General features: G+C 42.6%; 3 protein-coding genes across 4 annotated transcripts; all 3 read right to left on the bottom strand.

The window, feature by feature from the left end:
- Window positions 1-5: 5 nt before the first annotated feature.
- LOC118273633 (carbonyl reductase [NADPH] 1-like) lies at window positions 6-1,524 on the bottom strand. The gene has a single exon (XM_035590689.2). It carries the CDS (start codon window positions 1,383-1,385, stop codon window positions 519-521), a length of 867 nt encoding a protein of 288 aa, XP_035446582.2. The 5' UTR covers window positions 1,386-1,524; the 3' UTR covers window positions 6-518.
- A 2,018-nt stretch (window positions 1,525-3,542) lies between these two features.
- On the bottom strand, window positions 3,543-5,302 carry LOC118273450 (carbonyl reductase [NADPH] 3-like). Its single transcript, XM_050699305.1, has 2 exons — window positions 5,205-5,302; window positions 3,543-4,997 (listed from the first exon to the last, which is right to left on the bottom strand). Exon 2 carries the CDS (start codon window positions 4,973-4,975, stop codon window positions 4,118-4,120), a length of 858 nt encoding a protein of 285 aa, XP_050555262.1. The 5' UTR covers window positions 4,976-4,997; window positions 5,205-5,302; the 3' UTR covers window positions 3,543-4,117.
- Window positions 5,303-18,000: 12,698 nt separating this feature from the next.
- On the bottom strand, window positions 18,001-71,579 carry LOC118273142 (neuroligin-4, X-linked). 2 transcript variants are annotated; one of them, XM_035589948.2, is made up of 16 exons: window positions 71,352-71,579; window positions 43,251-43,295; window positions 31,082-31,208; window positions 30,207-30,399; window positions 29,928-30,046; window positions 29,692-29,844; window positions 29,354-29,551; window positions 28,165-28,300; window positions 27,827-28,084; window positions 27,489-27,750; window positions 26,753-26,996; window positions 25,817-25,954; window positions 21,959-22,157; window positions 20,175-20,305; window positions 19,113-19,192; window positions 18,001-18,998 (listed from the first exon to the last, which is right to left on the bottom strand). In XM_035589948.2, exons 3-16 carry the CDS (start codon window positions 31,185-31,187, stop codon window positions 18,906-18,908), a joined length of 2,310 nt encoding a protein of 769 aa, XP_035445841.2. In that variant the 5' UTR covers window positions 31,188-31,208; window positions 43,251-43,295; window positions 71,352-71,579; the 3' UTR covers window positions 18,001-18,905. The 2 variants fall into 2 exon arrangements, with proteins under 2 accessions (XP_035445841.2, XP_035445842.2); XM_035589949.2 differs by having other exon boundaries at window positions 18,001-18,993.
- Window positions 71,580-72,089: the final 510 nt, after the last annotated feature.

Below are 72,089 nucleotides of genomic sequence, written 5' to 3'. Positions count from 1 at the left end.
TGCACTATCTTTCAGTTGGATATTTTATTTGTGGTTTTATCGTAACTAGTTACAGCTGAAAATAGATTAAATTCACAACTGGGGCATTAAAGTCCTGTTCTGGTTATGCAATTTAGAATTATGTCCGGCGGCAATTGACAGTAATATTCACTTCGTCATTAATGAAGGTATTAAATTCGATTCAATTTAGAGCTGATATCGATATAATTATACTGAGTACTAAATAAAGCACTGACAATTCAAAGATGTACTTGGTACGATCTGAAATGTAATCATTGCCAGTCAATAGGTACTCCATAATGTAACGATAACATTGTTCCACCGATGGCGTCATCGAGGTGCATTCTAATAGATAGACAATTTAAACAGAACAAAATAACACTACACTACAATAAATAACTACTTTTTGATAAACATTTTTCAGTTTAGCTCAGTTTATTTGTTCACATTTTGCTAAAACTTAATTAAAAATTCTGTGCCTGCAGCAATTCGCCTGATGTACTCAATGGACTCAACAGTTATTGTGAAAAACTTATAGATTCGAAATACCAATCAGCTTTATGGTCGTACCAGTCCAGAACTCGTTTATCATACCAGACGTAGGCACCTTTGATACTAGCGGGAGCGTCCAGCACCAAGTAGAGAGGAGTTTCTGCAGCTTGGTCTGCGTCCAGGAAGCCGACACCCTTCGTCATGTCGGTGCGCACCAGCCCAGGGTGCATGCAGTTCACGCTGATGTTCCTCCCGTACAGCTCCTGCTGCTGTATGAAGGTCAGAGCACTTACTGCCACCTTCGCCACCCTGTACGCTGCAAGTGCCCCTTCCTCCGCAAAATCCGCCCTGTTGAAGGTACCATTCTTCACGGCATCCAGGTGCCAGTTCACAAAGTCATTAATATCGTTCACTGTCAAATGTTTGTTCGACAGCCTCTTGATCCAGTATTCATTCCTCACGTTACACAGATGTCCGTATTTGCTAGAGATGTTCAAGATGCGTCCATTGTTCCTGACCAGCGGGTACAAGTACTCCTGGATGATAAAGAGGCTGAAGTAGTTGATGTCGATGATGTTCTTGCTCTCCTCGTAGGAGAGGTGCAGCATGTCCGCGCAGTCGCAGATGGCTGCGTTGTTGACCAGGATGTCGATGCCGCCATATTTCTCCCTCACGGAGTCTCTGAACCTGGCCACACTGTCGCGGTCTGTCACATCGAGCTGATGATACTCTGGATACAGACCGAGTGCATTCAGTTTAGCGACAGCTGCCTTGCCTCTGCCATCGTCTCTGGAGGTGAGGAAAACTGCTCCATCGAACCTCTGCAGTAGTCCCTTCACAGTGGAGAACCCGATGCCCTTGTTGGAGCCGGTGACCACGGCCACTTTAACCATGTCTGGGTGCAGACGTTATCGGAGCGGCTAGACAACTGAACACCTGAACAGACACACAACTACTACTTACTGATAAACTTCACAAAAAAGTGAATTCACGATAAGACACCAGTTTTTCGCATACTTCTTTATCAACAGCAGCTAATGTAATTTGTAGTAATCATTAACCTTGTTCCACAATATTGTGCATGAAAAGTATTGAAACTGTTTGATTTCGCAACAATAATATCTGGTTCCCTGGTTCCGGAATGGGTTACTTTAACCAACAACTTGATATATGTATTATTGAGTTGTACAAATGAAATATTTTCATTGCAATACTCGTGCAGTTATTTATAAAATCTAATAAAACGTAGGAAATAGGCTTCAGGCCAAATTGCCCGCAGTGATTCGATTTATCGGTGTACAGCCCCGCCCGCCTCCTGCCCGTGGTTTAAACGTTATCAACGTACTTTGATTGTATTAAAAATACTGAAATTGGATAACACCGAGTGTTATTATGTGGTTCCTAGAAAATGTAGTTCATTATCAAACTTGTTTTTTGGATTACCATCTCAAAGCTTAACTTGAAAGTCATCACAATTGTGACTGTTGTACGCTATGCCCGCGAGTTTTGGTTGGTATTTTTCTTATTTGTATAACACTTAGTTTTGAACTTAATCCAATGATTAGTCGCGTCTTACACTTTGTTTCCTTACAACACATTGTTGTAAAACGACATAAAGAGCATACAGCACTTACATGGAGCTGCGTTAATGGTATTCTGTGCGGTGTGGCATGAATAATTCATAGTGAGCGAGCAATGGATCGTTATGGGACGAGTTTGATCGGTTCGTGCGTTATCTAAGAGCGGTGTTTTATGCGAGTGCCTCATAATGGCTGCACTCTGCTATTGATTGCGATAGCTCCCTGATTACTATAGCAGTGCTAAGTTATCGAGGCAGGATCCATTCCACTGGGTCCTGATACGTGACGACTATGTAGACTACTGTGTCAACGGTTCCTGTGCTACACTTGTATGTCATGTGTGTTTGTGTTATAATGGTATGATAAGAATTGTCTATCAATTTTGTCATGGCAGTTTTGTGCTATTTAGCGTTTATCAAACTGTTGTACATACAATGTGCATGTTTTCAAAGTTAGTCATAGACAGTTAAAGCATTGAAGTCGTTAACAGCGCGTGACAGTCCATTGCTAGACTGTAAACCTCTCCTACACAAGCAGGGTTTGCCATGATCTCCACGCTCGGTAGACTAGTTAGAGATCGCAGTCTAAAAGGTACTACTAACATTACTACAGAGAGTACTAAAAGTACCTAGGTGACCTCTTACGGCACCCACGAGAAGTGAACCGATGGTAGTGGCGAATGTATTCAACTCTACTCAAATACAAAGTAATATATTTCATGTAACATAAATAAACCTCCACTTAAACAAGCAGCACTTTCATCCAGGTTTATCTGTAAAGTTAATTCGTTGAGTACCGGCCCGATAGAAGCTGCAACAGTAAACCATGCTACCCACTAATTATACTCCGCAGATCGTATTCAGGAAGTCAAAAAACAAACTAACAAGCTTAAATTTGTGTTATTGGAGTACATCACTATTGTTTCGCTAGGATTTAATCAAAAGTTTAGCAGATAAACAGGAGCCCCGCGCCGCCGCCGCCGCCCGCCGCCCGCCGCGCGCCGCAAACACGCTTACATCGTGAATGGAGCCAGACAAGTGGGTATTATAAACGTAAATTATGTAATTTGTTTGTATGAACTGGCTTGTATGTGCCGCTCACTGTATAGCTGTCGGCACACATCTCCCGGGAATCAGTGCCGCAGACACTAGTGTTATTCACGCGGCAACTAAATTGACTTCAGTATTCTAGTGGATCTTTAACTTTCGGTTTTCTCAACTCAATTCTCAGAATGATTAAGTACTTTTCAACAAAAACAACTTTTATTTATGATTTAAATCTACACTCATATGTACTTACTGAATGTTTCGTAGCCTCAAGATATTTTAAGAATCTTTTTTCAACTTTCAAACCTCGACTTCTCGCAATTTTCACAAGCTCCCCAAGTACCGTACAAGTTATAATTGTTCCCAGAGATATAAAGTTTTATAAAGTCTAGTCAACGAATATTTCACGAACACAAAAGACAAATACAGTAAATATATTTTATTTGATTACAGTTCGCGTCGACATGTTGTACCTACGCGCGTAACATTTTGTTTCAGTTTAATCAAAACTTCGGAAGACAAACATCAAAGCCCCGTGAAACAAATTATTTCGCAAGGAATGTGCTTCTGGTTACACAAGTAAATCATATATTTCTGGTAACGGTAACTCGTACAGGGTCCAACTAAAACTTGTTTATTGTCACATTTTATACGATCACTATTTTACAATTTGCGTTTGTATCATCCACATCTCGTCTGTAGAATTACATTTGACAATAATGTTGCAGTGGGCACCCGCGTACACTAGGTAGTCATGGCGCTGCTCACGCACCCCGGGGCTGTGAGTTATATTGGTAGAGGTCCAAAACCGGATATAATTTACGAGCAGTAATTAATTTCACAAACAAAGAGAAATTTAAGTTGCACCATTTTTACACGTCATGCTCACCAAAATAATTTCCAATAAAATGTAACGTAATATTTATTCAGCTATATAAGTAAATATACAACACCGCGCCATTACACTTGATTTGTTGCTGTAGTCACATTTTGTTCAGTTTACTTTATCATGGTTTTGATTTTAAAGTAATAGTCAGCTTTGTAGTCGAACCAATCCAGCACTTGTTTGTCATACCATACGTAGGCTCCCTTGAGGGTGTCGGGAGCGTCTAGAACTAGATATATGGGAGTGTCGGCCGCCTGGTCGGTGTCGTAGAAGCCAACGCCCCGCGTCATGTCGGTCTGCACCAGCCCTGGGTGCATGGAGTTCACTGAGATGTTTTTCGCTTCGAGTTCCTTCTGTTGTATCCTGGTGACCGCACTGAGCGCCACTTTGGCCACCCTGTACGAGGCAATGGTTCCTCCATCAGCTATGTCCCCGTAGTCGAAGGTTCCATTCTTGACTCCGTCCAAAAACCAATTGACGAATTCGTTGACATCTTCTACTGTCAGGTCTTTCTTGGACAGTCTTTGGATCCAGTACTCGTTGCGTATGTTGGACAGATGTCCGCAGTCGCTGGATATGTTGAGGATGCGGCCGTTCTTCCTGACCAAGGGAAACAGCAGTTCTTGGATTGTCAGTATGCTGAAGTAGTTGATGTGTACAACTGCCTTAGAAGCTTCGTACGCGCGGTCCTCGATGGTGGCGATGGCTGCGTTGTTGACGAGTATGTCGATGCCTCCGTACTTCTCCTGGATGTGGTCCCTGAACTTGGCCACGCTGTCCCTGTCAGTCACATCGAGCTGGTGGTACTGCGGGTGGAGGCCGAGCTCGTTCAGCTTGGCGACTGCATCCTGCCCTCGAGCGACGTCTCTTGAAGTTAAGTAGACCACGCCATCGAACCTCTTCAGCAGCCCCTTGACTATAGCGAAGCCGATCCCTTTGTTGGAGCCGGTGACCACAGCTACCTTCGCCATATCTGCTCCGAGCGGCGTCTCTCTGTGAAATGATGAATGATACTAGCTGCTGTGTGGTACTTATGTAATTAAAGTGAGATAACACAAATAATGAGTATCGCCATTATCCGCTGTGCTCAGTGAACTCCGATAAGTTTATCTACGGCACTTATCATCCGGTGTTGTGTGAAATAAACTATTTGCACAAACTAGGGTATTTTTACACATATAATTGTTATGTTAAACTCACCGGTGTTCGTAATCAGATGATACAAGTAACTTTACAAATAAAAATTCAACTCGTCACCCAGTCACTGCTCAATACTCTATACATTTGTATGTAAAGAAAACTATTTTCCTTTATTTGAATTTACAATATAGCAACTCTTTGGTAGTTTAGAGTATTTAAGAAAGAGTAAACTGTGACGGTCAATTTTGTTAATGTCAAATAAGAAAAATTTCTCTTTACAAAGAATAAGTTAATATCTATTTTAAATAAAATAAGAAATCGACACCGGAATAATAACATTTAATGTCGTTTCTTTGATTTACAGGTATGTAAGTTAATGTTTGTTTGATTTGTTTCATGATTTGTTTCTTAGATTAACTGAAATAAAACTTTGATTTACAGAGAAACTCAATGTGTTTAATTGACGGTGCCGTATATCAAGCCACTATAAAATAGCTTAACTGTCACATGGAGAAACTAAAATTTACTTTTCAAATTAAACCAACAGTGGACGGAAAGTCAAACTTCATTGACAATAACTAGATGACAAAGTTTACCTGGTTCCTGAAGAGTATCAAGCAATATCACTTCATAAACATATTCAAGCCACGAAAACATATGTGTACATTGAAAAAGAGATAAAACTTGTTAATGTTAACGCGGTGTTGCCAGTATTGACCAGCGTACTTGACGGTCGCTATACAGAATTTGAATGTTTATTTTTGCTGGAAAATAATCGGCTGTAGTTAATCGGTTGTGATATGTTGTAATGTCGAAGAAGAGACAGAATTAAATTATTCGACAATATTATTACTTGTTGGAAAGACATTGTGTTTCTGACTTCATCTGGTTCAGTTCCACACTGAGTGTTTTTAGTACAGGTACAGGTTCCCCACACTAGAATTTTCTCCTGTGACATAGATTGCGTTACAAACATATAATTTCACGTACAGATGACAGACCCGGAACAACAATTTGTGGATAACACAAAAGATTGTTTCGTGCGGGAATCGAACGTTGCATGGCAGCCACGTTACTTAACCACCGCGCCAACCGAGGTGCGGTCTAACTATTAACTTTATTATTTGTCTTAACTTTATTGAGATAAGACAAATAATAAATCTTTACTTTACATTTTAACACTTAGCAATTACCGCCATACTCAAAGTCAATTAATGATTACTTGTTCTAGTTCTTAGCAATTGTTTTCGATACAACATCGCTACTGAGGAATAAATAGTTTAAGTAATCATTAAATGTCTGTGAGTGCGGTAGTAAGTGTCAATTCATTAGCATTAAGTAATTTGTAATTGAATTAAATTTAATTTGGAATGTCCGTAAATCGTCTAAATAAATAATTTTGGTGGTGAGGAATAATTTCATTGTACGAAATGGACAATTGTTTTCATTGTACACCAAAGCGGCCTCAACAAATAAATACTGAAACAGTACATTTGCTTTCAGTAAACAAATACTTTTATCTCATTTCAAATAATCTCTCACGACTAGCGGAGTCATGGAGTCGTCGTTCATACTTCATGAATTTATTATGTGTGTATCAGTGTATCTAATAACAGCATTAGTCTACATTTTAGGAATTAGTTTTTCGTTTCTTTACAACAAAATTCTTCGTAATATTTTGTTTATGAATATTTTAGATATGAAACAGATTTATTCTGACTCTCAAGAAGTTTTCTCCAGGGTAGAGTCGGAGACAATCCATAGACCATCATCGTCATCACCATCTCAGTCACAAGACGCCAACTGTTGCACGTGGACATTTTCAAAGAAGTCGACACATGCTGAATAATATTGAAATACCTTGCATCTATAGATGAAAAACTTTATAACCATTCGTATAAAATTATTAATCTTGACTTTTACAAATTACTTGATGTGTCATCAGAGTACTTGAACAGATTATATGTAATAATATTGTAACAAGAGAACAACACAGAGAAACATCTCGCGACATATTGTGACGTCACAGTTGACAGTTGACATCTGTCAGGCGTGTCAGTGCGGCCGCCATATTTATTTCCGTGTGTACAACAGTCGGGATTGTCGGGATTGTCTATCTGTAAGTACCTCACTGGGAACAATCTCACGGTCTCCGAGGTGCCGAATCAAGTTGTGATGTGCGGTTGACCTAAATCCCGAATAGTCGCGTTAGCTAATGATGTGAAAGTAATTACTTGGGCTATGCGATGTTTGTACATTTCTGTCCATAAAGTAAATAAATATGTTGCCTCATTGGCCCAACTGTCGCATATCGAGGAGGCATAAGATTTGCTATTGCAAAATAAGACACAACACGTCTCATTCTACTTCACTTATTCATTCGAGGAACAAGTGGGAACAAATCACAGCATGCATACAACATCAGCGCAGCGTCTGTTACTTGTCACTGGACATTTTTGTCCAGTCGTATTGGACAGCTGCCAGGCGAGTGGGGGGGCTAGACTCATGAGCTTATACCACACGACCATTTGTCTTTCATCATATATTTATTAGAGTTTAGTGTCGTCCGTTGTGTGGGCAGCATTATTGTAGCGGTTTATGGTTCCTTGTTGATTGTACATCTTTCGGCTCTTTGCTACTTGCTGCACAAGTGCTGTTTCTATTGTACACGGTAATTGTAGAACCAAAGTTTGCTGCTCAACACAAAGTTATGATTACGTTATTTTGTGAAGTTTTCATACAAATAAATTATGTGATAGTAGTCTATTGCTTTCCTATTCCGCCTTTTTTGATGTTATTTTGGTAATGTTAAAACAAAATGACAGTCATCCTCCTTGCGTGGAGATAATAAATGATTATATTGTTTATATTTACAGAGATAAGACTGGAGCAATATTTTTGTAACATTCGTGATAACGTCTGTGTGGGATCAATTTACTTGCTTTTTATTTACCAAAACAGTTTGTAGGTAATTTCCTTAAAGAAAAATCTTTATTAATAACTAGGACCTAACAGTTTGTTGACCCGGAGCCAAGCCACAGTGTCACCCTGGCCCGCCGCCAACCAGGCTGGCCGCGCTGCTGGTACTACACTCACTGGGTAAATGCAAAAGGTTGATTCACGATCCTTACGTGCTTTGTAATAGTTTCGGCAGCCTATCACACACGCTGACAAGAAAAAGGCAAGAAGATTTCAACTACAACTCTTCACCGTATATTCACACTGATATTATGACTACCTATGTGTATATCAATGTAGTACAATATGTCAATGTTAAACAGTTTATTTTATACTTTTGTCTTAGATTTGTCGAAGTTTGACAAGTTGCTGAAGGCCGATGTGATGTCTGCACTTGGTTTATTGGTCGATATTGATGTTGAATATTATATTCGTGACTTCGATACTCTCGGGTTGTTGTATAGATATACACTTTTGCAGAAACATTAAGTGTTTGAGTTTAAGATTTCCCACTATATGTGACACTGGTCTAATGCAGTAGTTGTGTGAGTAGTCCTTCTGGCAGCTGATGCTGTGCGGCCATCTTTTAATTAAACCCTCTCAATTGAGGCGTCGATTGTTTTAATATTCGCTTTTGCAAGTTTTCGCGGGCGTTACGTTTAATTGAAGCAGTTTGCGGCTTTTTTCAGCGGTTACCCAGTTATTCAGTTGTTCAGTGTTAGCACGAAATGGACAACATTTTCAGCTCACAATGAGAGCTTTTTGTTAGAAAAACTGTAAGTAAAGTATATTTGCATTTTAAAAGCTCGCAAATGTCTCTGTTTATTTTTACGTTTTTGTTAAGAAAGAAAATATTAACTGTAATGATAATACGCTGTTGATATTAAACATTTAATAAGATTTTACTGTAAAGTAAGTAAACAATACAAGTATTCCCTGTGGCTATACGTGTAGCTTGATTGTTATAAAATTAATAACCACATTTCAGGCACCACTAACCTGTAGGTAAATAGTTCACACAATCTCTTTGTGTGCAACAACATGGCGCTGCCGTGCAGCCTGCAGACACCTCGTGCTGATATTTTGCAAAGTGTGTCAATTTCGTAAAGTCGCTCGGAAGCGGGGGGCGCTGGCTTTTACTAACATTTTAATAAAGCTGGCCACAAACGATGTTGTGTTCGACATGGCAACACTTTGTACACGTCAGCGAGCCCGACCGACATACATAGTTTGTCACGCGACGCCGCGCGCCTAAATGTAGTCCAACTAAACTTTACAAGCGTTCATTATTTGCACGAGTGTGACGAACAGGTATATGTGTACCTACTCATCTACGTTTTTGTCAAAAAGCGCATAGCGATTAATATCGCACTCTCATACAATAAAATATTTAAAATAATTTGTTACTTTTATTAAGACGAACAAGAGGGAATAGTGTAGCTGAAGCGGTAATGTGAAAGAAAGAACTAATTTTTCTTGATGATTACTCACTAAGTACTTGAATAAATAAAATTAGGAAGGTAAATAAAGAGAAGGAAAATTCTTTTAAAATTAATATCCAAAAATTAATAACTGACTAAATCCAGCCATTGATTAACGCGGGATACGTTTTAATGAAGTGTAATCTTATTAAAAATTAGAGGAGGTCGGCCCAGAGTGGCGTTGATCAGCTACGTGTTGCGAGTTTGGAGTTCACAGGGACGGGGCAGGAATCTCAATTCTACTAACGATGGAATAATTTACTAGAGATTTGTTCGAGAGTAGCTGCCGTATGTACCACGCTGGAGGCTTTACATCACTCGATATTATCATCCCCGCCATCTTGTCTGGATAGAACTCAATACGCCTACTTATCAAATAACATTGTACAATGATAGAGCGCTGGAACTAGGCTGCGCCACACGTGTGCCGTACATTGTGTGTACAAACATCGTTTCTCCAATAATATCTAAAACGCGTCGCATTTCCCCGAGAGCCCGCATCTCCCCAGCATCCTCTAATTAATTAAATTCCCGTCAAAAAATAGAATTCATTAATAAAAAAGTTGGCCGCGCATTTTACACCGAGTGGCGGGAATTCCCGGTGTTATATTAGAATTACGCGGGATTATGCGGGATTCCACTTAATTACGGGATCCGCCGAAATTACACGAGCTCCTTAGTTTTTTAACAGCCTCTACACGAGCGATGGAAATTATTATATGGCTGCGTTAGTCATTAACGTTCACGGACCGAGGTGACGTCACCACGCTTTTATATTTTATTTAACTTAAATAAGTAAACAGATTAACATTGCTGTTACTGCGGAGATGAGGATGATCTCTGTGTTAATTCAGTTCTTTTTGATTTTCTTTCAGTTGCATATTACTGACCCTCTTATGTTGTTGTTATTATGAAAAAGCGGTAGAGTTATAACCATGACGCAAAAATAAACAGGAGATGCCATAATGTGATTGTGCACTATGACAACACAAGTAAAAAGGTGGAGATTAGTTATTAGCGACACATTAAAATGTGAACAACTGGCAACGTGTTTGTAGTTTGGGACCACATGTTGAAAAAAAGGAACGTGGAGTGGTTTGTAACGTCCCACGCTTCCCGTATGGTGTCACGCATTATGTTAAAGATAAATCTTGTTAAGACATCTCCTCTTTGCAATTGCTTCATGGTTATCGCAGATTCATGGACTGCACAACTTGGAACCAAGCAAAATATCTATTTATGGCCGCTGACGACACGGTACAGGTAGTAATATAGCATCATCACCATTAGCAGCCACAGACACGATCAGACAAATATAATCAAAATAGTTTCGTGTCACGATTAATTTGTAAACTTTGGAAGTAATTACGTTGTTTGTGGGGATATATTAATACGTAGCGTGCGTGTGTAACTAATATTACAATAATATACTATGTAGTATGTTGTGTAGACTAGTTCACGCGGCTCGGCGAGTGACACAGATCTCAGTGGCGCACAATGGCCCAGCATCCTCATACTCGCAATGTGATTACGATGGCATTATTTTTGAAGAACCTATTTACACAATTTCTGTGTCGTACTGTCGGAGTGATTGTACTTATATGTCGCGACATGTTATAATATCCGGGATACACCATGTTCCACCACACTTACTGGTAGAACAAACGCGACGAAGTAGAAACAATATCATCCAAAACATTTATTATTAACTTGAGAACCAGTCTCATACATTCAAATTACCTCAACCTCCGCCGTGACAAATACCAACATGGCGGGAACACATTACACTGAGTGACTTCGTATCAAATTACCTACTTTACTTTTTCTGCGACGTAATCGTTTCTATTCAGACTTATAGCTTCTATGGCAACGCGTAGGTAAGGTTCTTTCAGCTCAGACACGTAAAATAATCCCTTTTCCAATCGATATGAACCCTGGGCGAGCATCGGAGCTAAACTGTTGAGATAATAACGTGGACTTGTTATTTACCGCGCGGCGGGTCTCGGGGAAATATTGACTGTGCTCGGTTTTCCGCATCACTTGGCGGCCGGGCCGACGTTGGCAGTGTCGCTCGCTTCCACAATCGTCTTAACGTTTCACTTCACGGACCATTGCCAGCTTTTTATAAGTATCTCCTGCAGGTTCCTGCCGAGTTGCAGCAATGGATAATGAATAGCCGACCGCCATGTTTGTCATCGACTCGTACGTGCGTGTGTATGTGTGTGTCGCGCGCCCGCGCCTCCTGCAGATAAAACATTTTGTGTTTACGGTCGCGCCGCTCAACTTCCGCCTATTTCTTCCACGTATATGGTTATTGTGAAAAAAGTCCTTTGTAATCTAGAAACTTGGTGTAGGCGGCGGACATAATGGCCCATATTGTGGCGTGCTTCACATTATATACGTTAAAGTAAATATGTAAGCCGACGTTTACAAGTGAGTGGAGTTTTAGGATTTCATTTGTATCAAGTGGCGACGCTTCCGATATCGTAAAATATGATGAGCGTGGAGTGGTAATGACGGACACAATGACATCGCACAGCGGCGCCATCTGTCGGGGGACACGGGCTGCTTTTGTTCGGCCGACCTTTCTGCCGTGCTGCTTATTATGAATAAGGCCCGATCTAAAATACTTAGCATTTTAATACAGACCTTACTCTAATATCAGATAATTGCATTTTTGATTAAACCGACTAACCGATCGAAAACGATCGCTGATCATAACCTCCTTTATTTAACTGGTTGACTAAACGTTATTACATCTTATGGAAACAACAATGATTAATATAAGTTATGAAAAAAATATATTGTGAAGATCGTATCACAGCAACGATTAGCCAAAGATCTAAGTAGAGCTACAATAAATTACCTATGCAACGAAAGGTATGTGGAGTGTAAAGCCGTGCCTCGCCAGCCTGCGCTCGCCTGCACCGGCGGGTGAGAAATAATCACATTGTTCCAGTCCCGGCGGGCTCAGCAGAGAGCCTGCTGTAACTACCGAGCAACGAGTGATTAAACCTGATCCCCTACCAGATGAACTACTAACAGTGTCTTATCTTATAATATTTTATTTAATGCAACCTTTTTCCGACGTATACGGAACGTATCAACATTTTGAAGTAGTTATAACTTATAGAAATGAATCTGAAATCAAACTCAATCGTGTTCTAAACCAATTGAAGTCAGAATATAATACAAAGCTATGCTAAACTTCAATTCTGTCGTTTCCAGGCAAAGTAAGCCACTGCTATCAATCGACAAAATTTGGCATCAGGCCAGTCGCACTGCACTCCACTACCGCCCTTGACGACATTCCTATAAGGTTCCAAGTCGTATGACAGGATGTGATAGAGATAGTGGAAATTTGCGGTATTCGGAAACTCTCCGATTAGCCGACAGCGATTGTAATACAGAGTTTATTATCATTGCACTTTATTTTTATATTATCAGAGTCGAGAGAGAATTGAATCGAATGTACTCGATGTGTGCTCATTGTGAGGAAGTTTTTTATGGACGCGTGTCCAAGTCAATGATTCTATGTTTACTTTATGGTCAATATAGTTTATTGGTTCCAAGTTTGCTTGATGGCTACTAAGAATTCATTGTGATAACTGTTTACTGTGTCCGTTGTTCTGCGTATTTCAACTTTGTAGAAGTATTTATCAAGTAGAACAGCTTATTGATTACTACACATGATGTGATACAACAGACGTGCGATAGTATCCGGCAGATGGCGCTGACAGCTCGTGATTCGTTGACTGACATCAGTCTGGCGGGATCAGGTCGCAGCCCCCTGACCTGCCGCCATAATATATCGGCACTCGGCGCCGACGGGGCACGTCTACCCACCACGATGTGCAGCTCCCGTACCTCCATCACCGTTCACTTACCCTCAACCTTGCACACAAGGAAATAAGGCCCACTTTTACACGACCTTTGACATCGTTAAGTTTGTGTCTAGCAACTTGAATTCAACCCGCGTACAAGCCCAAGGCGTCTAAACTTATTAACTGAACATGTACGGAACAGTAAAAATCGATAGTCGGAGAGAATGTATGGGGAAGTATTGGATTCCAATTGAAATTTAGGACAAAGTGGTCGTAGGTTCAGTACAATATGTGGAGCTCGCGGCACGTGGGGGGGGGAGTCCAGGGCTCGCGGCGTGCTGCCACGCGCCGCCGGTACTTGTTCGCTAAGTTCCGCCAACTTACTGAGCTGCTGAACGTGGAGAGCTTCCACCGGCGCTTTGGGGAAACTTCTGAAGCGTGTACATTTCTTTGGGGATTTAACGAGAGCTTATACATAACTTCACCAACAAACTACATTTTGAAAAGTAAATTTAACATTCACATGAAGATTATACACACACTGTACACGTGTACTCAGACACTTTAGTTAAGTGCATCGTTTGGTTTACTCACTGCTGTACTAGTTGTTTGTGTATACTTCGTTTAGCTCCGTTATCTAGGTAGATTTAAAAATGTAGAGTTATGTAGCCAGTAAGTCAGAATCATAAATCTGCTCGTCATCACTTGCAAATGAAGCAAGTCCGTGATAGCAGCCATAAAGCAGCGAGTACCACACCAGCAGCAGTATGCAAGCAACATTGTACAGAATGAGTAATTATTAAACACAGCCCCACTAGCAGCGGGGAATCAATAAATTCTTCCTCCACAAATACTGGATAAAGTTGGATGTAGTTTCTATATCTGACAAATAACGGCGATAGACATAAATGGATTGTGTAGGCAATATCCGAGGCTGTTAGACAAAAGTGAAGTCTTTACATTATAGATAGGGGCCCGGGTATAAGTGGGCCCATCTTTCATTCGGCCGGACCCCGCGAGGGCCGCCATAAATATGTGAACACTGTTGTTTTTGTCCATAACTTGAGACTCCGGATTGTTTGACGAGCCTCAACTGTGCATTGATGTTATTCTTACGGACATTTGGTTTCACGACAGATCTACGTATGTATGTATATATGTATGTCTGTGTGTGTACTCGTGGCGGATATTATGTCAATGGGACGTTTTCTGTATGTCATCTGTTTGGTTTTGAAATATTAGAGGTCGAGATTTAATAAAATATTAGAGTATTGACTTCATGTTTGGTACGGATGTGTATAGATATTGGGTTTAATAAATCGTGCGCTCCCTGTAGGTACTCCTACGCTCAGATGTCCGTGGCTGTGATCCTCTGAAGCCCTCGCAAATGAGAAAGCTGTGCCGATGTACATTGTATACTTATAGAGTAAAGTCAGGCATATATCGTAAGGTCCCTAAAATATATATTGCTTACACGAAGAATACATATAGTGCTTTAGGATAGGGTTGCGTGTAGGTGGGATGGTTTGGTAGGCCTTTATATTTTCCTACACGAGAACTGTGTTATTTTATGTAGAACTAGTACATTATAAGGCTTCATACTAAATATTCTTTATGAAAGTGTCATAAAAACATTCGAAGGATTTGTCCCAAAACCGAGCAGAAATCCGATTTATATTTACACGCCGCAATAATTAAGAGAGTCCGGTAATGAGCCGCCGCTGAATGAACACGTCCCGCCATGATAACACACACATACAATTACACACACTGGTACACTGAGCTTATGACATTCCGCGCGCCCTCTGTCGGGACAAATACGAAATGATATTCTTCCACAGACGACACGAGGCCTCCAGCTGTGTGGCTGCTGACGGACTACATTGCAGCATCACAGTAATATTCCATCTTGTCCTATGATCTTTCAATAATAAAAATGTCACTTAGTTATTATTTTTTTTACGTAAACTTTTCTCATTTTTTAAACGTTGCCCCACACTTGTATTTAGGATTTTCTCCTGTGTCGTGAGTGCGTTTACAAACATACTAGTTCACATACACACCCAGACCCATAACAACAATTTGTGGATCAAACAAAGAGTTGCTCCGTGCGGGAATCGAACCCGCTTCGCGTCGAACGGTAGCCAGCTACTGTGCAAACCGTGTAGTCAAGTTAGTTTTGGAATCCGTACTGAGACTTAACTTCATACTTATACCTGAATTTTAAATTCCTTTTGCCAAACGCAACACTTACTTTCAATAGGTACCTAATATAGCATTGGTCCTCCGAGTCTCCTACCTGATCGCGTTCAATAACTCGTGTCTGCAGAGAGTGCTCGCAGCTAAGCTACTCGTTAGGTCGTCAGATATTTGCGTGCCCGGATCGTGCATTATTCAGCCGGCGACAAACTTGTTCCCAGTGCTAGCCGGCCGAGCGGAAACATGGCGCGACTCGCTGAAAGAGTGTGCAGCCACCCTGCGTAGCTCACAAATACTTCAGAAATGTTTTAATTATGAGAATGGCATGCGATAATAAGAGGAACTTGTATTGTTTCTTTTGCTTCATCTCCATACTGCTGTCGAGCTATTAAATTCTTAGCATTTATTGAGTTAGGGATAGTTTAGTTTTAGCTGAAAAGTTATTTATATCGCGATCATATTAACACCTGAGAGGCTGCAAAAAGGCATTGAAAGGATTCTAGCTTTGTTCAAAACTAACTCACCTCAATTTTTTATTTTTATAATGTCTGTTTAGAACTCCGACTGGATATCGTTTGCCCTGTGTCTGTGTGACGATAAGTAAGTAGCCTATAACTCTGAACTGAAAGACTCCTACACGGGTTGTTATATTAAAAAGACGGAGACGAGGCAGTATCACAATGTGTTTGATGTAATAGTAGCGACTCAGGTATTATAATGTACACAGTAACCTGATGCAGACCGGGCACAAAGTCAGCTGTAGCGTGTAGGTGACACAAGGGAGTCGCGTTATTCTATTTGCTGTACAAAGGGCATAGAGGGCGCCCTCAGTACTCTGCGCCTCACTGTGTACTGTAGGAAACGAAGTGGGTTATGCAAAGTGCAGTAATGCACTCTTTGAGAGTCAACTGGGCACCTCGCTTCTTGGGGTGAAGATTACGTTATGTTGCACAGACGTTACGCTGCCGTATAAAAGTATACATTGACATGTTTTGTAATCCTGTAGTACAAAACCCGTTCGGGGTAGTTTTATGTGACGGCGCTTGATCTAAGTGCGTCGATTTCAAAAATCTCGTTAGGTTTACTCATTCACTTGAAAAGAGCTGAATACTGACGGACTGATATCTATTACCCCTCGTAAGAACAAGACAGACAATATTAAACCAAGTTATGATTCATATTCAGTGCAAAAATGTTCATCTTGTTCTTTTGATTTAAATGACCGTGAGACACCTCCTCGCTTCCTCGGGAGGATCTGATTGATGATCCTCCGCCCCTCCCAGCATCCTCAGCATTCAGAGCAGGATCATAAATTAAGTGCACTCTCATTTGTTGGTACAATGCGCGGTCCGGGGTTCAATAGCAATTGTTCCACCGCCGAGCTGCTCCTCTGTTTTTGTACGCGAATATAATAAACTTGGCCATTCGTTCCCTTCGGAGAGCTGTACTGTTATACTGTACTCAGTATTAGTTACTCAGCTAGTCTAGTTGTTTGAAGTTACAGCTTAGTCATGAGTTCGGAGAACTAAACTAAATATAGATTTTTTACGGTGGTATTGTTGGTCCTACTATTAAATAAATATTAACTCCCTTCGGCTTTTTCAATATAAGAAATTTTTAGTAAATCTTCAAAAATCGTTTATCCCGGAATAAGTAGAAAATAAATAAGGTAAGATCAAAATAAGATCCCAAAGAGAACGTATTGAGGAAAATTATTCAAAAGGTTCGAGGCTCTATAGATTAGGGACTCTTTTAAAAAGAAAACTCTCAAAGTTTATCTCTGGCAGAGATTCATATCTTTATCCGGTGCTCCAAACTGTTCTAGCTCGTTGAATAACTAACTTCGTCTCGAAACTTTCATATTTTTCGCTGTCCACGACTATCATAACTTCCACACAGCTCTTCAAAGACTTTGTTAACTTTGCACAAAATATTTCAGTATTTATATCTTTGTCTCGAGGTATTGTAGTAGGAAGCTATTGTCGCCTTGTATAGTAATTATACGTTTCATTTCTGTAGCAAGTCTAGCTTTGATTGTATTGTAATATTAATAGCTTTGATAGTATCGCAGGCTGATTGAAGCGGTTAACAAAATACATGGTGCCATCTCTCGCGCCGCACAACAATGGCTGCCGGAGCGAAGTGCGCGCTCTCTAATACTTGGTCGATGGTTTTGCCTTTTTAACTTTTGCTAAGCCATTAAAACTTTTACATTGCCAGGTCTATGGTTTTTGCGCAATCACCTTTAGAACCCCCCCCCCCACGGGAGCCTCTTGCCAAATTAATTAACTTTGTAATGTTCGTCACCAGATTAGGTTCTTATCATCGAAGTAATTGTGTTCTGTAAAGTGGCTGCGTATTGTTTTGGTTAAAGTTGAAATAAAATAACGAACGTCAGGAAAAATGGTCTTTAATAAAACCTCGTTTTACAGATGATAACATCATCAGAGTTCACAGATATCCACCACAATCTAATATTTACAATATCGTATAATAGAAACTAACAGTAGTTATATACAAAGTTCACCACTCGGCGTCGCTTCCACAAGTTCAGAATTATGTATGTATGTATATCCGTCTATATAGTAATACTATGTACAGAGTAGTCATAAAAAGGTCTTACTGGTTACTTTAGAGTTCACAACTCAAATATTCCATTAAATACTTCAATATCATCACGTAATCATATAAAACAGTTTGGTAACAGAGGGACTAACACTGCAGTAGACTATACAATATATAAATTCAAGACAAACAATAACAAAAACTTAACACAAATGTAAATTGCACTAAACTGTGTAATTGTCAGGAGGTAGATACTTGACGCTAGAACACACCGCCCTCGGCCATAGACAACATCTGTGCAAATTGGAAGTCACGTATCGATTGTGCACTGACCTCGCGATGGGAGCGGATTGCTCGGAACAGAGCCAGCAATGTATTCTAGCGCTGAAGAGAGATCGCTTGTGCCGCACACTCGTACGTCATGCATCACGATTGTAATGCATATTTTGTATGCGTATCCAACCACTGCAGCGGGAGCAGTGGGCCGAGACTGCTCAGCCAGGGAGACACACGTTCGTTTATACTGGGTACTCACTGCCGCAGACCTGTGCGTCACTAACCTGCCACACGACATCGTAGCGTCGCATCACACATGATTGGAAGTTTCGTTGCCACAGTTACGCACACACTCACACGATTAGTCATCACAGTGTAATTACACGCGCACACGCAGACCAGCCAGTAGCAGTGACAGATACTGCACAGGTACCAACTAACGGCCGTTCAAAAATCGTCTACACCGATATCTCTTGGATCTGGACGCGTTTTTTTGGCGGCGCGACGCCGGCGCTGCTCGGCCTCTCTTTCAGCTCTGACTCGCTGCTGCGCTGTGGAAATCGAAAGATATGTTAATGGACGCCAAGATTGTGAGTCAGTACATGCACTGACATTAACTTGACATGATCTGCTCTGGGTGCATGTGATCAAAACGATATTATTACCTTGAGTGTGCTCTTGCGGGGCGAGGTGACAGAAGTCGGCTCGTTGCTCAGAGACGCGCCGCTGCGACTACTGCTACTGCCTGCCAATGAAAATACGAATTTAAATCGGATTAATCGAAAGTCAGCCGAGCAATGTTTCGCAGCCGAGGGAGAACTGGTATGGCGACAAATAGAGAAAATACTTTATCCTTTTTTCATGGACACAACATGTTGAATTTCAAAATTGGAGCTGTACAAAATGTTTCCGTGGTTTTTGAACCGGAGTGCCGTATTGAACTGCACATGAATGAGAGTGCACGTCGCGTCCAATCGCTGGGAACGTCCATAAATATAGTGCCCCGCTTTACTAGAGATATACCGACAGTTACTGCAAGTGCTGGCGGTGGCCTGGATTACAAAGTAGCGAGTTAAGGACCGACCGACAAACTGCTCGTATTCGGATATTTTACTATTGAATCTTTCACAAGTTGACCGGCGAACGGTTACTGTAACAACGGCACACTATTCGCATCACTCTGTCACCACTTAAAATGGCTCCGTGAGTTATTACTGTCCCTACCATGAATAACAAATTCGATCTCCTCGAAATATTACAGTCAGTTTGTAAATGACCGCGCTACGACTGTGCCGTGCCCCTGTACCCGCGGCCTGCGGCAGTTGGGTGAGAATCGAGTTTGTAGTTTATAGTACGGTCCAGTTGCCGAGCGGTTGCTCATAAAAATGTTTTTAGATACGACATCTTTTTGCGGAAATGTAAAAAAGTGTTTACTCCTCCGCCTCGGAGTATTCATAGTGAAATGTTGGCGGCACGTAAAAGTAAATACGGCGTACACAAATGGTATGTTGGAGTAAATCGTTTACAATAATCTTACAATAAAACCGCTTCCTGCAGTTGACACGTTCCATTGAACTGGAAAGATAAGCGGTTGACGCGGCGGTACTTCGGAGTTTTTTATTCGTTCAGACGAAACAATTTCAGAGCGTCTTGTGAAAGGTCACGGCTAGAGACGTCTTTAGTTCGGCTCGGGGAAGTAATTATTGTGAAAGCTTGTGAGGTCTGACCTTCCCTCCGCGGGCGGCGGTGCGCGGTCCTCCGGCGGCCGCGCTGCAGGTAGATGCCGGCGAACACCAGCACGTTCAGCGCCAGCAGGAAGCAGCCCGCGCCCACCGTCACGCCCAGCGCCACCGTGTAGCTGCACCACAACAACACCAGCGTGAATATATCTACAAACAACTGAATGAATTTGAACTACGTGACATTTAATCGAAGTACCTATTTCTTATTTTGCGTTTCATAACATCGATTATTGAAACTTCAGAATGTGATGTAATCGTCTGTAAATGTTACATCGTACTCGTGTATACTTGGTGTCGGTTACCATAGTTCTCCGAATTTTTCATTTCAGACTCCGATAAAGTATCACGTCACTGAAATACTGAAGTATATTGAACTCGACCCTTTAGTCGCAAGCTTCAGAAATAGGTCAAACGAGCGATTCGGCTTTATGTTAATCGCAAATTGAAGATATAAGAGCCGATTGAAGTCCGATGTACAAAAACATATTATGTGATCGCATCCGATTGAAATATGAGAGTCATTATTCCGGAGTGACACAGAGGCCAGTTAATTCAGTCGGAGTTCGGCGCGATCCATTATCATTATCAGCAGTATCCAGTTGTCTGGAGGAAAAAACGCTCCCCTTGAGAAATGGGCCGGCATTAAGACATTATATGCGAGACAAAAGGGACAGAATTCAGGAAGGCAAACAGGTAAGTAAACACATTAGCGAGATTACGAGGCTCGCTACAAAATGCTCCGATCAATCTTGTTTAGAGAGTGTTCAGGTGACGGAGCGGGCCGCGCCGAGCAGCGCCGAGCAGCGCCGAGCAGCGCCCGCCAACATTTACATGTTATGAAAGTTTAACAACGCCCGTGAGAACCACTTTGTGCGCTATGATCGGCTCTCTGTTCCGCTTTACTCCCTTTATCAAATTCAATGGAAGGTATTGCACAACAACGAAAAAAGAACAGCGTAATATGGAACAACATAAACATCCATTGTTTACTGTATGTATAGTACCAGCGAGCAGACACGTTGCTCTCGCCGTTCGCTTTCTACTCGAGACTCATACAAGTTCGGGCACAAGACAACTTATACAAAGCATCAGATGGAAGTGGCCACTGTTCCCAAGTCTCCAACAAACTTGTGCTATGATAAAAACATATGTATGTATGTATATATGTGTGTAGCTACGGCCGCGGCAGAATGTCTCTGTAAAACTAGGAGAAAGTTGGAGTGTTGTTGCAAGTTGTGGCTGAGCTGGCGGGGACTTCAGATGTGGATCAACATCTTAATGACAGCGAACATTTCACAGCGGCTCCCGGACTACTTCGTATTGTTGGAATGTGCCGCTGTGACGCGCCCGGACTAAGGTTTGTTTGGCTTAGCTCCCCGGAGATTGGCGCTCCCTTCAGCTCAACAAATTCTTTTTTCGTCACTTGTTTATCTTATTACGGTAAACATCGTTACGTTACTTTTTGTGCAGCTTCCACCATACCCTCAATGCCCTTCCATTCATTTTTCTACTACACAACGGTTGACAGTTTGACCCTTAATTGGATGCAAATCCTGCTCCACATAGACGGACCGGATAGCGGACACTAATGTTGCGGTCCGTGTTTTGTAGCTTTGGATAATAACTGTTTTCTTAAAGTTAGTGATTGAACTTCTTCATCTGACAAAGTGAAACTAAAATAGTAATTGGACATCTATCGCCCTCTACTGGATTTTTGGTAACTATTCCCACAACACAATCTTGTTTCTAGAGTTTGCTAAACCACTTACCTGTAGTACTGGGAGTCCAGGTTGGTGAGGGAGTCTTCCTTGGGCGAGGGCTGTGGTGCTGGCAGCGCGGAGAGTGCGGGGCGCGGGGAGGGGGACGGCTCGCACTCTTCCACCTCTGAAGAGTCCTCCTCCGGCTCCGTGCTGTCCTCCTCATCATCCAGAGCCGACGTGGTCGTGTAGAGCTCAGGGAATATCTCACCTGAGTGGAAGAAGAAACAGTCAGTTTGTGACCAGTTTTTATGGAATGTGACCCGATATTATTCTCTACTCTTATAGGTAGCTCTGATGAACATCAAAGTGTCGCTCGGTACTGTAGCTAGCCCTATTTCAGGAACTAAGTACTGAATGAAATATCAAGACCTTGCCTAATCGGACTATGTTTAAGTTTGGTCTGAACACACAACACAATTACAAGGTAAACTAGAACTTTCAGCTATTCAGGTACTAAAGCAGAAACTATAACAACGCCGAGTAATTAATATTTTACCAATTAATTATAAACAAGTACAAAACGAGGCCTCCACTTATTTTTAATTAACCGTTTTTGACATAAAACTTACCGCACCCTAATGAAATGTTAAGAATTTAAATTAATTAAGATCCATGTCAGTTTCTAGGTCTCGGCTCAAAAATGTTAGTTCTCAGCCAGTAGCTGTGCGACTGTGCCTAAGGATTGAGTGGAATTTTAATAAGTCAGCATTGTTTAAATAAAGCCGGCATTTCTAGTTGTAGCCAGCTTCGATTCCAGGAATGTTACTCACTTCATTAAAATTTAACCGAAGGCTGGAAACTTTGTGCTCGTAAAATTGAACTAAATAGTTTCATTAATCATCGTTACTTAATGCAGAGTAAGCCATCAGTTAATCGCCATCCTATAACAATAACATCGCAGCCATCGCCCGGTTGTTCCACGTGGAGGCTGTACCCACTCACGGCTACCCATTTCACGCAAGATATGATAACCGCATGAAATTCAATAGATTGTCAATAGCGTGGCAAAGTAAATAGCTCACCAATATAGAACATATCTGAACAAGAAAGCGATCCCTGAAGTTATCAAAGGCTGGTAATGAATGGTGGACGCGCGCACAATGCAGGCGATCCCAACTTGTGCCTACTCGCACAAAGAGCGATTGTCGGCGGCACCGCGCGCCGCCCGCCGCCCGCCGCCCGCGCCGCGATCGCTATTGTAAAGCTAAGGATGGACTGGAACATGTCTAGCCAGCTGTGCAATAGTATTGTTTCTTACACGGACCTCGCGACCCACGGCCGAGTGTGGAATCTCAACCTAACCTGAATAAAGGAAAGCTATACGTACGTATTCGTACGGTACATACCTACTTGAGTAAACTTTTGCTGACTGAAAAAATCCGGTCATAAAAAGCGAAAATAATTATCCCAATAGCTATTCTCAAAATCCTATTTTAATAAGAAAGACTGGTTCAATTTTTAAGACTTGTTAAAGAACGATCTCATGGAATTCATGAAGGGGCATCCAATCAAAGTTTTCGTTTGTGCCGATATTGAATGGCCGTCACCGTCGGCAGCAAATTGTCTACATTGAGTCGCAGCCCTGCGGCGAGCCAGCGCCAGGAAACTGAACAAAAGCCAGCCGCGTCTTTCCTGGTTCAGATATCGACACTTTAATGTTCTCGTTTGCCACTCAACTACACGCTGCTTGGGGAAGCTACGTTGATCTATTCTTTATACACTTTGAATTAGTGATGTTGCAATGACATTTGAATAACTGTGGAAACAAATGTCTGTATGTAATGTAGGTATGTGTACACTTGTATTGAAGGTGTCCTCTACTTATGGCGTCACATTTATGGTTTGTGTCTTAGAATCTGCTGTAATTGAAAAGTGAACAAATACAATTGCCGACACGTCCAACTCAGTACAGTGATGATGACCTCACAATCTCGGCGGCCGCGGTAATTAGCGAGCAATGCTTGTAAACAAAAGGCGATCGACGCCGAGTCACACCCGCCGGGCAGTGTGCAGTGTGCAGTGTGCAGTGTGTCCCCTGCCCGCTACACTAGCACGTACAGATTAATTAGCGCTAACTGCCGGACAAACGGAGGCTGCGGATGGACTGCTGTAGCTTTTGTGTGTCAATATATCAATTAGTAAAGAACTGTCTACTCTATAGCATCAATTGTAAGAGTTTAAACAAGTCACATTAGATGTTAAACTTGTGATTTTGTTAAATATTTTCTTAGAACACACTCCAACAGTTCCAGTTTAGTAGTAGTAGTTCTTACGTGTTTGAAGTTGAAGTAATTTTACATACTTATGTAGTACGTACTTATGTAAAACTGCCACCAAAACTTCGGAGACATTCATACGACCCCTGGCTAGGGTCGACTCATATATGGCTCCGCCGAATTTGACAAAGCATGACCTGCTCCATTTTAAAGACCGTTTTGGACGTAAATATTCTTTGGAAAGTAATCCCGAGCATGCGAACATAAAGAGCATATCTCCCAGGCAACAATACACATAGTCGAGGATTGTACGCGCGGCGTGTGTCGCGTGGTGTCGCCGCCTCCAGCCGGCGCGCGGCGAGTGAAGTTGTCCGTGACAAAGGGCCGCATTGTTCGCCACCAGACCGCGCCATTCTTCCCATACCGCTCATTATGGAGGAATTCCAGCCATTCGCGGGACAATTAATAACAGCTCCGGCCCACCCGAAACACTCCCTGATCGATTTATTTTCATTCGTGACACCTTCCGCCATTAATCACTAGTCTACCAAATATTTTGGCGACAACTTTTATTTTTATACATTCCAAACGCAGCCCCGGAGCCACGTATCGCGGCACGGTTCGCGGACCGCCGTATAATGTCTGCGGGAGCATATAAACAAAGCCGACGCGCGGCGCCTAGCAAGTAGTGCCGGCGCGGGCAACTTGTCTCGCTCGAAGAAATTTAAAGCTTGAATTCTCTTCGGCTTCTGCGCCATTATTTAGTATTCAAACTGTGTGGAGCTCCCAAACTTGAATCCTTTCAGTGACGTCTCCTCCAATTAATATAATCTCACGCGTGTTATTAACTTCGCGGTCCTGATTCCGCTCACGCCCGAGCTATAGTCATAGTGTTCCTGAACATTTATAACGGGGAGCGGTGCTGGCGGGGGACACGGTGGGGGGGGGAGCGGTTAATGAGGGCGTTCCGTTTACGCGCCGCGCCAGGAAATAGCACTAATGGCTCTGGATAATAAGGCATGCTCAATTTAAGCAACGGTAGACGTTACCAATTTGCTTTCCATTAAAGCTGCGCCTATGTTATGCGGTGATTGGCCAAATTTCCAGCGCCGTCTATTCACCGCCAATTACAGCTGAAACCTATTCTCCAAACATTACAAATCTAAATCATAACGCGGTGCATACAATCCTTTGTATATTTGTTCGTCACGATCTATGTTCCGAGGAAATTACCCACTGTTATTGAAGTACGAAATATTCTACTTACTTTATAACATGTCTTAATGAAGAAAAATAACGAAAGTTAGACTAAACGTAGACAGTGCTCAGTTCATACACATTTAGTACGACGAGAACATCCAGGAAGCCAATGGAGGCAGGAAGTTAACGCATCAACTATTATAGCAGACCACCGCTTATCCACAAGTTGCGCGGAATTTTGGGAATTCCTTCCGCGGCGGTCACGTGCGGTACATGGGGGATTCTTCTGGAAACATACTTGCATACTTGTACACACATCCACTTTGACCAACTCTGTTCCTTCACCAGCCTAAATAACTTATGAAAATTAAGTTCCAGACATTCTTAGTAACGTGTGGAGTTCCAACCTGTGTAGAACTGTCACTTATATACCTATATAATTAGAACTGACCTGCAAACATGTCCGGATGTATGGACCTGAACTGATGATGGCGGGGCGCAGCGCCAGGCCGGTGCAGCTGCGGGATCAAATGCAACCATAGCGCCATCTTGTGGCCGCGGTAATGACTCTTCACTCGGAGCTTGGTACCTACAGTGACAACATCGTAGATATATTTATTGACCTCCGACAAGTACTACATATTACATTACGGCCAGTCATTGCCTAGGGTTGCAAGAAAACGAATTTACATGATTGAACAAATAATAAAAAACTACCATCTCATTTCGAAGAAAGTTGTTTAGCGGGCCTCAGCGAATTCGATCGGCCCCTCAAATGGTCCGTGACTGTGTGACCCCGAGAATAGAAAAGATATCACTAATATACTGGTTCTCGGAATATTTAGCTGAGGTCAAACTAAATTCTATAAGGAGAGAATAAATGGTCACAGTACCACGTATCGTACGTATGTAAGAACGCCGTAACGAAAGGATTAAAAAAGTTGTAAACCCGTAGACGTAGGGGAAGGGAAAACACGCACATTCGCTGGGAAAGCAGATCGTAAAAATAACGAGTTTCGACACAATATGGAGCTGAAACTTTGAGCAGCGCCTTATCTGATTAACTCGGTGCCGAGCGAGATTTTATTCTCAGATCACTTGATGAAAAATCTGCGTGTTATTCGGCTCACCCTTGTTTTGTACGCACATGACGCACTCGTACGTCGGGCGCGAGCCGTGAGTCGTGAGTCGCGGCGCCCGACGTGTGTCACGTGTGCTATGAATTACATTAACCTATTTATGGAGCTGTTTTTGACTCAGTGAGTTATGTCGCTGTCAAATGTGGGAAAGCATAACATAATGAAACAGATTGGATATTAGAGTGAGTGCAGCAAGCAGTGGTTGTTGTAGGGGAACTGTTATTGTGTTACTAGACGTTCTGCCTCACCTATACTTAAGTACTGTTGAGTGTTCATCTCGTATCGGGGCCAGGTAGTGGCTCCCTCGTGGTGCCTCTCCTCGGCTCGTGGCGTGGGGTCCCCGGTCTTGGCGAAGGCAGCGAGCAGCGACACGGACATCTCCGCCACCGCCACGTCACCGCGCGAGTAGTTCCGCGGCGCCAGCTGCATGCCGCCCACCAGGGGCAGCCCCAGGAAGTAGGGCAGGGTCTCACTTGTTACACTGCCGAGCCGCTGTTCGGGAGAAATGGTTTCCCTCATTATCATCATCAATTGATAATTAATTCATTAACGGGGTGTCCTAATCCCCACGCTTGGTTAGCTTAAGGGTCGTTGTTAGCTCACTGAAAAGTTATACTGGTACCTGCAGTCCCGTCCTTCGATATATTTTCACAAACAAAACGAGAACAATACATTAACGGACAATATATTCATTCCACTGTAATTTTATGACGTTAGTGATAATGCAAACGAGCTAATTATTCATTACAGGAAGTTTTGACAAATTCGGTGATCACGGAGATTGTGAGGAAATTAATGGCCGCTCGTACCTCCCTAATTCATTCACATATTATAATGTGGCTGTCGCTCCCCCCCCCCACGCGCAGTAATTGGACTACCCACACATTATGCTATTATTGCAAAGAGATGAAAACTATTATGACACTTATTAGCATATTGATTACTTTATTCACTTTGAGAAATTTCATCAAATATTGAACTAACCTGGGGATAATCAGCGTCTTTGCTCTGGTGTGCAAAATGTGCGAAGTATGTTTTGGCTCCTCTCCTGGCGTGTAGTTGTGCCACCCGCAGAGCTGGCGCGGTGACGGCGGCGTCGCTGAGCGACTCCAGCGTCGCGTCCCGGATGTTGATGGGGTGCTGGATGGGCTTCTCCCAGTCCGTGTACTCGTTGCGGATGGCGGCGAAGATCTCGTTGCGGTGGTAGCGGTACACGTTGCGGACGTATGTGCGGAGGATGCGGTTCCTGATGTGATACAACGTCAACAATTAAAATCATACCTTATTTTATTATACAAAAGTATCGAAACAGATAAACTCACCTGTGTTCTTCTTCAAAGCCATGCCGAATGTCTTCTTCGTTGAAGAACTGGTAACTCTCAGTGGTGGCGACCACCACAGCGAGTGCACAGTCTAGGAAGGTCTCGCTGGCATGCAGCGCCCTGGTGGGGGCCTGGCCTTGCGAGCCAGCGTCCCGGGAGACGGGGACCGATGGGGCCCAGCCAGCCAGGAACCTCGCTCTCGGTGCCTCCACTGCCAGGAGTGCCGCTAGTGGACGGGTGCGGATGCACTCTACAAACCTACAAGTATTCACATGTAAATAATAAGCAATTTATCTTATATTTTTTCTACTTTGACCCTCAACCAATGGAATAGTTACCAGTTCTCGTCATTGGTGGTTTCGGGCGTGCAGCGCAGAGCCTGCGCAGTGTGTTCCCTGGCCAGCGCGGCGTCGGGCGCCAGCGCCGTGGGGCTCAGCGCCGACCCGCTCAGCAGCAGCACGCGGGACACCAGCCCTGCCACACAACGCACTATATTGCTGGGCGTGGACCAATGCCAAATCAGGGTAAATCACGTCAGTTGGTATTGTAGTATTGTTTGTTAAAATGGCGTGACTAAAATATATAGGTACGGAGGACACTCAAATATATACCTACAGATAGCTCAATATATGAAAACATAGAATGTGCATTTATACGTAGTATTTATAAAATATGTAGCTCAAACACATGCATATTTTATTTGTGCACATTTTTCTCTTTGATTTTATATTGATGGCACGTGTTGGTGAGGCTGCAGTATGCAATATCCTGCGGGGCGCAGTCAAATGATCGCTGTGGGAATATTTCAGTGCGCCGCGCCAATCCGCCCAAATATTATATATCTACATATATTGCTCACGTACGTATACACTAGCTGTTACCTGCGACTGCGGCCGCGTAGAATGACTACTTCTGACAGAAACGTTTTTTTCTAAATTTAAAGTAGCCTAAGTTACTCCTAACTATTAGCCGGAACAAACAGACAGAAAATATTGTAAAAAAGTGATATGTAAAAAGCTGTTATTTCAATATTACAAACAGACACTCCAATTGTATTTATGAGTATAGATATATTACGCACGTTACCACGTCTAGGTAAATATTTTTGTTAGACTAAATTACCTCGTGTGTTGGTTTAGCATTAGATGTACCTTGATGATGCCTGGCAGCTTATTGTCTTGTGTTTATTGATCTTGTCTGTTCGTCTGTACATATACTGTACATGTGTATATTTTAATCATGTCTGCCTCACCGGCGCGGTGTGTTACTAATCATCTTTCAGTCAATATGTACGAGCGAGCTAAGTTCACATAAATACCATACAAATGTCTACGTTAAGTGAAACTTAAGTTACGATTCCAGTTTATAACGTGCCTCATTCTCTTTTCATCGTAAAGATTTAATGAAATGTGTGATGTGATGTGGAATGGGAGACTGGAGGCTGTATCCGTCAAATGTGTCATTTTCCAGTATCAATTTACGTGTTAATTTGTAATCGTAACAATTTGTAAAGTAGCCATGGCTCACCTTTACTGTCGGGCAACATGAGCAGCGCGTTGACGAGCGCGGCGCCGGCGGCGTGTCCGGCCAGCGTGACGCGGCGCGGGTCGCCGCCGAACGCGGCCACGTTGCGCCGCACCCAGCCCAGCGCCGCCGCCACGTCCAGCACCGCCGCGCCGCCCGCCGCCTGCACCGCCGTGGATCGCACGCCCGGCGTTAAATAACCTGATCAGAGAATGTACATTGTACACATCATCCCAGCTGTCTATCCTAGAGGCAATTGACAATAAACTAACACGATCAGTGCTTCAGTACAAATCACAAATTATTATCTTTCCAGTGCCAATAAGGTATGTGTTTCGTACCTAACAATCCTAGCCTATAGTTGATGGTGACGACGAGTAGATGCGCGCGCGCAGCCAGCACGGCGCCGTCCAGTGCGTTGGCGGTGCCCCACTCGTGCGACGGCCCGCCCGCCCACACCACCACCGCGTACGGCGCTTCCACGCCGCGCGCGCCTGCAACGTCACAACATCAGTACTACCGCACTAGTAGACAGTGGACAATACATTACACACAGTTTGCAAGTGAAGTAACTCACCGCTACCGGGCACGTATATGTTGAGGTAGAGGCAGTCTTCGCTCTGGTTGGCCAGGAGCGGCACCGTCGCTCGCAGCTCGTTGTATATGCCCAGCGGCATCTTGGCCAGCGCCGCACTCCTGCACATCCACATCGTACACTTAACGTCCTTAACAAAGCTCCACCATCAGCCGAGAGATGCTATCTCTCATAAGGGAAGAGACTTGTTATAAGCTTAGTAGTAGATATTGTGGAATGTGCAATGAAAATTGAGAGGTCCAAGACATACAAAGTCCTTACTTGTTGGATATGTCGGGATAGCGCTGCGGACAGACGGGGGCGAAGGCGTCGGCCAGGCGAGTGCCCGGCCAGCTGGGCGCCGGGGGCGGCGGCGCCAGGCGAGCCGGAGCCCCCGCGTACGGCACCCCCAGGAACACCTCCACGGGCTCCAGGCGACGGGACGCCGGCTCCACTATGATGCCGCGGATCGCTCCTGGTTCATCGCAGACTTTTATAAAACTCTCTTTTTATTTCAAATCAAATTATTTATTTATGACTCCGATGGCCGATGTAAATTTTTATGTTCTGTATAGACATATTTTTGATATTTACAATGTAGACAGGCACTCACTGAACAAACCAAAACATCATAAAATAACGAAACTCTAGAAATGTAAAACCGTTACTCTGTATATCCCCGCTCCCACAAAACACAAACAATTTGTAAAAACAGTTGATAACTGTATTTCCCTTTGACGTAGCGATTGCGTGGAGAGCAAATCGGGGCTAAATCAGTGGCAGTGCGGAGACAGCAGTGAATAAATAAATTGGCCGAATCACCCGAATCACCCGGCGAGCTGTGTATCGGAAAAGCCGCCATTTATCCTATTTGCCGGCACGCCTCGAATCGGCTTCAAACAATAATTAATTTGATCCCACATTCCTACGGCGCGTCTGCAAAACGGGACAACATCATTTACCCACCGTGCAGTGGGGGGGCCGGCTGATTGGATTGTCCCGGGATCTGACGGAATTAAAATCTCCTGAGCTCGGGGCCCGGGGAGACGACGCGTGTGTTTATACCATCCTTGAGTAATTACTGCTCACGTGTCGGTGGCCAAATAAACTCCGCGATGTATGTTACATAATTATGTAAGTGGTGGGTAGTACGTTACCTGCGTGTGTGTGCACGATGCGGCTGCTGTAGCGCGGGCCGGCGGCGGCCAGCGACGCGAGCACCAGCGCCGCGCACCAGCACCACGCCGTCCGCAAGCAATCCATGCGCCATCACGCGACGATTGCCTGCACACAAACACAGGCTGTGTAAACAACTGAATAAGTTCAATACTACATGTAATGTTACTTAAATAAATAAAGCACAACGAATCACACCAACAAAACAATATACACATGACGTCATCAAAAGGACGTATAAATGTAGTCTGAAAACATTACATACTTGTATAAAACGAATTTCAGGTACTACAAATGACACGCTGGGGAAACCTGACCTTTTTCATTTTTAAAAATGTCGAGTTTTTTCGAATGTCTCTAAGCGGCACAAGAGTATTGTAGCCAGTTGTTTCAAACGAACAGTCCGACAAAAAAGCGTCCGCGCACAAAAGGCTTTACGCTCGTAATTCCTGGCGGCTTTGTCGCACCTGGTGTCAGCCCGTGTCACTGCACGTCGCGCGCCGTGAGGAGGGTGACGCGGCACACGCCAGGTACTCCATGATAAAAATGTCTAATTATGTTGCTCAAACGAGACATGACAAAACGGCCCGTAAGGCAGCAAGGTGTACGCGGTGTACGCGGCCGCAGCTCCGCGCAATCATAAACATTATGAGAGTAAAGAACGCTCGGAGCAGGAAAACGTAGCAAATGATCAGAACTCGATCGGCTCCCACGTTGATTAACTTTTCTTTGTAGCAACTCGAATGGGAATTGTAAAGGCGCTTACATCAAAAGCCGATCACACAATACGGAAGTGAGGAAACAATCATCGAACACAAACAACAGCCGCGCGGCGCACGCACATCGCACGCACATCGCACGCACATCGCACGCACCTCGCACGCTCCAAGTGTTCCTATTCAAATTAATCGCGGAGATTTGGCAACATTAGTCCGAGGTGGAGACGCTCCGTGTCTAAACGTTGTCTATACAAAGTTATCTCTGTGAGAGGGACTTTAGTTTTTGTCTCCTCCCGTCGGTGGCGGTAACAAGACTAATGGTCCTCCCGTGTCGCCACCAGACGACGCTCGACGCTCGAGAGCACCCGTCACGCATCCTCACATTATCCTAAAGTGTCCTATTTTGTTTTCTTTTCTTAATCCACTTCGTTATATTACAGGAACCTCTATTTTTAATATTGTCCTATTTGAGACCCCAGTACTTGAGGCTTTGATTTTTTCATTATTCATTAATGTTTTAAAATAGAATCTTTAAACTTCCAGAAAGGTTTCATGCCTTGATACCAGTACACAACATAATCCTTAAAGTTAGTTTTATAAGTTTGGTGAAAGGGTTGCGGGCTGATACTGGCAGTGTCCGTGCGGAGTGGATTGGAAGTGTCGACCTGGCCACCTGTTAGGCACGGAGCCTGGGCTGCATACTAAACTAGGCTCACTCGAAGGGTCAGGGCACTAGGTACCAAACAGTTGTACAATATGTAACGTGTACAAATATAGATAGGTATAGGATGGCTGATACGATCCTTGGAATGTCTGAGCTCTGTGTTGCCAAGGGCTTGTAATGATGATTCTTTTGACTGAAATGTCAAGATTCGTTTCCATAAATGCTTTAACTAGTTATCAGCACAACTGCCAAATTAAATTTCAATTTCAGTGTATAAACATAACCGAGAGACGGCAGCTCTAGTTTTGCATTTATAATGTTAACAGTGTGGGATAAGTGAGTGACATTAATGAGTGGAAGCTAATGATCTCCCGAAGGTGTCGTATGGTTTGATGTAATACTTAATTATTATTATCCACGTAGGTATGTCGTTCCTTATATCCCTCCGGTTGTTAGCAACGATTTCTCCTTACGATCAGTTCAGTTATAAAATGTTCAGCTATACAATATGGGCTCTAAGTACTTCCTATCAAATGTTTATAATGTTGTGAAAAGTTCTATCGATGATTTTCTTTTCCACTACAAAAGAGAATTGAAATAGAGTCCGTAATGAATACAAATAGCTCGTTGACCGACTGAGAAGAAGCCATTCTCCTCAATTCGTAGTAATAGCTTGTGCGGGAGGTCGCGTGCCGCGTCACGCTAATCTTATTTTTACGTCTGGAATCTGCGTGATGAGGAGGCACTGCCTACTGCGACGTTGTACAAGCGCTGCCTACTACTTACTGGGAAGTTTACAAGAATTTTATATAGTCGGTCTGTTAGCGAGCTGATACTACGTCAAGCAATATTTATAAAGAAGTTGAGACCTTTTTGCGTAACTAGTATCAAAACGTAACAACACAAGTCTGTTTGGGCACAAAGTTCTTTTATCCTTTGATTTTCTTTTTCACGCCCTCTATCTGAAGAAATATACGACACATTCCGCGCCATTTGCATTCCGTCGGTGGAGATATAGGCTCGGTATCGGGGTCCCAGGTACCTCAGGGCCCATATCGTTAGAGCAGGGCCCGGCGGCGGCGGGGCGGCGGCGGGGCGGCTGCGGGGCGGCGGCGTGACGGCGGCGATACGTCGACGGGTGCGAGCGTCATCTGCATACGAATGTTACAACTCCGAGAGTCTCGGTTACTCAATGACCTCCAGTTTTTCTTCGATAGAATTTCGTGGAAAGGCGAGAGGTGAGAAGTCGTTCCACTTTAAAGCATTCATTGTTTGTTTTAGTTTGTGGCCGTTTTATTAAATTCTTTCAGAAAAAGTTCTTTGTGTAAAGAAAATATCGGAACTTGAATTCTGTGAAAATGCTCTTTTTCACTGTAATACTTCGTAAACAACTTTTGTGATGATGGCCTTTGACATTTGCAGTGGAGACGGACTGATACACAAACAGATCTATTTGAGGACAAGTAGATGAGCTCCTACCTACGGAAATTAACATAAAATATTCTGAAACGTCGCAGAAATCAGCATCACTTAGTTGTATCTAAGCGTCGGATGTTTGTGTACTAACTCGAGGGGAGTGCTTATAAAATGTAATCGTGTTCCACCTGCGTTGTCGCGTTGTCGCGTTGTTCGGAGTTTAATACGTAGTAACTGCGCGGCATGAGTAGTTAGTGTAAACTATCTTAAGCCGATGTTAGTGCAGGCGGGCGACACATGCTGCCAGTAACATCGTTAGCGACGTCTCCGCCCGCGACGGTTATTACACCCGCTTAGCAGACAACTAGCTGATAGTATCTAAATACACATTCACATTATCTACGTAACGGTCCATTGATTAAATAAATAAGCAAATCCTTGCGTTCCTGGAAGTACTCCGGGAGTTAGCACAAGTTCTGAGAGCTTGTTACACCTTCCAGGAACACAATGTTTATACAGTTGTATGGCATTATGTATTGTAATCATTACACATGATGGCAATAACTGAGTATCATTCGCGAAAGTGTTTGCAGTATAAATAAAAAACGATGTTTGCTAAATTACACGGCCGGCCCTTCCGTGGAGCAATCTAGGTCAGAAACTAGCCGACAGGCATTAGTAGCGAAATTGAATGGAAAGCAATAAGATATTGGTTGATGGAAGGGCTCGCTGGCTCGCTGGCTCGCTGCGGATCTTTCACCGGCTGACATAAAACAAATTGCTCCGAGACGAAACGCGTAAGCAATGGACGTTTGCCTTCTCCCTCATAACTTATTGACATTTCTTTGGGCCGTCGAGCAGAAAATAATTGTCTGAGAGTCGGGCAACTGTGTGACACCGACGTCTATTTATATCACGAAACAAAGATAATGTTATACTGGTACTTGGCACAAACCATGTGTCACTACATAGTGCCAGACAACAATGTAATCTCAACACATTACCACGGAGTGCCCCAACTGTGAACGCTTAGCCTCTACTATCTCTCGATTATTACATTTTAACACAATAAGGTTTTTATATTAAAAGCGTAGTGATGCTATCATTAACGTAACAGATTTCAAGCTCAATCGTTTTTATTTAGAACTGGCCATAACAATCTAAGGTGTAACGGTAGGACCTGATATAAAGCGTTACACATATTACGCTGATTGTGTGGGAATGTTCTTTACACAAATACCGCGGACATTTTGGAGACATACATCATGTTAATTTACGGTACATTATTTAGGCAACCTGGAGAATGACGCGATTAATGAGATTAAGAATCTTTCACTGTACCGTCACTGTTCAAATGAGCTTTCATCGCAAGTTCCCGAACGAACAGGTTGTACTTAAAATATGGAAATAATAAGGTCCCCTGAAATTTATGAAATATTCCGTCCCAAAAAATGAGGACATTTGATTGGATAACGCGGGGCACACGTAACGAAGGCCGGCTGGAGCGGAGCCGGCAGCACCGCGCCACGCGACGCGACCGAGGGCTCACTTCAGCTGCTCCCTCAGACGTCATTAATTCAATGGCATCGCTTCCCTCTCTAATGAGGATTATAATATTTGTCTGTCCGGGCAGCGGCAGCCTCGCCCGGCAGATACACGTTATCAATTATGTAGTAGCCGGTGTTTTGGCAACAAAGCTGAACTTATTATCTCCGGATTATTTGGTTTATAAACAAAAATACTTTTACCGAAGCTTTGTCTTGTGATTAACGACGCTACGTCGCACAAATTACACCGCTTCTGATAATTACAAAGTTAATACATTTTATTTTCTTTCCTAACTTTTAATGCTTTTTGTGTTTAATTTCTTAATGGTAACGATAATTGAGTTTTTAAGGAAAATAAGAAAATCCTTTTATGAAATTTTTACAACTCTGGGCTTAAACGTTCTGGGAAACTACTGCCGAGTTACTTGAATTGTACTTAAAAAAATAACTTAGATAAGCGTACTCAGATATTGAATCAGACGCCGACTTTGGCTCAAATGAGTTGCTTACAGTTTCACTACAGAATACAGCCGCAGCTACAGGTAGCTGGGCACCAAGTAGTACAGCGCTGTGTTGTCCGTACAGCTCAGACGCTGCTGGTATTTATTCGAGTTGTCCAAATACGCCGCCCGCGCCCTCTGGTGGCGCCCGGCGAGCCGAGACACGATGTCGTTAGGTTTTAATTACTTTTCTTGAGTGTATGCTTTCCTTGCACAATTGCTTCAGCACGACGTCAAATTACATTGCCATGTTTTAAGAGAAGCAATATGAAAATTGTCAATACAGCGAATTAATATTGTTTGTAAGTATAATTTGTCAAATGGATGTTACAACGGGTACCCGCTGTTAATGATATTGTTCCAGTCAATTGTGTGTCGGCCAGTGTCGGCGCCCGGTGGCGGGAGATGGACTCCCTGCCGGCGCTCCACTTAATTCCCTCACATCAACTCACACGTGTTCCCGAAATAAAATGTTTTATTTGCCAAAAGGGTAACATCATTGTCCCGCGTTACACCTTTTTACATAATAACAACAAAACGAGCTAAATTACCCAAAAACAAATATGTTTCTGTATGAATTATTATGTAATTATTGTTCGCGTAATATTTTTGAGCATGACATGGGCGCCGTTACACCACTCATTAACCAGCCTTTGTGGTGATGTAAACAATGGAGGGGTGAGCAGACTCCAACAAACGACTATTCAATTTATTTCTGATGGAGCCCCGAGATACGTGGAGGGTAATAGACCATGTACACACACATCAAGTCTTTTTAAGCATTAAACAATGAAAGGATTTCGTAAAGGTCTATAATTCTATACAACTCCACCTGATATGAAAGAGAGCGATCATTAACCAAGTTACAATGACAAAGTACTGAACCCAAGCAACCAACACTGGTACACACCGAGTGTCACGGAGCTCCATCAATTAGGCAGGCCGTACTTGTCGCAGTAATTAGAAGCTGTTTGCTGTTCGTCTGAACGTTTAGCGGCCGCGGCCTGCGACTGTCTCCGATCACTTGTTCCCGTAATTACTCATTAACAACTGTCAGCCAATTAACATTGGGAGATGATAATAATTGTGTCGCGCGGTGTACACTCAGACACTCGTCAATGAGTCGGGTGTCGGGTGTCGAGTGTCGTGACACAGACATCTTGATAAACAAATACTTTGTAGAACCCCTTTTACGTTATTGTGGCGTGTTTCCTTGCGACTCGTCTCGGGGGAAATTATCACTCTCCACGAAAGTGATACGAATTTGATCGTTTCATGAAATATGAGTGATGAATGTGTGAGGGCCGCGTCACACGTCAGCCTCCGCCCGGACACACACACACACACACACTTGTGTAATGTCTACCTATGTCGTAAACTTTAAAAATAGATTAGCCAAGCACGTTAAGTTAGGATTGTAGTCATGTAACACTCTCTTACCTCGTGTTTTACCGCGGTACATATTTGGTACACAGCATAACATTGTGTATAAATTATTAACAGCGTACAATAACACATACACTCGTAGTGCCCTCAGAGCACAGATAATTTATTAATGACGAAACTAGCGTTGTTATATTAATATTCAAATTATGGCGCACGGATATAGCCACTAATTTGTGGCGCCGGCCACATGTCGTGGTTACCGTACTACCGATACATATTCATGTACTAGACGGACAGCCGCAGCTCTGTGGGCGGGTACCTAGTGCCACGCGACTGTCTTGTAGCGAGCTGCGTACTGTGACCTATTGTGTACCTGCTGACCTCTGGTCGAGGATAAGTCAGAACACATGATACTTCCAATTTAATTTTTATTTACCTACTTAGGTATGTTCTGGAATGTATTTCATTTCCATCGAACAGAATAAAAGATATATTTTAATATGTGCTGTCGTGTATTGGTACTTGGTGACTGAATAAAGTAGCTTGTTTAGGTACTGACGAGTAGAGGAGTGAGCTATTCAATATACTGTCTCGAAATTATAGTCACAGTGTAACTACGGTGAAACCGAAGCGATTTCATACCTCTGGCGAGTTTCGTGAATGGGTTGTGGACAGTTACGAAACAAATGTTTGTTCTTCATCAATAAAAACATAACGAGTCCAATTTGTAAGCAGACGGAGCGACACATAAAGCTTGTACTCGCAAACATCTAAAAGGTAATTTTATATTCGCACATAAAAGAGTTATGGCAGTTATAATTGTGTGTCATAAAAGTGATCGATGTTCGCGGCTGGTGCGCCATGTTCCATGTACCTCGAGCCTATATGTTAGTGTAGTACATGTATGTAGTACATCTGTACGCATGTAAGTGGTCTCCAGTTTTTGTGGGAGCACTAAAGTGGCTCGTAAATTACGGCTGGTAATGTCCCCGTCCTGGAGCCGCGGGATTGCTCCGCCCGCGGGCTGCTGTCGCAACACTGTAAAAGAAAGGGTTCCTTTGTCTTACTGCCTGTGTCTCGTCTACCAATTACTAACGAAGGAATTGGATTTCTATTCACAAAGTTAAGCAAGCCATAGAATCACTAGACATATCCTGTCAATTCTCTGTAATCACATTGTATCGTATTGCAGTGGCCCACGTGGCTGGTCACGTGGTTCATTGTTTTGTTGGAAAAGATTCACCAGTGTCAGTAGATTTCCCTCACCCGTGATAATAATGAATGTATTATATTGACGCCGCGAAAGTTTTAACTCAAAGAGAAAGGGGGTGAATAGTTGAGCGGCCGAAAGTTTAACACTTCATGCATTATGAATCGGCAAACGTTTGGCAACCTGCGGCGCGTGAGGGCCCGCGACCCGCGCCCCCGCGCCCCCGCGCCCCGGGGGGGACAGATGGTGGAAGTTTAATGTCAATTTACACGCATGTCGGAGTTCAAGTGACTTGGGTAAGCCTTCCAACAATGTTGTAATTTAATATTACGACAATACGCGGCGAGCGGCGCCAGGCGGCACAACTTCCAAACAGACATTAGATACAATTTGAAAAAATAAAGTAATTCGCGAGCTGCTATTGTAGGCGCAGATTCCAAAGGAAAAGTTTAACGTTCACGAAATTAAATAACTATCTTTCATAGAAGGCGAACACGAGCGTGAAATAAATTAGCGGCAAATTCGCGCGAGTTTGACACAAATTGGCCGCAGTCTCAGCGCCTCCAGTCACGCCCGGCTATTTCGTGAAAAAACCGGCAACTTTGTAAAACACCCACCTGCCCATTATCAAAGTTTGACAAGCGTCGCGCCGTGAGCTGGGAATAATATGCAGCGCGGGACATGGCGCGCCTTTAATGACTTTAACATGTACGTGTACGGTGTCAAATGTATGTAAAACTGTATTGAAATGTAAATAAAATAAGAAAATATGTGCGTAAATAAAAAATTATGTGAAAGATAACAATAACACAACACCCGCCATGCTCTGGCGACTGACACGATATTACGGCACATTACGGCTGCCGACTCTGACTTTGTAAACTTCATTTATATTTAAAGCAACATCAAAACCAAAGCATGTCAAAGTGAGGCCGCGTATACATACCTATATACTACGTACCTACATACTACGTACGTAAAGTTAATTAAGAAAATGTTTTTAATGATAAATGAGATCGCGACCGCGCGCGGGCCGCCCTGAGCCGCAGCCGTCGCGTCGTGTTTACAAAGAGAGGGCTCGGCACTCCTCACTCGTCAGCTCTCTCACTAGCAACGTGAGCCGCCCGTGAGGCTTGCACTTTTATCTTCACTCAACATCAGTTTTGGTGTACTCAAAGGAATTAACAGACGTGTCGGGGTAACTTGGTACCGTCAGTAGCAGCGCCGGTACGGAACTGTGCGATGTACGCGTCAGACTAGTGCAGCATCAGATAGCACAGTGTGAGAGCTCCACAGCCTTTGTTCCCACAGGATACAGGTCATTGGGGGGCAGGCTGCAGGCTACAATGTAGTTAATGTATTCAGTTAGTGATATTGACAATTTGATCAGTGTTCTACGTATCACTGCTACAAAGCGATTACGTAGTTACCGATGATTTCAGTAACCATGTAATCGCTAACTAATACTAACTGTGTCTGAATGGACACTTCATCAATAAATTAACGAATATGATTGATTAATGATAAACTATTCCTTAGATTTTGTTCTGAAAACAAGTGCGTTATTGGGTTTTATCAACAGCCCGTAAGTAGCCACTGCTGACCAAAGGTTTCTTCTTATACAGAGATGGTTCGGTTGAGTTGGCAGATTCAAACTTATAATTAGGAATTATAAGCCCAGGTTTTCTCGGGATATCTTCCTTCACCCTTTGCCAGTAGTGTCCAAGTAATTTTAGAAAGTATATATATATAAGTATAATTTGGAAAAAGTCACATTGGTACTTGCCGTCGGTAGGTTTCGAACTACAGGGTGATGTGAAACTCCCTTGGTAGGGCAATATAAGTAATGAAGTGAAGAGTACTAGGTTTAAAGTGTTATGTAGAGTTGATGCTCAGGTTACTGCGCTGAGTGGGTTAGAGTGCGCTGACGGTACGAGAATATGAGTTACCCACACAGCCACGTAGGGGGCTTTTTGTAATACTATGTGTAACGTATTGTATGTACCGAGCCCCACACTGCTGTAGTAAATGGGGCTAGTTTACCTTCCCTACTAAATACCACACTAATTAATATATTACACTTAAACTATTGTGATAGTACTTTATTTCATAATGCCCACATAATATAAGCCCGTACGAGTAACGTCCCGAGCGAGTAATACAGGCTGGTGTTGTGGGTACAGCCGGTGACTCTCTGTCAGAATAAACCTAGGCAGCGAGTTCCACGCTCGCCACGTTGCGTGGGGGAACTGTACTGCTGGTCCACAAACAAGGTCGAGGTGTCGTCAGTACCCTGTCGCCTGTCGCCTGTCGCCTGTCGAGGTCTGCCTTATAGCCGGCGACGTTGACAAGTGGCGCCTCACTTAATTCATGTCGAAACGTCATTAACGTCAGCGCTCATCGAGAATCTAAGCTCACGATGATTTATATTGTACATTTATTATATCAGTTATTATATCATGCCCCCATACCGCGCCTACTCTATAACAACGCTATTTATTTTTTAATTTTCCGACACAATGGAACTCTTTGCTCCCGCCGAGTCTTTTGTCGCTCCTGTTCCTCCATTGACAGCTGACAGCTAAATAAAAGTTCAGTAAAAAGCGGAGCGCGAGCACCCAGTGAGCACTGAGCGAGCACTTAACTCTTTATTCAGTTTGTCATTTTTCCACTTCAGTGTCACCGGAGTACCTTCCTTGTACTCAGTGGCGGCAGTTGTCGCTCTTGGATCAAGATCATTTAATTGTAGAAGAACTGTGTGTCTTGTGAGGTGTACACAAGTTACGTTAATAGGGAGCACGAGGACGGGGGGGGGGGGGGCGTGGGCCGGGGCTTAATTGCCACAAGGTACAAGGTACAAGGTGATGTTCCCAACAACTTCGGAATATGGCGGCCATTATGATAATTAAGGGAATCATTTTAATGACACGATTTATGACAGATACGGCGGCGGCGCGAACATGCGGCCACTCATTCATAGGTTGCGGCACAAATTAATTGATCATTACAAGTACTATAAGCTCCACCTGTTCATTTAATTAAAATGAGTTGTCTTCAAACGAAGGTCAGGCGATGTCAGCACTCCGTCTTTGTAATAGACTACACGAACAAGTCTTTAAACTTTACGACACACACTTTAGGCAACAATTATTTCAGTCACATTCAAACTAGAGCTGCCTCCAGGCTGAATACAAAAAGAGCTGAGCGCCGAGTGCTCGGCCGGCGGTGTGATCAAAGGCTAATTAATTGGTGGTCGGAAGGGTTTAGCGTCGCCATCAAGCAGAGAGAAATATTAAGCGTCGCCTTGCTTTGACGGCGGCACGTTATTGTCGCCGCGGTTACACTGAGGCACTATCAACTGCTCGACATACGTCATGCGTCACTTAGTTGCCCTCCTGTGAGTGCCACACACTACACAATGGAGGTACATATGTCTGTTGCCCTTGCAGGGTCGCCTCGTGGAGGGCCGCGGGACTCGGAGGGTCGCTGCGAATAATTCAGCACTCGTGATGGGCCCTCTGCCTCAATAATGCAAGGTACGCAATCACTCGCTACTAGTACATGTTCACACCCACACCACACGTGCCCTGTGTGCTACCACTATTGACGGTCAACGGATCGTTGCCATTCAGGTTTATGTTAGGGATTTTACTAAAGTTATCAATATCAGAAGGTTACTTAACAAGTAGAACCTAGGAACCCTACTATATGTCTACGAACATTGAGCCCCTCAGTGAATTGGCTGCCGGTTGTAACTCGGTAACAATCCGAGACCGCTTCATTAGTCAGTAACAAAGATATCAACAATCGTTCCAATAGAGAAAACCAATCAGCAGCTAATTCCGTTGGTATAAGCAAATCGGCCATTATTCTCCACTTCCGATGTAATACCGCCTCCGATCGGATCGCGGACTAAATGGACATTTTAATAAATTAAACGCTCCAACAAATGTTTGAAAAGAAAATGAGAATTTACGTGCAGACGTGGTGTGCTGGATCAGCGAGTGTAATGGAAGCTTGGGGCGGGGCTTTACATCGGCTGTACTGGACAAACATCGAGCTAATATGTACAAGGGTGCTACATACTATATTGTCTGGATATACAAAGAGACTGACCACTGAGTAGGTTTCGGTGTTTATTTACAAAATAAATTAGTTGTCGTCGGCGACCACAGTCTGGATCAACTTTTGTTTATATAAGGTATATATGTATAGGAGGGAATTAACTAAAAGACGTTAATGAATTAAACGAAGCCCCCAGACACAGTAATGGCAAAATAAGTTCTAATGAAAATTCATAGGATCGGCTCGCTGTGTGGTAATGGAATTAAACAGTTAGGTTTTATAGAGCGAGCTTAAAGGATTACTCGAGCAGATAAGGCGCTAGGTAAATGAATAGCCCTGGAATAAAGGAATACAAGAAAGCAGTACGTGTCGGTGCGCCACACTGCACGCCCGCAGCCGTCCGAGGAGGAATTATGTTCCTTCTGTATTGTGAGTGAATGAGCTGAATGTTTCTCTACGTTAATCATAAAATAAAAGAAAAATCGTAGACTACCAGAATACTAACTTGTTCTAGCAGCTAGTTTCTGGTCACTGTTTCATGTTAGTGCTAGCCAGCGTTAGGTCAACTCTTGTATTGCTTAGTTAGTCAGTGGCCGTGTTCTACTATAATGAAACTGTAGTTGTTTGTATGATTCCCACTCACCCCATCAGGGAGCACAAGCGTGGTGCGGTGCATGTCTGCATTTATCTGGAAAAGGAAAACATATATTATGAATTGGGAAATAAAATTACTTAATTTTATCTATTTGCTAAACATTTAGCCGAAGTCTACACCATTGGAATAATGACAACTGAGAGAGGTGACCGTTTATTGTGTACAGTGTGCAAACAAAGCGACACATTTACAATTCACAATGAAACACGCCGGCACGCCGGCATGGCGGCCCGGTCCGCCCCGACACGATCACTAATTGCTTCTCAAGAAGAAACTAAATCACTTCGCTCTGCCTCCACGCTGGGAACACGCCGGGAACACGCCGTGAACACGCTGGGAACACGTTTCGCCGAGACAATCCGAATTAGTTTCTGCCGAGACACACAATAGCCAGCTTACATCAACTGTGAGACCGTAAGGCTACTGTATTCTAAGCTGCTAAGACGGTAGTTATTATTTTACAAAGAGATCGCACGAACTAGACCGGCTCCTGTTACTAGTACACAACTCTCAAAGTGTGTGAACTTATGCTTTGTCTTCGGATTTGTATTTGTGATCAGATCAGACGTAGCGACTCAAACTTAAGTCTCACAAGCTCGCTACACATCTGTAAATGACCGATACGAACACTTTGTGTTGATCTTGTGCCTCATTTTCATATTTTTGTTGCACTATTATAATATTACCGCGGTGTAATATTTCCGCAATGTGAAGCTCCGCTGGGTAGTGCGCACGAATCACCTGTCCTGGGGGAATACATGCAATCATCGTTGTTAGCGCAAATTATTGGCGTGTTAAATCAATCGGTACCTACGGTCGGTAATGTGTACGCACACACAACATTATAAAAATATCGTATCAGCGAGCTGGATGGTAAATCAGTCAACCACAAATCAGGTTACAGTGAGATAAGGTTTCGATAAAAATAACATACATTGGAGCGTGTTGTTAGCTTCCATTGTGTACGTATAGGTACCTACACTTGTGTACCGGGTACATGTATATGTATATGTGTGTGTATAGCAATAAAACAACAAAGAGTACAGGCAGCGTCAGTAAAAGTTTGATGGATGGAGCGCGGGGCTCGATTAATGGTCGCGCGGCCGGTGTGTGGTGAACTGGTGAGCCCTCACTCAAACACAATGCTTCTGACCATTTCTGAAATATCGGGATTTTGAATATTTGTGTTGTTACACATTTTATTTTATTTGAAGAATAATTTCCATTGTAAGTAAAGTTAATGAGGCACGTAATAAGCGATTCCATCTCTCTAAATGAAATAAGTATAATTAATGAGTAACATCTCAAGTATAATTAGTCAGGGGAAACTTTACCCGCTTATAGACAACTTTCTGAAGTATTTCTCGTGAATAGCTCGGGATATAGAAATACTAATAATAGAGAATATAATCACGAACATACCACATAATAGACGCTGCATACAATCTGCCCCCCCCCCCCTCCCATAGCGGGGTCCGCTCCCCCATCATCCGATGTTTGCATAACTATCCGTCGAGGTAATCTCCGCTAATATTAGTTTGTCAAAATATTCCCCGACGTATCATTGAAAAAGGAAAGGGTCCGGGTTCATATAAAATATATTCAGAGTCCAGGTAACCCCCAATTGTTGCCCGCCTCCAATACTTTTCTATTCGATATGAGATCGCTCCGAGATTTCTCTCCATGGCCTCCACATACCTTTTTCCAAGAGATTAGAGCTTGATTAAGATTTGGGAATATTCTCGGGGCACGCTATTCACTCTGCGCTTTGGAACTCGTATCATATTTACCTCGCATCTGTGTCGAAGTAACTGGAATCGACTGCTACTTTTTGAAATTATGGAATATTATATGACTAACTTCGATTCCCAATTAACAACCATAAGATATTATGTTCGGTCACTAAGTAGGGGAAAACATAAAGGTCTTACTAGACATAAGTTTAATACATAAACGTTGTGAGTGACACAGTCGCAATGTATATTATCTACCTATATATACATATGTACACATATTGTCTATATCAGCTGGGAATAACAAACATATTCCGTTTATGTTACAAAATGTCCCCACACATGACGTTACATGTTTATACACACACTAAGTAAATATTTATTAGGACGTAGGAAATTAACTAGTCGCTTGTACGTGAGCGAGGATATTATCACCAAATGTTGGGAACGAAGTAAAACAATTTACGAACAGGCATTTTTACACTGTACACTAATATTACTAAAATGTAGTTTAGGTTAATAAATTATTCACACGCTCTGGGTGAATTTCACATTCGAATGAGTCACCGCAAGTTGCCTCGGTGTACGATGTCCGAGCTAGTTCTAACGGAGCTAACAAATGAGAAGGCGCTGTCAAACGGTGCCAATAAAGAGGAACGACACAAAAAGGCCAATTTGCCGCCTCCACGTAACGAGTTTGGCTATTAGAGATTCAAGCCACAAGCCGGGCTGCGGCCTGGTGCGGCCATCGCTCAATGCTGGCTGATTGCAGTAACTCCACGTTGGTAATGTCCATCAGAGATATTGTACGGGCCTCCACCGCCACGTCGCCGGAGATCGGTGTTCCTACAACTTCGTGCTGTGGTACAGAACATGTCGTGTAGTGTGGCTTGACTGATAATGTAATGTAAATACTTGTACTAAATGTAAAACGATTCTTAAAATCGCTTTGGTTGCATAAACATGACAAAACATGGTTAAAAATATACAGCTCGGAATCGATATAACGACTAACTACTATTTTACTATCTTGAAATGGTTATTTTTATCATTTCGTGCTAATAAAAGCTCTAACTCTATATAGGAACACGAAATTTATCAAACCTTTTAAAATTAGAACCTGTTTAACAAATTACCTAGTTTGTAGCAAAGTGCACGTGGAGCGAGTAACTCATAAAATGTCAGCTAAGAATTAATTACTCACGGCGGGGATGACTCCACGCTGTAATATACGAGGCAGGGCTAAAGACTGCGGCCATCGACAGCGATACGGTACCAGTACCAGTAGCAGTAGCAGTAGCAATACATATCAGCCGCCGCCGCGCGGAGAACAAAGCGAGAGATTTATAGCATCCTCCGCATTATGTGCCGCGAACCAACTATTTCATAACTTCACACAATTTTACTTTACTGTACTTCGTGTGAGTTTGTGAGTACCTGCCGCCGCGGGCCGAACTCGAGGGAACTTAACTAATGAGTGCATCGCGGCTTCAGTTGCACTCATACTTGCGTTACTTTATAAACTTTTCCTTTTAATTATCTTGCCTATAAACTCATCACTCAGCTATAAACTATAGCCTAATTAAATAGTGAGTGAATCCTTTGCAGTAATCTGTGTTGTGTGTGTGTGTGTGTGTGTGTGTGTGTGTGTGTCGCGAGCTGTCGCCTCTCACGGCTTTAATTACTTAATGAATTACGCGATAGTATCGGTCCCTTATATCCAACATATGTAATTACATCATACTATATGCCGATAGATACGCGTCTAATATGTCTGCAAGTAGTTGTTACATAGTTATACTGCTTATCATTTAACTACATTTCAACGATACCATTTAATGTTATCGACTGCTTCCGAAGTATTTCCGTGCGTGGTATTTATTCCCGATACATACGTACCGCACAGCTAAGCATTGTTTGCACAGAATCAATGTCAATCTCGCTGGCAATGCCTCATAGCACCACACTGGCTGATATTGTAATGTCGGTAGTAACAATAACACGTGGTAAGCAGAGCTTTAATCCAATCTCCCTGTGTGGCAGCCGTGATGGCAGATGTCAGTTTTATTTAAAACAACCATTACCGTATAGTTGCTAATTAACTTTGAATTTCAAACGAGCCTCACGCCGCGCCGTGCCACTGTAATTATAACTTGCATAAAATACTTGAATTTTCCAATATTGTAATTTCGTACAGCTTGGAATTAAAATGTAAAGCATGTTAATGGAAAGTATTCACAGTTTGTGACAGCGTAAAATTAAACGACGACGTGACGTGACGGTAGCTTCACTCACATACAACGCTCCTCACTACTACATATATAGTATATATATATACATAGTAGCCCTCACTACTACGTAGGTATATAGATCACATACTTGTAGACTCCGGTCCGATTCCTTCTTATTATTTGATTTTGATATTTGATTATCTATTGATTGCTCAATCGTTCGTATTTTATAACTTTCTTTGTGATCAAAACTTTCGCTTCAAGTGATACATACAATTAAACAAAATTACTTTTAAAATAATTGTCTGCGGGAACATTCGCTGAAATGTGTCTCGTTGAAACTCGGCAGCGCGCGGCGCGGAGCTAAACCGATACCGATTTACATCAAAACAGTATTCTCGAAGTGGCAGCAGCTCACATGTAGCCTGCTCACACGAGACACATCTCAAAGCGAAGGAATAGCGAGTACACGCGGCTCTCTTGGTGATCACATCCCAAAGTAAAGCGAAATAAAACATTCCGCGACGGCTTTCTACTAAATTGAGAAACAAACTCGGTCAGGAACATAAGTACACTAAGTAAGTATATAAGTTTCATCGCGAGAATATACATTATACGTGTCGAGGAAACTCAAGCAGCGCTCGTCATCCACGATATAGCTGCTGCTATACAAATACTATATGTTTCAGGATATATTTTCTTATTCACTAGTGGGCTGTCTATTCAGCGTGTAGTCTTGGCGCTACACATTTATAATCTAAGTAGCTTAATGTAGTGATATTATGTGTTGGATTCAGTTAGTGGTTGTAGTTTATGAGATAGTGTTGAGTAAGTTTAAAAGATTTAAAAGTATTTAATGTGAAATATTTTAAGGTTTAGGTTACCAAGATTTCATTTCCATTATATTCACAGGGTAAGTACGTAATTGTTATATATTTACTTTAATCCGCGTATCCATTTTCATAATTTAATCTTATGTTGACCGAACATTTTGGTCTTTACTTTCATAACTATTGATGACGTATTGTTCAAAATGCCAAATTACTAATATCTATTAATGCTTCATAGATTATGTCCGGTCAAGCACGAGTTCTAATCAATTACAAAGCATTCCGTAGTACGCTTAGTAGCGTAACAGACGTAGCGGCGTAGCTCTCGTAGCAACGTAGCGGCGTAGCTCTCGTAGCAACGTAGCACTTGTAGCGGCTTAGCACTCGTAGCGGCGTAGCATCGAAAGATAGTACAATTTTATACGGTAGTTTCTTGTTTTCTTTTTCTGTTATAGCGACAACTGAAGTTAATTGTAAATTAATATAATAGCCTCGAATACTAGACCCTACAGAACTGTCCGTACGAGTAGCACACAAATGTTTATTTGGTCTGACGCTGCAGCCGCCGGCGCCAGCGCGCGTTCCATTCCAAGCATTTTTAACTGTTTTACTTTATACATTGCGCACACAGTTGCGGGAATTTGTTAAATACTCGCGACCACGTGACACAGCACCAGCGATACTGTTTATTTGTGTTCATTATTAATTGTGCTCTACTGTGTTACACTCGTGCCTGTATTGTATCTACACCGAAATAGTTTTCTTGTATTACAATATTATATGAAAACTTTCGGTTCGTAAGATACAACCGACTTATGAACTACATAAATAATAGAATACGGTCGTTAACAAGTTCCACATAGTATGTAGTGTAACGATGTCCTTGTTGTTGTATAGACAACACACAAGCCGGCTTTGTGACTTCAGTAACATGTATCAGAGTAACTTCTTTTAGCTATAAATACTTACATAATACCTAATATGCAACAATACAAACCGGTTTAATAAAGGTACCTGAAAAACCTAGACAACCTCAAATTAATTAACTCGCCAGTGTATATAAGTACTATACCTATAGGCTACGCCGGCCTGTGCCCTCGTAAGCTGGTCCTTCCCTTCCCCTGTGGGTGAGGGTACCCGCGCCCGCGACGTCTTCAATTTAACCTTCCAAACACACATTAAGTATTAAATATCTCAGTCCGCTCACCGCATTATGTATACAACGTATAATTTCAGGCGTCTCCTTGAAAGGAAGTCATTTATCAAGCTTTTAGACTCAACTTAAATCGTTAGCCCTCCATGAGGAGGCCACAGATATGATATAATGGACCCGCAGCATTAGGAGCCGCCAGCCGCCGGCCGGACACTGAACAATATTTCCAAAGTTTTGTATTTAGTGGTAACTTTAAGTACGCGACTACCGACCTACTCGCGCACACTCGCACGACGCTTTGTCACAATAATTGTCGGGTACCCGCGGGCAGCGCCGCGGGGCATCCTGTAGCTTGGATATAATTTACACCAGCAAACAAAAGCAACTTAAAAACGTTTCCTTTGTTAATCCATTAAGTAAATTTAAGTAAAAATGAGAAAATGTTCCGAGATACAATGAATAGGAGCAAAACTTGAACGAGGCCGGATCGCTTTCAAATCCCTGAGAGTGAAACTTTGAGCGAGTAATAGATTAATATGCAAATAAGTGCGACTGCGGGCCGCATCGCCCGCAGCGCCACCTCGCGCCGCCGCCGGGAACCAAACGCCCATTAGTCCTCGTTTCATTAATTCTATTACGAACGATATTACATTGACGAAAATGTTCGCGTTCAGTCGATAATGAGCGGTGCACCGTGCACCGTGCACTCGTTGCATACACACACTGTTGTTGCGGTACTAGTGGGCGGCATCTACTGCATCAACTCTGTGTCAATTAGATAATAATATTAGCTACTACAAGTTGTGCTGTACCTGGATCACTAGTTCATCCATGTACAATGTGCAGTATCCCTACTCATAAAACCTCGTCAGCTAAATACTAACGGGTTTTTGATCAATTCATCAGCTGCCGTCAAGTTATAAAAGTTATTGATCAGTAAACAGTTTGTTGCCAACCAGTCTGTCTTAGTTAAGCAGGTGTTGGCTGATTCTAAAAATATAATAGCTAATCTAAAATTTCATGAAATTGAAACCTCCTTTTTGTAACTAATTGCTTTATCTCAAATCCGTAGTACTTCATTACAAATTACTTAATACTAGGCACTTTATCTCAGTACTCATACCTCAGCAATCTAGGCTCGCTAATGACTGACTACATGACTACGTTTTAAAGTGGAGTTACTGCGAATAATTTCGTCAGGCCGCGGCATTCCTCACCCCGCCTAGGCTGGCGGCGGCAGGCGGCTGGTGGCTCACATTCCGAGCTGAAATTCTGCCGAGCAATGAATGAGTGTTCTTGTAATTTTAGGTCGAGACTGCTTTTGTTTTTGCGTATTCACAAATTAATGGTCCCTCCGAACTGTTCGTTAATGGCCGACATTTTTCACGGAACCTAAAAATCAAGCGAGCCTTGACACAGGTATTTACACAGTATTGAGCAATGAACATATTGCTTCACGATAGGTATTATGTATTAGACCAACAATTTAAAATGAATGAATGTATCTGAACATACATATATCCTGTGTATAGTGATAGAGTAGATAGCACACTCGACTGGAAACTAATGCAGCGCATACAACGCTTGTTACATTATGAATGTATACATTTATCTCGAGTACATCACACTTGGTATAATTGGTATTGGTTCAGGCATCGTCCGCTAGCTGTACACTATAGCGAGCTGGTGGCGAGCTCACAAATACTGCGCGGTGTAATGTTTGCTCCCAATTACATCTCGATATCATGGCCCTAGTTAAACATCAGCCAGTCGATGACATCGTGCCGTGTAAGGCATAAACAGAACAGAATAAATCAGATCGAGCTCGTCACTTCTTGAATATATTCAACGAAACACCCAATGCGAGAGCTGTGCTAATTGGTACTGAGACTCTGTACACTTCAATTAAATGATACTGAGAGAATAAATTAAATTATTATCACGTGTTATGACATAAGAAATCGTATGTTACGTCTGAGGCATGCGCGAGATGCGTCGAGAGAGAGCAGCTGATGGGAAACGGCAGCCATTTATGTAACCTTAATTTCCTTTTTCGATTATTCGATAAATTGGTATCGTGACATGAATGATGTATGCTCCCCGCAGCCGCGTGACGGACGATGTCCGGGACACATAAGCCTCTGCCGAGCCTCTCTTTGTGGCCGCTGCCTACATCCGCTCCCTCGGATTGTCGAGATTGAAATTCCGGCACTGCTGCTGTCACACATCAACCTATATTGTGCTTTATTCCAGTAATTTGGCAGATTTGGTGACAAAGGGTTCAATAACGTTCGTATTGTTAAACGAAGTGGAACTCTCCGGGCAGGTCTGTAACTAACCTAATTTTAAGTTTTAACGTTATATTATGAAAAGCATGTTAAGTTCTCATCATAAATACGATACAAGACAATATGCCCGGCGGCGCGCGCATTGAATATAAATCACAGAGTCCCCGCGGCCTCGGCCTCCGCTTTAGAAAAACCATCAGCCTCCTCTCTCCACACATTTGTCATCTCGATTTACCGATTTTCAGAAACAGAAGTGAGTGCGATTAAAACTGAGCACTCTCTAAGTTAACGAGGCTTACTTTGATAGATGGTCACTCAGGGCGGCCACTCCATCCTTGAGTGCATATCCTAACGATCGTCCGGATTAAAGCGAATCTGTACAGCTCGTTTGGCATTGTAGCCAATTTCCACGCTAACAAGAGAACTGCGACAGATTGAAACATAATTGGGAACTCCTTTGAGGATCTTCGAGTATTTGTGCCGTCGGAAACTAATTCTAAAAATCGAAAATGAAGTGTTAAATTGTTCACTTGACAGAGAGGCCGAGAGTTGTCGCTGCGAATGTTCACGTACGTGTTTTGGAGATCCAAGATCACAGTAATCAATTCAGCGAAGTGTTGCGAACAACGTCGCGACGCACCATTTAACATACACATCAAGCGCTCCGTGAATAAGCTGTTGAGTATTTACGACGGCAGCCTTTGATGTAAAAGGAAACGTTTTTGTGTAAAAACGAATTATTATTGGCTGTAATCGTTTCGCTGCCTGCACGCTCCGTGTTGTGCGTGACAGATATATTACACGCTGGAGCCGTGGAGCTCGTCCCGACACACTCCCACCACTCGTGTGTGTATCTGTACAGCCAGTACAGTACACACATGGCACGGAGCGACCCCCAGCGTGCTGGTACTACTGTGTGAGACTCCGAGGCTTTGGCAAAGTTTTATGTGATTAATATTTCGCCGTTTGTTGTTCCGCTCTGTTATGTGCACGTTTAATTTTGGCCGTTATTAGCCCCGTAATGAATCTCTTTTCTTTCAACCTCCCGATAAGTTCAGAGACAAAAGCTTTTGTTGGCGCGACGTATAAATAAGCCGGTGGGCTATAGATACTCCGCGGGGTGCTAAACTTTTACCACGAGATTTACGAGCACGCTTAATCTTGCAGATGACCTTGCGGGCACAGAGTTTGAAGCCGTGCGGTGCAAACTTCCACAGCACGGCGCGGCGCGGCCGGCGCTGCGAGCTGCAACTTGCGAACAATTTAAAGTATCCGTGTCCCGCGCGACTTGTCGCCTCGCACCGCGCGCCGCGCCCTGAAACAAGTGTCGTGTCCGCGCCGACGTTACTGCCGCTCGTACTTTTATTCTCGGATCCTCTCAAATGTAATAACGATAGACATTTAGCGCGCCATCGAAGTGAAGCCATTACGGCTCGTTGCGGAGCATTTGTGTGGAAACGTAATGGTCAAAGTGAGAGGAGATCGTCGCGAGTAAACACGAGTGTCCGCCGTTATATGTCATTCTTGCAAGTAAATCGGGTTCAAAAGAAAATGTTTGCGATCGTAACATCCACATTTCCAAATGTTCTGGCTCAGCGTCCGAGCTCTTCCTTTATTATTGCAGACGTTAATCTGAACCTTCCAGCGCCGGGTCGGCCACTCGCTCCCCGAGACAATCGTCTCCTCTATTTATTTTGGCTCCGATTTTGACCAATATTGGATCGTTTTATCTCGCCCAGTTTTACGACTGTGTCTACTCGCTTCCGAACAATATCATACGTTACTTCCTCCCCATAAAAACAACGTCGTCTAATGATAAGACGCACTATTATTATATTTTCGCAGAGCAGTCGTTGAGCTGCAGGCTCCCCCCCCAGTCGCGATACTCGGTCTTGTAATCCACTTTGTACGTACTAATGAAGTCGGTAACAATTAAACCAAAAACAATATTACCAACTCTACCCATGTTATGAGAATATGTAGAGACTGGATCTAAATAACAACTAAATTATCCACAGTCCATACAATTGATATAACTTCTAAAGTATTAGCAGCTACAGCGCTCAGCTCGTGCAGCTGTGTGTGTGCGCGGCGCCGCGTGGAGCCGCGCGGGCCGGATCATCCATCATCCGCGGACGGCGGGGATTTTTATCCGCAATTGCGAATACACCAAGGCGAAACTAATTTATTTGGTGCGGTAATCATTTGCGCATTGTGTGCCACGACACGGATTTCAATAGATTCATTCACGACGCCAAGATAAATGGAACCTACAACGTTTTGAAACGAGTTCTCTCTGATGTCGGAATATTTAGGAAAATGCAAATGTAGGTGAGTGTTTACCAGGGCATCTATAAATAAGATGATTTTCATAATAAGCTCGAGGCAGAGGGCGAAATAAAAGCGTATCACGATGGAAGTATTGGAGCCTCGTCAGCGACATCGGCGGCCGTAAACCAGTCCCTCTCGTAAAACGAATTTAATTCATCGTTTCCACATTAACGGGGGCCGAAGGGACTGATGATGATTTCCTAAAAATGATGACGTCACAGTGACCCGCCGACGCTTCCTTTATACATATAGGTACTATGTGTGCTATATTACGACGTCAGTTTGCATCGCTTTTTATTTAACTAAGTCAGTATTTCAAACTTCGTGCAGATTTAATTAATGTAGTATTTGGTTATTTCGACGTCGACAGATTTTTCTTTTCTATCGTTTTCTTCAATTTCTTGTACATTAACTTCATTTCAAAAAATATTATATTTCTAAATGCCTACATAACAGATGAGTAGAGAGCTACCTGGTAGAGAGAAATAAGTTTAGTGCCTATTACGAAAAATAAGTAAAGAAAATAATATTTTACATGTCGAATTAAAGCCGAAACATAAAAACTGAGTGCTCATTTCCATAAAAGATTTTAATACACTCCGAACAGTTCCACAGAAATTACCTTTCTTTGTGAATGGTATTTGAGAGAGGCGACAGACGTCGGTATCAAAGGAGCTCGCGAATACTCCCGTGTTGACGATAAATGATGACGAAAATATTTTTCTCGTTCGCCGGCGCCCCTCGCTACGATATTGGTTTTTGATAACGTCACTTTGCTCCTTTAAAACGGGATGTTGAGATAAATTCCCATCAGTTTTAATACAAAGCAACAAACGCGATGTACCGCGCGGCGAGCGGCCATTCACCCGCCACGCGCCGCCTCCGTGATCTGATCTACCATTCCGTTTAGAGGATCAAACCGTTACCAGCGCGGTGTGCCATTCATTAGCGTTTCTCTTCTTTTCGACGCTGAGCGTCTATCTGTGTACACTGTGTACTTAATTTGACAGAACGTATTCGTTCCGATTCCTTTCCGTTGTCATCAATCGTACCTATCTATGATAAGATTGTTCGATCTACAAAACTGAAAATGTTAGGAATGGAAGTGAACATGTATTGTATTATGTGGACCCGATGAGTATCACATGACAACACATTAATTGCTTATTTGTTCATCATAATTATACATGTGACACTGATTGTTCAAAATAATTTATCTGCATATCCCAGACTATACACGGCACACAGTCCAACTGCTAGCAGATCTAGCAATATTCGTCAATAGTTCCCCCACGGACCTACCGCGGCCGGTACCAAGGTACCGCGCTGTCACTCACGTTCAATTACTCACTTGTTCCTCAGGAATCTGTATGAAACGTCACGACTGTGTGAATTGATTTGATTCGCATTACTCCGCGTCTCTTCGCCGAGTCCCCTTTAATATCTGCTCTCGGCGGGTGTCATTCTGCTGTGACGTCATCAATCATCGAGACTAACTTTTCTCAATATATTTTTATCTTTATTGAACTCCCTTTATTTGGAAGTTCATCAATGCGAATTGATTACTACGAGTATATGAAAAATGTTGAATTTGTTGGATCGTTGTTTTAAAACATCGACTAGGATTTATAAGAACCTTGGAAGTTTCGTTATAATATAACTACAGAGTTTACTTTCCGGGAGATGGTCTCCTTGCAGTAAGGGTCGCAATAGTAGCTATCTTTACCGTCTACTATACTTAGTAAGAGTTACAAATGTCATGCATAAAGCACCGGTGCAGCGGCTGCAGCCTGCACTCTACTCCCGGCGACTTGTTACGGCTGCACATTAAGCTGCAGGAGCTGACTCCGCGACACTCCGGCAGATTGCTTCATTTTGTCCGAGCCGAGCTGTGCACTCTCACTGCTACCGTCGTGACAACTTTGTAAATAACAAATGTATACCAGAATCCATTTAAACTTGCCCTTATGCCTGATTTACTTCGAACGTAATGTGTTCACTTACAATCCGCATCTATTATACACCAGTGGTGTCATGAGTTCTGTGCTGCTGTAGTGACTTTCTAATTGTAACGCAATCACTAAACTTGAAAGATATGAGAAGGTATTGAGGTCTCAGCCAAGTGTCGGCTCTTTGTGAATGGTTCAAGTGTTACGATTTGTAGTAACAAAGACGTCACACACTGAGAATGTGCCTCACGTAGACGCAGGTATCACTCCTCCCGCCACCCTCCGCCCTCCGCCCTCCGATGACTCTACAATAACAGCTGACACGTTCTGTTTTCCTTCCATCCTCATCGTAATACCTCCCCGTGCCATTCGCTGAACATTGAAACGCGATATTATTTGTCGGGATTTATATATTCCCCGGGGCCTTGATCACTGGGTGACAAGTGAGGAAGCAATTTCTATTCGGCTCGTCCCTGGCGACTGGCTCGAATAACTCGCGAGATTTGTCTGCGTCGGGAGTCGCAATCGGCAGTCGGCAGTCGGCAGTCGGGTGTCGGGAGTCGGGAGTCGGGTGTCACTCACGCTATATGATGATGATGAACCTGCCCTACAACTCGAGTTCTGAGGACGCGACTTACAACACCTTCTTGCGGCTTGGAGGAAGCCATTTTGGTCGAAGTACCGCAAAATATATTCAAAGTTCGTACTTATGGAATCTCGATGCTTCCTGCTTGTGCAAAACAGCAATTACAAGTCGACAGGAAGGTATAATAAATACGGAGTCATTGCAAAGCCCAACACAAGCGCGGCGCGCGGCGCGCGCTGTATCTCCCGGGCGGTCGCCATTCGTCACCTTTTTGTTAGCGCCGGGAACAAACCGGGCCGGCTTTTGTTTACCGGCCACCCATAAATCAAGTACTCTTCGACAACTGATAACTTGCGGAGAGCGAACTGATGAACTGTAGGAACCAGCGACGGAGCAGACGGTACACGTTCCAATAATACGATAGTAACAGCTCGACACTAGTAAAGTTACCAAGTTGAGTATCACGCCAGACTTTGTTATCAAAATTACATTAAAACGTCTCCGAGTGTCATCGAAATCAATTGCAAATAATAGCTGAAGAGAAAAATTGTAAAACACAATTGAAACACAGTCCGGTGCCGGTTCGTTGGGCTGCTTTAATAAAATAAAATGTCTTTTGTCGAGTCCCGCTGCGTTCCCATTCAGATTTATTGTGCTCTGACTAAAGCATGGAGTCTAAATGATTTTTTTACATTTTGCTGAAGGACAATATTTATTGTCGTTCAATGGCGCGAAGTTAATTGTATGTAGAGGCAGTACATTCCTGAACATTACGTATTTACCTATTTCCTGGGTCGTTAGTGGTAAGTGTAGTGCCTAGTGTAAGTACTTTGAAGGTGAACATTATTTGCACCTCGTCTAATGTATGTCCGATGTTCTGTAAGAAGTGGACAGTATCCAATGTAGTCGACTTGTGTATGTGCGCGGCGTGATGTATGTCCTCATACATTGGGCGAGTACCCGATGGACGGCCGGCGGCCGGTACATCGCAGGGGCGCCATCATTGAAATAATTGATCGACGGCGGCGGCCTACCGCGCGCACATTCCGCGTATATTTCACATTCTACAAATATATCACACGATGTATATTTTTCTTGATCGTGATTCAGCGAGGATATGCGGAAACTTACATCGTCAATAACGTTGTTCTCTAATAACATATTGTAATATCATTTAGTATTCGATCTTAGGACCAACGTTTTCCTTTTAGTTAAAAGCTGTATATAAAAAAAAGACTAAAACAAAATAATATGGCCTGTTTATACCCAAGCCATGTTACTGGGGTATTGTTTAAACAAAACCTTAAATTTTTTTGGAATAACTATCGTGAGCATTTTTGGAATAACTAAATTAATTAAAAATACGATTTACTTGTGTAAGTATAGTTACTTACCTAAACCTAGTGGTTCAGGCTCAAAATAAAATAACAAACGCATGGTGACATGCGTTTGTTATGCTGAATGTACCCCTACTTTAGACACAGACATGTATTTGTAAAATAAATTCCCCTTTAGTATCGTTCGGTCCCTAAATATACAAGATACAGTGAGAGGTCAGATGGCCTGTACTTATGGAAATGCTGTGTCTAAAGTAGTGAGGTCAGGCGACCGCCTCGTGCCGCGTGACCCCTAGACCCCAGGCCCCCAGACAGGGGTCGCAGCGCTCGTTGTAGTGATTGATCACAACCACATACGCCTCTCTTGGGGGAAATCATTGCAACGATTTTAGTGACACAGAATAGAGACGTAATAGTATAAGGTAAGGCGACGGTGTTATCGAATACAGGATTTACTGTGCCTTATTGGTCAGCTTGTACCGGTTAGGTACCTATATATACAACGCCACGCCTTTTATCCCCGAAGAGGTAGGCAGAGGTCCCCATTACAGCAAGTAATGTCACTATACAATGTACACCCACATTTCAACATTTATGTTATAAGTCCCATGTAATAGGGGGTGTAGAAAGTTAACAAATGTTACACAGCGTTTGTACTCATCAGTCACACATATAATGTATATATCTATTGCATACATTGACGTGGGGAGGTTACAATGTAACTCTTATACATATTGACGTGTAAACGAGTTACATTGTAACCTACTTGCAAAAATAAATATCATTTACACATAAAATAAAATAAGTGTACATTGTAATAGTATTGAGCAACAATGTAATCTACATTCAACAAATAAGAAGATATTTTCACTTGTGTTAGTTCAGCACTTAGCCAAGAAGGAGCTGAGGCCGAGCGCTAGCCCGAGATTGTGATTCAATTAAGTGATCAGGAAATGTTCTGGTCTTGTGTACTGTGTGTGTGTGTGTGTGTGTGTGTATACATGTGTGTATGCGATTGCATGTTGCGTCGTTTGTATGTATGAGATGACGCCGGTCTGCTGGCGGTCGAGCTGCTGTCTTGAACTGAAATCTTTACATATTTGCTAGTGTTTGCAGTTTTCTAAACACATTACAATGTCGTAAGCTGGGGTGTTTCAATGTATGAATCACATTCAATCACATTTTCCTACAATATATCAGAAATATGTCTCATGTCCTTGCTCCACAGACTGCCATCATTGATCGTGTCGATCTCTCATTCCGAAGTAATAAATTGGAACGTTCAGAATGTAATAAAAGTGCTGTCCTTTGAATACAAAATGTTGCCTAATTTGCCTAATTTTATTGATAAAATATAATATTTTAAGGCGCACAGATATAAAGTAATTGAGTAAAGGTATTCGGGCTGTTCTCCCGGGGATCAGGCTCGATCATATAATTTGATTCAGAACAAGCACAATACAAGTCCACATTAAAAGAACTACGAGTACCTAGTATCGAGGCGATGGAAATATACGAAAATTTAACGAGAGCATTTTGAACCAATCTTTGAAGCCTTAAAGTGTTTCTTATAGAATAATAATATAATTTATCATCGTCAATACAAAGTTACCGTGATTAAAGTGAAAACCATTCTTACATCACTTGTGTAAAAGTAAACTCCGATTAACTCGGAATGGAACAAACAAAGGTCCCGTAGATGCGCAACAAACCTGTAATTACTTGTTAGGTCGGAGGGCGGAGGGCGGAGGGCGGAGGGCAAATAATTACGACAACAAAAACAAATGAATCAATTCTGTCGAGAGACACCGCGCGGCGCGGCGCGTATAATTGAGAGACTAGCAGCTGCCAGCCACTTCCTGCTGCTCCTCCGATTATACAGATTATTGTTTACTTCGCGATACTTCAATGATCAACGTTTACTTTAACAATTACGATTTGACTACCAGTTATACTCGTCATTACAGAATACAACATATTGGGTCAGAACGTCGTGGTGGCCCGTAGGTATAAGACACCCGCTTTTCGTTCATGAGGGTGGGGGTTTGAATTGGGGCAAAGTTTCAATATGTGACTTATTCAGAATTATATGTATTTCTAAGACTATTTAGACACAAACGGTGAAAGAAAAGTAAGTAAAAAGGGTTTATACCCATTAAAAAATAAGAAAATAAATAAAAAGTAAACTAAACTAACTATAACTAACTAAACCATTTCTAATTGACTATAAGTTTGAAATCGCCAACCCGCATTGAGCAAGCGTGGTGATTAATGCTTAAACCATATCTTTGTGATAAGAGGCCTTTGGTCAGCAGTGGCCTCTTATAGGCTGATGTGTGTCAGTATTGAAGAAGACTTAATCCACTAATAACTCTGCTCATGTTCCGACACAGACATACAGACAGACATACATACATACATATGACAGCTTCACACTGTGTTATCGTATTCGAGGTGTAAGCATAGACACGTAATCACTAGCTTACCGGTACGTGTAACACGTCACGCAACACGACGTGTAACACAGCGGATATCAGTGCGTGTTACACGAGTCATGTGGAAACCGTGTCTCCTGTCTGCTTAGCGATCACTTACGCACAGACACACACACACATACATACACACACAACTAGTTTTCTTTGCAATATTTTTGGTCACTTGTTATAATATATATTATGATAAATATTGTGCTGGCAGGATAATATCATTATTGATGTCTTCATAACTATGTACTAGTATAATACGTGCCAGGACGATAAATATGTATTTGTATGCGTAATAGATATAAAGTATAAGATACCTAAAATACTAATAATATTTTGTTACTTAACCCTATTAAGGAGTTAGAGACTGTACAAAATAATATCATGTTTCTTCACAGAATGTGTATGGCATCGGAACTGAAATTTAATATTATTAGTTTTTAGTTAAAAAGGAAGAAGTACATAATCTGTGGAACGGACCTTAGAAGCCGTACTACGACATTGCTACGCCGTAGCCTCCTACTACGAACGTCGCTACGGCGTAGCAGAATTCATAGTAGACGTTGCTACGGCGTAGAACTGCTTTATATTTTTTTACATAAATGGAACAAAAAGAGCATACTCTGTATTATACTTGTATGCAATTAAGGGATACGGTATTTTATCTAACTATCTAGTTGATCCCTAGGCGAGTAGCATATTCAAAAAAATTGCTCGGCTGCACAGGTCACACGCATGATCCAATCAATGTATCTTAATTTGGCGAGTCTCACTAGAGAATAGCCAGTAATCAAATTTGATGGAAGTCGATACGGACAAGACGGATGTTGTAACAAAACATAATAATATTGACGATTTAAGCCAAGTGGGAAATTACTGGAACCAAGAGATTCAAATCAGAGAATATTTCGGTTTCTTAATTATTTTCTATCAACTTAAAGTTGGTTAGCAAACAAATCCCCACAAAAACGAGTTTCTCAATAAAATTATAAGATTACTTGGATATTGCTAACGCTACAAATAATTCCATAATCGATAAATACATAAAACAAATTACCTAACACTTCAAGTTTCACGATCGAGTCTCGTTCAGAATCTAGACTGACTGACTGACTGACTCTCACAAACAAACAAACAATAGTTCTCAACTGTTACACTCATAATGTGCTGCTATATAATTTATTACATTGTGTATGTGTAGGGGAGGGGGGGGGGGTAATTATTTCAATTGTGTTGTGGCTCAGTACAGGATTATGTGCTCTATAAATAACAAGGTACATAAATTGCTGCTTGTTATACTTTACTAGTTTTTCTTTTCTTCAGTATTTCCATAACATTATGATTGTACAATTTAAATAACTCGTTAGTTTAGTTTACGAAGACGTAGTACCTACTTATCTCTCCACTTCCAATATAAGTATAAGAAGCCATTCACCTCGTGGTCACTAAGAACATGATATATAGCGACCATTATACAAGTATATTTAAAAGTAAGGCACTTACAGCTGCGAGGGAGTGCAGGACCCTCGGGTATAACACGCGGAGACCGTCCCAAAGCCGTATACTTGATGTATTAGAGCCCGCGCGAGCCACGAATACTAATCTACGCGAGATGAGCAATATCTTAGTCTTGATAAACCCACTTTAAGAAGAAATATGAAACAGTATAGTGGGAGGACCTGTTGACCTCTGCAGGGACCTTCCTTAGAACTCGCGGTCATTCTGTGAACTACAGCAATATACCAACTGTACTTTACGTAAAATTATGGCATGCCCACCTATGTGTTTGTACGGCAGTAGCTTATTATTATTATTATAGATCTACTGAAAGAAATACAGAAATACATTTATTTGGCACTAAGCACGATGCCACAATAAAATCAATCATGAAAAAAAATGAGAGAATCCTTAAATTAAAAATATGGTAATCATATAACAGTTCCAATGTAATAGTCGCAAGTGTATTGCTAGACTAGTTTGTACTTACTCCAGATTTTGTGTTATTTCGGAAAGGTCTCTGATACCCGGATCCCGACCAGCGGCTCTAAATATACCTTTAGCAAACAGCAGACAATACTCGCACCTAACAAGGCGACACACTCCGCTCCTACGATCGAGTCGAGATTGTTCGAGAACGACCCCAACTCCGGCCGCAACCGATTGGGAACACTAATTCATATTAATCGATATTCACGGTTATGGCACTGACACACTGCTTGTTACATTTCTTAGTTTATCACTCATTGGTTTCAACTGAATCATTATTAGCAGCAGGTTGAAGGATCAATATGTTGACATACTACGCCAGATTATATGCAGTGTGCTGAATGAAGGTTCAAGTTTTGCTTTATTATAAGTGCCAAGATTGTTACTCAGTCTTTGCACAGTGTGAGTAATTCGCAGCACTCCACTGAATCCGTCCATAACTCTGAGACCGCAGCCTCACTGCCTCACAGAGTTACAGCTCACAGCTCACAGCTCACCTATAAATCGTAAAGTTGTCAGTTTGGGATCTTTCCCCAGAGTGGAGGCAGCGGCCATGTTGTTGCTCCCGGTAGCGGCAGATTACAACTGTTGCAAATGAAACTTTACAATGTATCTTGCAAACTTTAAAGTGGCTTTTAGTTCGTCCTTCGCTTTGGAAGCTGCAGCTTTGGACGTGGCAGCTATTGTTGCGAATATTGCACAGATCGCACATTTACATAAATTACTGTATTATTTTCAAATTGTCTTTGAAAATTTTAAATTGTCCTTTAAAATACGTATATCGGACCAAAACAAAGTTTATCGTCCACAATTTGATGTAAATGTTATCGGAACATAATATTGTCGACACAGACACAGACCTCATCAATTTCTGTTCGCCGTTGTTGGACACTCGCATGGAAAACTGAAATTGATGATACGTGGCCAGTGGGCAGTGGCCAGTGGGCAGTGGGCAGTGGGCAGTGGGCACATTGAATATAAAACATTGTGAACACAAGCGAGTTAATCCGCGGTGACCACTCCTAAACCGGCCTCAAATAAATGATCTGTTTCCATTACGCAGATTATCGGGAATTAATTCTCTGGTCCAGCAATGGAGGCTAGCCGACAATGTCGGCCTGTAGAATAATGAACGATACATTTCTCGCTCCTGATTGGTGGACAGCGCAATAATTGGCCACCAATTGGGCTTGTCTTAGGAGATTACAGCCGTTTCGTGGTCATCCACGATTGTGGTCGAGCCACTGAATGAAGTGTTTAACGTTTCTAACTTAATTAAATGAAATATTACAAATCTGGACTCGAGAACATCGTTTCTGTGTTACTTCAAGTTGCTGTTCAAGTAAAATAAAGTGATAAGGTCGGGAGGGTACAAGGAGTGGGATGAATGTAATGTATTGCGAAGTACCTTTTTGCTTCATTTTAAAATAAATGTGACTCACTGCTCTCCATGCAACACTACAAATGAACACTTCTTACTCACATTGTGTAAAGCTCCAAAGTTCACATCTCTGATCGATTTCACTAATAATATATTTTCGTTACAGGTAAATACCGATAATTATCCCGCGCACGTTTGAACACGTAATTAGAGCCGGAAGACATCGGTCCGTGGCCGGCATTACGGCATTACGGCATTCCCCGCGAGTACACATTGCTACACAGTCCCGGGTAGTGGAACAATAGTGTGGATGTTCGCTGAGTCGCGCCGAGCAAACACCGCGCTAATAGCCGCGCACACATAATGAAGCCGCGCGTGGCGGCGCGTGGCGACGCAACCAGCGCGGTCGCCACGCGCCACGTGTGGACAGCAAGCAACGCGACACACTGATACAACTCAATTATTTGTGTCCTATATACCATGAATGTTTGTAAATACATACGTCAGATATGTTCGTTCTAACTTGTGAGCAATATACGTCAGTAGAACAATGTTCGTAAATGATGAATGCCAACACAAAGATAGACAATGTTTGAGAATATTGTCTTGTCAAGGACATCAAAATACAAGCGTTATATTAAAATGCTAATAAGTAAGCAAAAGTTTTACAAAAATAGCAAACTGTACAGTGCGCAGTGTACAGTGCGCAGTGAGGCAAGTTCTCAAAAGAAGTGGTCGTTTCCTTGTTTTTTGTTTAAATTTAAAAGAGTGGTTCCTGGTGCTCGCTGAATCTACATTGCAAACACCAGCTTGTAAGTTACTTGAATAAAAATATCTTCAATCTCAATTCTTAGTAATCTTTTTGACTTTTATTTGCCCTTCCCGGTTTCCGCGAACGAGGATTGTTATTTACTTTTCACAAAGTTAATTCACTTGCAAATAGAGAGTGTTATTATTATTTTTTCCTCCATTTTATTCAATCGTATTTATGAAGGTCGCGCGCGACGAGGACTATTTAAAACTTGGATTGTTACAAATTATGGGACACAATTACAAGTAAAGCCCACCTAAATCGAGGCGATCTATTCGAGATTAACAAGCGGCGGGATTAGCAGCAGCCGGTGGGAGCCCATTGTCAGGCGGGACTTATCGGAGCACACAATGTCGCGCTATCGCGGCCCGATATCTGCAGCCGGCGAGCGCCGCGGAAATATTCCCCAACAATACAACAACAAAATAGTTGACTCTTTCAAGTTTAATTAAGACAAGAGCCAACTCTGGCGAGGCTGCGCTTAATTTCCAACTTTTCTTTATTTCCCTTCATTAAAAAGTTGAAACGTTTTCAATTAAAATTGAAAAAAAATCGCAGCCACCCTTAAGACGAAGCTGGACGCGAGTTGAAGATTGAATCTGCTCTAGTATTTGTTGATACTTTGTTCGACTGTTGTTCCAGTTAGATTTAGTTGTTCAACTCCGCGCTGGAATATTTAACGAGCAACTTCGCGCCGGACATTTGTTTGTGACAAATGACAATTAAATTACAAAATGGAAAAACAAACGACGGCGCCCTCTACACTGAACGCGCCTCCATTAACACTATGGTACCAGCAGGGCTGGTGGAGACATTTTTAATTTTGGGCAGACGTTCAAGTAATACATAGTGTTACGTCGGTAAGATACATTCCGAGAATGATGCCGATGTAGCGACAGATCACGAGATCACAGTGAATGCTTCACTACAACCGTGTTTATTTTATTACGTAGAGTTTCGAGATACTCAGCTACGGCGGTACCATGTTATACCCACGCCGTAGTTAGTCTGACTATAGTGCCGAGGTATTCAGTACCGCCAGCCCTGTACAACCCCTGACATAGTCAATTACCGTTATAACAATAAAACATGATTTGCTTACCGATAATCGTTTTACAGAACATAGTAAGGCTTTCAAAGTAAGTTGGAGATCGATTCGATGCCGGCGGCGATGGCGGCGGGAGGCTGCCACTTAAACTTTTATTGTTCAGCCGTTGTCCCTCGCGCTGTGCGCGCTGTGGGCACCGAGCAGGGCTCGCGTGGCGCTGGACATAATTAGGTCGCCATTAGATAATGAGGTCAGTGGCTCGCACGTCAAAGATGTTAACAAGCCAAGTGATGCGCACCACGTCAATGTGTGGAGATTACACACCACGCCCGACCGCCGGCGGGCGGCGCCCCCACCAAACGTGATTACTGGTCCCACACTCACACTCATCTTATTAGCGAAGGATCAAACACTGGACCAATCGAGTTACATCTGTTTAAAAGCACCGACTAATAACGTTGCGGATGCTTTTCTATGTTTGCTCGGACGAGTGGGACGAGCCACGGGGACACATACATGTGCTGCGTCCCGGGTCTGGTGGCGATGTAGGTGTGACGTGGAGACACACATTACAGGTACACCTCGGTACTGACTGACATATCACACGTATGTGTATATATACAACATACAAATCATATAACATTCACTAGTTAGCTTGGTTTCCGTAAAACCTATAAAAATAGTACAATCTGTGTGGTTTAGTTAAATTACTAAAATAGTTGGTCACTTAACTAGATCTTGGAAAATATAATAAAATCTAAAGTAAGTAGGTGGTCACTGGTTCTTTTATGTAACGACCTGCCATTAGAATGAAAGGTACCGGCACCTACCTACAATGTTTTCCGGAGCATATAATTTATTTCCCTTGTTGATAAATTAAGAACAATGCTAAGCTAGCATTACCCCGCGGCCCCGCCTGACACCGCGCGCTCCTAACTTTGTGCTTACTTTGCAGATTTATTAATTACTCTTGTTTATTAATTTCCTGTTATTTTTAATGAAAAACTCTTTCTTCAAAATGAAAATTCTTTAACTAATTTCTTTTCTGAATTTTAAAAGTGTTTACGTGGACATGAAACGACCGCTCCTCGGTTTGTAATTTAAATACTTTAACTTCAGTTACAAGACGATACGAAAAATTTAAGTAATGAATAAAAAAGTCAATCAAACGAACCTTCACCCCCGCGGTAAGAACTTCCCGCGCAATGTTCAGTAGATGCAGGTCGTGCAGGTCACAGCTCGAGTGTATGTGAATGCAGTTCTCTGCGAGTTCCCGCGAAATATCAAAACAAAACATAAACAAGACAGATGACGCATCCCGCGGATTGCGCGCAGTCTGTAGTGGCCGTCAATTTGCGCTGTACAAGGCGCGCGCGGCGCTGGATGGAGCGGCCCTTGCCTTTTATTGTCCGCATAAAGCAAGTTTATTGCCGCGTTATCAGGCCCGGATCGTACCCGAGTCTCCTCAGGAAGCTTCGCTCCAGCCTCCGAGCGAGACACACATTTGTTTCGTGATGCGAATAATTTACCGCTCAGTGTGACATTACGCAGCAGCCGCCGCCACGCTGCACACACACACACACACACACACACACACACACACACATCACACGTAGTTACGACAGACTTGTTTACATCAACACACTCGTACACATCACTCGATATTTTCCAAAGTATAAACAAACAGAAATTAATTAACAAATACTAAATAACAATCGAGACTCGACAGATAATTTGCTCCACAAATAGAGCCCGTCCACTGGCAGTGCAACACTGCAATAGTATACAAGCTCCCGATACATTGTACTCACATCCAGTTCCACAACACACGACACACAGAATGATGCCGGCAGTTTGTTCCTGTACAACAAACTGCGAGCGCCACATTTATCTAAATTAAATCGGATATTATTTCAAGGTGGCTTTAACGATTTCCCTTTAATAAAGTTGGCCGTTAAAAGATAAACTAAAAATTCATGACTTGTACCTTCTTATCGTCGCTCCAAGTTTACAGCCTAGGTACGTACTAGATATATTTTAATGGTTTCATCTTCACTCTACTGACTTTATTGTAGGTACCTGATAGTTTCTCACTGAATATACTCGTATGTAGATAAATACGAGTAAAGCGAAAGAGTAACGTTGAATAAAAGAAAAAGCAACAGACAATTGGAACTGAAAATAAAGCATTAAGTGTTTGTATTGACTTTTACTTTAACGTTTAAACGATTTAAATAGTAAAATAGATTATCTTTTAAAAGGCATCTAGTGATGCAGTGAAATGTACATAATTATTAAAGACACGTAGAGTAGGTGAATGCTCCAAGTACCCGGCCAGGCCGGTGGAGGCTCGTCCCAATCAATCAGTCTGATGAATAAGGAATGCCACGGCCTGCTGCTCAGCGCGGCACACTAATGGGCTTCATAAAACTCTATGAACAATATCCTCTACAATATTCATACTGCACGCTGGAGCTAGACGTTACATGCTTTACCTGCCCATGGCGAACCGATGCAAGGGAACGTGGACCTACTTATACAATGTAGGTACACGGATACATGCGACAACATGCAAGCGTTACATTCCGAATTGATATCGTCAACATCAACTGCTGAGCAAAGGCTTGGGAGTGGCGCTGCAGGCCTTAGAAAGAATTCATGAAATAAATCACTTGTGAACAAAATAATAATTTGACAATAAATTAGAATTAATTATATATGACTGCACGGTTATCGCGGTGGCGGGGCTAGTGGCTGCCGCGCAACGTGTAGCGGGTTCTATTACCGCACGGAGCAACGCTTTGTGTGATCCACAAATTTTTGTTTTGGGTCGTGGTGTCTAATGTTTTGTAAATGCACCCACGAAACTACACAGGACAAAATCCTAGTGTGTGGCAATGTGTTCAAAAAGAAATATAGTTATACGGAATTAGTCCTTAGTCCTAGGTGATACAAAGGAGGTAACATAAAGAGCTGTTCCAGGTATACTTCCAACGAACTAATATTATATTACACTCTTCTGATTTAAATACGAAATGTAGAGAGTTACGTATGAAAATAGTTGAAATAATTTAATATTTTATTAGTTTCCATGAAAGGTTTATAGCTTTTAAATTGAATTGAAAAGAAATGAATAGAGTCTGAGTAGTGACAAAAGCGGGCAAGTGGAGCCCGCAGCGGGCGCGTAATGAATACGTCTGCTTTTTCATTTCAAATGCCTTTTAATATCTTGGATCTAAAGCTGTGTGTAACTAATACTTTACGTCTAATTAATATTACATATCAACATATTTTGTAACATTTCAAATGTTATTTGTAACTAAAGACCAACAAACAGTTGTTGGATGGAAGCAATACTAACATTCATGGTGATTGTGATAAACTTACATTTAAATTAATTAATTACATTTTTGATTACCTAAGGTTGAGAAGAGGCTAATGTATAAGTAGTGGGGAATGATGTGTGTCGGTAATGTCGCGATAATTATACCAGTACACACTGGCGGGCGACGTAATGTCCAGGTTTATCATACGCAAACACCCGCCCGTGGGTACCGGCCTGCTTAACGTCAGGTAATAGCTTCATTATAGCCAGGTTTCACACCTACTCACATTGCTTTATTAACTTAAACCTTACTACTAATTATATTTCAGGGAATTACTTTTATTGTTGGAGTTAAAAATGACAATTGGTTTCTACATATTTGTGGTAGAGAGTGGATGCCGTCACGTTCATGGCGATCTTTAAATCACTTGTGAGATCGCGGTCCGTGGCTGGAGTGTCCAGCGAGCGAGTCGCGTGCTGCTTGTGGCGAGCTGCAGTGTGCAGCGTGCAGGCAATGGTGCGACAAATTGCGCGTCCCCTGCACACTAGTGAGCAACAACAGCGCCAGACACGAGCACAGACCGACCAGACACACAGACACACGGACACACGTTGTTTACTGAACACTTACATCACTCTCGTATTGTTTGTTACTCCAGTTGGCGTACTTTCTTCGTTATGTTTTATGATCCCGAGTTCACGCTGTATCTATACTGGAAGTCATTAAATCAACATGTACGACTGCTTGTCATTACATACAGCCCACGTCGATGATTTCCATATTTGTGTATTTTTTCTCGCGTCTTTTAGAATAAACTGAAAAAGAACTGAATCAATTTTCACATATTTTTCCGAATATTTTATTTTGCAATGTTTCTTAAGAAGGTATCGAAGGAACACACTGACTTAGTTACTCCGTTTCTCAATTCTTGCATCTTAGTTGTAATTAGCAATGAAAGCCCTTCACAGTGCGTGGAGACGAGACCGAGACAGGTCTGTGTGCTCGCACTTTTATTGAACACATAAACCTGCTTTATTGGTGCTCACCACGCGTGGCGCTGCGGCCTTGTACTCTATGGAGCAGTCGTCACAGACACCTCTACTGCACCATGTTTGACAGTTTCAAAATTATTGGCATATTGTGGGTAATGTTAGTTTTGGTATAATCATGTAAAACATATCATAAAACGTCCCGTGGGTAGCATTTGGTGAACTAATTATAAAATTATTGTTCTATTCCTATTTCTCACCATTAACTCAAGGATTTATTTCGATCTAGCTTGCGATATTTCGCCTTAAATGCATCGTTTGTTTTTCTTCAAAGTTCAGGCTAGAGCTAGCTCCTAAGCTCACTAATTGAAGCTGGATTTCCTGAAGCACTCAGACTTAGCCTTAATGAGTGTTTAAACGGGTCGTTGACTTCCACTTCAATTAGTTCCGTCTATACGCGACTATATAAGGTGCGTTGGGGTAAGATCGGCGGAGGGGTAAGAACGTACAAATCAAATATCTCACTTATTTGGCTATATTTTTTAATGCTGATCACATTGCGTGGCACGTCATTAAATTCCGCTCCGTCCCGCGGAAACCACCACTCGCTCCGGTCAACACGGAGTGAGATATTTGATTTGTACGTTCTTACCCCTGCATCGATCTTACCCCAACGCACCTTACTATATACAGAGGAGCATATCAGTTTTTGATTCGCAAGTTAATGCGCGTTAATGTAGCATACTCCGATAGTTCCCGTAACAGTGACGTTAAGTGAAGCTGAGAAAGCATTAGCAGTGACTGCTGGTGACGTATACGTTAATATTACACAACACACCATTATCCGATGCGAACTATGAACAATACAGAGCGACGATAATTAATAACAATTAACTTGCTCTTGGCATTAATTACTCGCGCCGATTCTCTGCCATTAATACCGACGTTAATTGGAAAACGGGTGAGCAGTGAGTGTGTGCCAGTGTGTCGCTGCAGCAGCCTGGCAGCAGCCGCAGTCATGGAGACAACACATCCTTTACCCACGGTGTTTACGTAAGACGTAGTAACGCTTGCTTTGCAAAAACGCAACTACCGCCATTCTGGACATTCGCCAAATGTCTCTACAACTGCCCTTACCTACTGCGAGTTTTTTCAGAGGCAATATGTCGAGACCTGGTACTCAGTAGAGATTATATCTACCTGCAACGTGTCATGATCTCTCACTCGTATACTCCTACAATAAATATGGAGTTATGAGGCAAATGCAATTCCTAACAAATGCAACTTGAACTTCGATGTATAACTACACAAAAAACATTTTGTTTCAGTACCAACGTGAATACATAATATAACAATAAAACTACAAACCACTCGTAAGATTGTGAACGTAACTGTCCTCCAGTGAGTGGACCTACAGAGCGGGGGTAGAGGGAAGTTTGAATGGTCGAGTCTTTATCGCGGGCATCAGGCCCCGGCCGCCTGCAGCCCGGACGGAAGGCTTACAGCGGTCGTTGGCGAGCTGTTTGTCAAGCTTGTCCCTATAAACATAACAATGCTCTCATTTTGTGTCGACAAGTCTCCGCGCGGCGACAACAGAATGATCTCCTTAATAATACATGTGACCCACCTCGAGCGATGCCGGCTCTCCAAGGTAGCCCGAATATATTATTGACACCACACTAGCATTCCGAACACAGCCAGCACAACACTTCACGGCACTAGCGACGTACGGCGCGAGCGGGCGCGGGCTCGCAGCGGCGGCGACGGCAACGCGGCGGCGGAGCGGCGCGCGGCGTGACGAGAGCGCGGAGCGGCGCGGGGCAGCGCGGGGCGACGTGCGTGGGGTGCGGCGGGCGCCGCGCGACTGCCGCGCTCCCGCCGCCGCGCCGCCCGTGCGGTGCCCACACGTTTTTTCCCTCGGCCGCTGAACACGGGCGTGAGTTAACGTATTTAGCATTCGTCAAGGATTAACTCGCGATGTACAGCCGAATACATTTGCATCGCAAATTTTCTCGCTTTCTCTCAACTTTTTATACAGGTCCATGTAATCAGTGCGCTTGATTGACCCCTGCTGTATAATGTGGGCTATCCGCAGGTAACACATAATTGTTTATGAAAATCATGTTACCAAGTTATTTCATGAAAGAACGAAGCAGTAAGACGAAATGATTGCCACTAGCCAGGGAGGGTCCTCTACCTGGTAAAAGGGTGTAATAGACATTAACAACAATATTAAATAATTTTGCGGAGGTAAGCTTTATTACACCACATAAAAATAACAAAAGCAAAGAGTTGATGAGTACTTCCACAGTTTATTTTGTAAAAAGTATACGTTCCCGGGCAGGGCGCGGTAATGGCAAGAGGA

The sequence above is a fragment of the Spodoptera frugiperda genome, chromosome 1, assembly GCF_023101765.2.
Source record: "Spodoptera frugiperda isolate SF20-4 chromosome 1, AGI-APGP_CSIRO_Sfru_2.0, whole genome shotgun sequence".
In the NCBI taxonomy this organism is placed as follows: Eukaryota; Metazoa; Arthropoda; class Insecta; order Lepidoptera; family Noctuidae; genus Spodoptera; species Spodoptera frugiperda.
This window is presented reverse-complemented; position numbering and strand designations above follow the sequence as displayed.

Coding starts and splice junctions, on each gene's coding strand:
- LOC118273633 (XM_035590689.2), bottom strand. CDS start 1,385: ATGGTTAAAGTGGCCGTGGTCACCGGCTCCAACAAGGGCATCGGGTTC.
- LOC118273142 (XM_035589949.2), bottom strand. CDS start 31,187: ATGGATTGCTTGCGGACGGCGTGGTGCTGGTGCGCGGCGCTGGTGCTC. Junction 29,845..29,927: donor CATATACGTGCCCGGTAGCG/GTGAGTTACTTC, acceptor GTGACGTTGCAG/GCGCGCGCGGCGTGGAAGCG. Junction 29,552..29,691: donor CTATAGGCTAGGATTGTTAG/GTACGAAACACA, acceptor TTCTCTGATCAG/GTTATTTAACGCCGGGCGTG.
- LOC118273450 (XM_050699305.1), bottom strand. CDS start 4,975: ATGGCGAAGGTAGCTGTGGTCACCGGCTCCAACAAAGGGATCGGCTTC.